Below are 72,089 nucleotides of genomic sequence, written 5' to 3'. Positions count from 1 at the left end.
AGTGATATTGTATAATATTTATCTTTCTCTGTCTGACTCACTTCACGTAGTATGTAAACTCTAGGTCATCCATGTTGCTGCAAATGGCAATATTTCATTCTTTTTTATGGCTGAGAAATATTCCATTGTATATATACATCTTCTTAAACAAATCTTTTTTTAAATTAGAATGTCTATATACCTGAACTCTGACTACACTAATTGGGTAGAGTGTCTTAGTCCGTTCAGCCTGCTATAACAAAATACCATAGACTGGACATGAACAACAACAGAAATTTATTGCTCACAGTTCTGGAAACTAAAGTCCAAGATCAAGGCACTGGCAGATTCAGTGTCAAGTCGGGGCTTGCTTCCTGGTTTATGTATGGTGGTCTTATTGTGTATTCATGTGGCAGAAGGGGTAAAGAAACTCTCTTGGGCCTTTATTTAAAAGGTACGAATCCCATTCATGAGGGATCCACCCACATGACCTAATCACCTATCAAAATCCTCACCTCTAAACAGCATCACATTGGGGATTAGGTCTCAACATATGAATTTTGAGGGAGCACAAATATTCAGTCTCTTTCATAGACTTTCCAGTTCAGGTAGCTATATATAGCTATATATGAAAGAAGTCTTTAGCTTGAGGCTTTCTGAACTTGAAAGTAAAATAAGTTGGAAATAGCTGACATTATACTCTGCAGATCAATTCCATAACAATTAAGAACATTGGCTCTGAAGTCAGAAATATCTGATGTCAAACCCCGGCGTTAACATTTATCCATTTCATTTATTGTGTGACCGTAAGTCACTTCACCTCTCCGAGCCTCACTTTACTGATCTTTAAAATGGACATACCCATATTTAACTCCTAGACTGGATGGCAGAATTAAATGAACATCACATAGTGAACATTGAGTAAAGGCTACTCCTATAATTAATGTTACCTATAATAAGAACCATATATGCTTTGTTCTGCATGGTTATATACAATCTTGTCCATGATGCCTTGTGTCTTAGGTATCACTTTTGCATTTGCTCAGACTTTAGGTGAGAAATTCTTCTTGCTTTCTATAGAAGGCCATGTTTCCTTTCAGTACACCCTGAAAAATGCCAGGCTTTCAGCCTCCTTCACCTGAGAGTCTCTGTCCATGTGGATTGGTCACTGGGTCCTCTCAAATATAATCAGCACTCTTTTGTACAACATTGTGATAGAAAAGAGCTAAAGGACTTTCTTCTTGGATTCCACACTGAAGATGTGTTATGCACCACTGTTCAGGACCAGGACAGTTCTTACTTAACATTTAACAATCCTGTGAGGTACCTGCAGAAGTAATCTTACTCTCATTTAACAAATGAAAAAATTGAGGTGCAGAGAAATTAAGTTGTATACTTGGGCCCTTAGATTTAAAAACTTTACCTCCTTCTGGCCCTCATGTGTTGTTGAGGGAACATCTCCGGTTTAAGTCAGGATCTTCCTTTTCCCCTGAAGTTTCCAGCTGTATTTCCCGTACTTTGGCTTTGCAACTATAATAGATTTGCTGAAAATTGGATACCTGGAGAGAGGGGCGTTTGGACAGTATATGAGGTGTATGCAAATCTCTAAGTGCACAAATGTTGATTGATGGAAACTGTTCTAATATGTGAATTAGCTGTGAATTTATTTTTGTGATTACTGGATCACATGGTAGTTCTATTTCTATTTTTTTGAGGAAACTCCATACTTATCTGTATGGTGGCCGCACCATTTTGCATTCTCACCAACAGTGTACAATGGTTCTAATGTCTCCACAGCTTCATCAACACTTGTTGTCTCTTGTTTTTTTGATAACAGCCATCTTGACAGGTGTGAGGTGATATCACTTTGTGGTTTAAATTTGCATTTCCCTGATGATAAGTAAGTGGCATTTGTGGAATTGTGGTGAGCAGAGCTGTTTTCCAATCAAATTTTATCAGTACAAGATAACCAGGCTTACCACACTGACTTGCTATCATTCCAACCAAAAACAAAAAATACTTGAATTGTAGTTAGCCTTTGTAGCCTTATTAATATTTTCCATTCAGCTCTTTTATGTTGGAATCTTTACTTGTAAATTGCAATTACTGATTTTTGTTTTTTTCTCTTTAAGGAGTCCATCTGGACCAGGGAAAAAACTCTTCAAGCTAGAGAGATAAAACTAAAAAGGGAAAATCAGGTAGTTGCTCAGGAAAGATCTCTAGGGATATTTGAACTTCTTGGGCACCTGAAATACTTTTTATAAAATTAGACCTTCAGTTAGACTGTGAGCTAGAAATAAAAGCTCATTTAAGAAATATTTAATAGAACAAATTTCAGGAAGATGATTGGACATCATAATGTTGTCAGTGGCAACTCCAGCACAGTCATAGTTAAGACAAAAGCCAGATAAATGAAAAAGTGATTAAAGAGGGTGCTAATAAATAGAGATTCTGTTCAATTGTAGGGTGAGATATGCATCAAGTAAATCTAATATGCATTCAGGCAGCATTGCAAACCACTGCTTGTAATCTCAAACTGTAATTTAGGAATAGAGGTTCTCAAATTTTACTGTGCACCAGAATCACCTGAAGGGCTTGCTAAACTAAAAATTGCCCTACTCCAGAGATTCTGACTCAGCAAGGTGGGGTAAGGGCTATCTTTGCATTTTCAGCAGGCTACCAGGTAATGTTGATGCTGCTGGTCTGGGAACTACACGTTGAGAACCTAAATAAGGTTCTAGACTTGCAGACTAGACTGGCACATACCAAATGCTTAAAAGATGTGGTGTTGTAGACTACTGCATTAAATTTCGGACACAAATCACCATTATGTGAGTTTGAGGATGACAAATCACAAGTTCCAAAACTCAGTTATTCCCATCATGGTCCCAGCATGAAGTTTCTAGATCAGCATTTCAGACCCTGAGCCACCGTCATGTCACAAGCTTTCCAGGCTGAATCTCGTGGCTCAAGGATTCAGCCTGAAAACCTAAAAGCTCATCTCTTTTCATCAACTGCAGTATACTGTCCATTTTTAAGACAGCAAATATACCTCTCCTGGCACTAATTTTTGTTTGATAAACACTTATTTCAGGCAAATTATTTATCTCTTAGATTTTTATTAATTATTGGAAAATGATGTTTTACATTTTTTGATCTGTGGATGGAAAAAAATTATCCTGATCTAAAAAATAAAATAATGCTGTCTAATGGATATCGTAAACATTTCTGCTTTCCTCTTTACCAGGTTCAGTAAACACATTTTTGGGAGATAACTGAAATCTTTCTTCATTTGGCAAAGCATTACTGGCCATGCAGCATCTGTGTCCTACATTCACGGTACACATGGATGAGCAAGATCCAGCCCTGGCCCTCCAGAGGCCCACAGGCCACTGAGCCTAAGGCAGCGCGGTGAGGGCTGGAGGTGGTTATCAATCCCCTGTGTGCTCCCAGGCAAGTTGAAGGGAGACCTGTGGTCCTGGCCAGGAGAGAGCTGGGTGGGGAAGGAGGAGGGGGAGTCAGCCCTTAGCGAAGAGACATTTTTAACCTTCACTTGGTGAATCCGTCTGAGGCTGCTTTTGGCTTCTTAGGACACAAGTGATGAGCAAGTTCCATTTCAGAGATATAGGGGACAAACAGGTTTCCTTCATAAAATTTAACTATTGTTATAACAGGGTAAAAACTGACACTCTGGGATCCTCAGGATTTTGCTTGGTTGGTTGGTGCCTGTATCCCCCCCAACTCAAACCATCACACAAAGCAACCCCTATTCCCCATGCACACATATGTGCAAACACTCTTCTAATCTTCTCCTGTAATTTTTTCAAGTGGATCCTTTGTTTGCTCTGCTATATGTTCCAGCGTCAGCCTCTCTGACTCCCTGGCAGACATTAAGGATAAGGAAGCAATTACACTCTTGAAAAAGCACATTTATGGACACTTTACATGTCTATTCAAACCCTTTCCCCTAGCAAGTTTTGCCTTTGGCTGCCTCTAGATAGGGAGGCCATTTTAAAGCCATTATGTGTGTGTGTGTGTGTGTGTGTGTGTGTGGTGTAAAATTGTAGCTTCAAAAAGCATTTACACGTTTAAAATCCTTTCTTACATTTGCCCTCCATCAAAACAAACAAGGATTATGATACTTGATCTTTAAGTGTGGGACATTACTTTTGAAAAAAAGATTTCTCAAACCCCCCAAATATAACTCATTGGGTTTTCATGGTTTGCAGAGGATACATTCTCTTATAAAACAAGTTTCTTTTAAAAAAGCTCATTGATTTTTAGATGGGCTTGTGGTTATGGTGTGCACATTGATTTCTATTCCAGAATACCTCTGGAGTTCTCTTTTGTGTGTGTCTTACTACAGAACTATGATGAGATGATTTTAATCTGAACAGGATATTTTTTCTTTACTCTTGAATATGTTTTATATTTTGTTTTTCTCAATTATTTTTAATCTTAAATGAAAGGAAAATGTGCATTTCTACTACTCTTTTCTTGCTTTCCTGGCTGAATATTTTATTTTGCACATCTTTTATTTTTTTCCATAAGAAACTATACTTGAGAAAAAGTACATTTTTTCTTGCTTCTCTGTGTTTTGGAGCTTTCCTATCTTTTCTTTACATTTGTAGTATCTTTGTAGAGGCCTGACTTAAGCTTGGCTTTCATCTCAAAAAGCATTCTACTTTAACCATTCATTTACCCCATCAACAAAAACATGGAATAGCAATATGCATAGCTTAAAATGTTAACTCAAGAAGAATAAGATGTAAGAAGAGATAAAAAAGAGACACAAGATGAACAGAGACATTATCTCACATATTTTGTTTGGAGCAGTACAATTTAGGATAATTGTATCTCTGTCCAAGGGTTGTTGTGAGGATTAAATTAATTAATAAACATAAAGCAATTATGAGTGCCCTACCCTGTAAACACTCAATAATGGTTAGTGTTATCATTATCTGAAAAAAATAAAATATATAACTTAAAATAGCACTTATACTCAGTGTTTTGTGGTGAAGGAATCTGTTCAAGGATTATAACTATCCAATTTTAAGTTTATTTTAAATGCCTCACTCCCTTACTTTTTAAGTTTCCATCATTCTAGATAAAAGTCAATATATTTTCCACGTGGGAAATAAAACAGCCTCTCCTCCTGACTGCCCACCCTATTAAAGAGATGGTGGTGTCTAAGGCACACACAAAACAAATAATAATAATAAAAATAACAACAACAGTTTGTTGTTGACTGGTCACTGGTTCATCGGTCAGAGGGTCCTGGGTTTGGGGCTCCATAAGCAGCTCTCTCTCCAACAGTATGACTCTCCACTAATGGGAATGAGAAGTTAATCTCTCTCCAACTGAACCCAGCTGAGTCTCTGAAAGCAATGATGTGTTTAAAAGATCTGTGGCAGTCCAGGGCATGTGGCACTAACCGGATTTAGCTCATTAGCAAATCCGTAAGGCCCTGCTGACACTACACCCAGAATAAAATACATGAGGCCAGCCTGTGCCCTGTGGGCACCTACAGCATGACTACATAATAAAAAGGCATTTATTAATAATTTCATTGGTCACATAATACAAAGGAAGGCAACAAGAAGTCAAACGCTGTCATTTGTCGTGACTAGATAGGCATAATTAAAATAAGTGTCATGTGATTAACCTTTGAAAAATTAATCTGGAATGAAAAAAGGCTCAAAAACAAGGAAGATAGGCTCTTAACATGAATTTAATACAATAGACAGCTGTTTTATGCACTTGGATCAAATTCCACATGCTTGTGAAACATTAGTGCCATTGATAGCAAAGAGCAATTAGCAAAATTTAGAAGTGAGGTGTGTATTATTAAAAATAACAGCAGACCACAGAGAGGCAGGGTTCATAGTGGTAAAGACTATAGAATTTTGGTGTCATCCATCTGGGTTTGAGTTTAGTTTCGTCCATTTACCACCTGTGTGTCCTTGGGCAATTTTCGCAACTTCTTAGTAACTCAGTTCCACATCTGTAAAATGGAGATATTCATACATCTTACGTGATTCTTGTGATGACCAAATAAAATCATATATGTACAGCTCTTAGCGCAGAGTGAGGCACATTGGAGGCACATTGTAGCTCAAAAAGTCTTAGTGTTGATAAAAGGGATTTGTTAGCTTAAGTCCTGGATGTGGAAAAAGAAGTTTGTCCTGCGTGGAAAACATGTGAAGTGCACACTCACATGTGATCTGTGATGCTTCAATACTAGTCAATGGAATTTTCCCCAGCGTCTTGCTGGCAGTGATCTTATCTTGTGATTTAATGTCAAGGGTGGCACATCAGTAATTCTGAGGGAATGTTATAGGCTATGGCACAACCAGAAGGTTCGAAAATAACATTTGTACATTTGGTCTAGCTCCAGAATGCTCAACTCACATCCTGCAGGGCCAGGCAGTAATGAACTGGCCAGGCAGTGATGGGGGCTGTAGAACGCTTACTCCCCACTGGAGGCAGCTGCCACTCAGATAAAGCCACTTTTTGTCATCAGGAAATGCAAGTCCAATGTTGCCAATTTTTACAAGGGATGCTAGAAATACTGATTTTCATGGGAAATAACCCATTAAAAAAACACTCTGCTGGACACCCCCAACCCTTCATCCAGGGCTGGGACTAGGGTGAGATAAGTGAGGCATTCATCTCAGGTACAAACTTTAAGGGAGCACCCCCAAATTTAAAAGAAACCAAGATGATAATACCTTAGCACAATATTTTCTTTTCTTTTTTTTTTTTTTTTTGCGGTACGCGGGCCTCTCACTGTTGTGACCTCTCCCGTTGCGGAGCACAGGCTCCGGACGCGCAGGCTCAGTGGCCATGGCTCACGGGCCCAGCCGCTCCGCGGCACGTGGGATCTTCCCGGACTGGGGCACGAATCCGTGTCCTCTGCATCGGCAGGTGGACTCCCAACCACTGTGCCACCAGGGAAGCCCCCCTTAGCACAATATTTTAAAAATCAGAATTAAAGCAAAAAAAAAATTGTAATGAAGAAAATATCAAAATCTTAAATTAAGACAGGATCCATATTACTGATTTTTCCTTTTGCCTCAGTCGCTGACATAGCTCTACATGGCACTGTCTTGCCTCTGTCTGAACTCTGTCACTGCCACCCGACTGCCAGACAGTTGCCAGTTTACATTGGATCAATTCATGAAACAACCAAAATATTGCCCAAAATAAAACATTTGGATAAATTATCAATTAGTTAAGGATCTATTCAACTCCATCTTTATTCAACAAAATTTCATTACCATCAACTAAGGAGGAATTAGTGAAAAGTCAGAATTAGTCTATTTGTAAATAACAGTCTTATGCTGCTTTTGAATACAGTTACCTAAAAAAATACTCTAACAAAATGGCTTCAGGTAGATGACCTGCTTTTATGAACAGAAAAGAAGAGATTTACAAATAGGCAGTAGGAGAGGCATTCTTGAGTAAAAAAATCTCCTTGAAATCATATACAACATTTTTTTTCTCACCTTTCATCCGATTCTTATAAGGCCCAGGACACCCACAAAGACCAGGAATTACTGCAGTAAAGCATGACAGTGAGAACACGGGCTTTGAAACCAGCAAGGCCTGGGTATGAATTTTTACTCTTTCTTGGCCTTGATACCTTGGACCAGTCATATAATCTCTCTTGGTTGTCTTATCTGTAAAAGAGACCATGTCATTGACTTTCTGTAGAGACCAAAGTGGATAATACATCATGTTATCACTTGATTCTTGGTCTGGCAAGAGGTTCTGGGTATATAGCTGTCGTTGTTATCATTTATCATATTTACCGCAAACCATCCCCTGCCAACATCCTTAAATATATGTGATTATAGTTAAGTAAGTTAAATATGTCCTTTATTTATGCTATTAATTTTCTTGGTTCATCTTTTCTCTAAAAACAGCACAAAATTTAGCTTCAGTTTGGGTGGAATTACACAAATCCTGAATTTAACAGGGCCTAAATTAAAAAAACTTTAGCTATACTTAATACAGCAATCTTTTTCCATTTGAATTAAAAAGAAAAAAACCCCATAGCATTAAAACAACAAACTACATGTAAGCTAAACTAAAAATAAACTAAAAGTAAAAATAAATGGTGGTAGCCTTATTGAACATTCTGTGAGGAGAATGACTACTGACCAGTTAGCAGTGCAGCCTAGTAGACCATCGGGTGCTATGGGATGTGGCCCAGTAGAATTCAACTTTAGCAGCCAGGTTTTCTGGTGTTAAGTTTTGATCATGTTCCTGATATCTCTGAATAATATGGGTGCTCCCAAGATGAGCAACAGTGTTGTCACTCAGTGGCTCTGGGTTCAGATCCCATTCCCGCCACAGATTTGCAGAGTGACTTAGTGTAGGTTCAATTAACTTATTCGAGCCTTAGTTTCACCCACTGTAAATTATTTCCCCAGAGGGCTTTCCACAGGAGCCCTGTCACGTTTATTTAAGAAAAATGTGAAACTTGCATAGCTTTGCTATCTTCTGCAATACATCTTTATTTTACATTCCATTTCCTCCCAACTGTTCTCCTAAGAAGCAGCTAAAACCGCTACCAGTTAGAAATGGATATTTATGTCAGGTTCATCTGATTGGAACTTAACTCTATTTCATTAACACAGAGAAACGTCACCCTTTTAACTAATGAAATGCATCCATAAGAGAGCTATATTTTTAAAGGTATATCATCAGGAAATAGCCATATGCAAAATGCCTTTCAGGGCACGTGCAAGCTTTTCAACAGGAGTCTCTCTTCTCTCTTGTGTGCATCTCTGACCCAAGTGAAAATTCCTTTCGACTGGAAGAGGCAATGTTTCATTGTGGAGAAAACCGATTTCCATTGCTTCCCCATCTGAGGAAAATATTCCTGTATTAGCCTCTCACCTAAGGTATATTTTAAGGACAGTATAAACCCTTTTATTTAAAACAATCAATGCCACAGATGGCAACCATGACTATGCCCTGGAGAAGAGCTGAGGATTTGTAAAAACATTTGAAGCCAGTTAATTTTGAAGCTGTTCGGCTCCCTACTAGCAGTTTTTTATGCTTCTCTCCTTCATCACACTACCAAGTCTGTGATTGGAAGCAACCATAGGGTTTTAAAACATCACCCCAAGTCTGGTTAGGAAGGCTTATCCCTTCTTCCTCTTGGTAGCATCTTCAAGAAGACTTTGTAGAAGCCAAGAGTAGAGTCTTCAGAAGAAATCACTGAACACATAGTATCTCTGGTGCTACACTCTTAGCTTCACAATACAGAGCTGGCTAGTTTAGCAATGTAACACTGAAGTGTGAGCACAGGACAGCAGACTCCATGAGAGAGGTTGGTTTTTCATTTTCTCTTCTCTGTCTTTCTGTCCTTCCCTCTTTCCCTTCTCTCCTCTCTGGCCCCCTTCCTCCCTTGCTTCCTTTACTTCCTTCTCTACCCATCTACTTATTCAAACAATATTTAGTTAGGGTCTGGTATTCCAAGTACAGCATTAGGCTCTGGAAATACAAAATGAATCCCCTTGGGGAACCTCCAATTTAGTGACAGGAGGTCTTCATGAATTAAATAACCCCAACAATGGAGTGCTCTGTAATAGAGCTCAGTGGTGAAGGGGATCACCTCTGCTTACCTGGATGAGGGAAGAGGAGACAGTTTGGAAGTGACTTGTGAAAGAGCAATCATGAGCTCGCCAGGCCAGTGTGGAGGGAGAAGGGTATTGCAGGCAGAGGAGGAAATAGGAGCAAGGGTGTGTTGCATGGCAGTACCCAGGTGCCGTGGTGTACTTGGACTGCTTAAGTGTGTGGTATACAGGAACCTAGGTGTTGGGGCAGGAGGGGTTAAAGCTAGACAGGTAAACCAGAGAGGACACTGGTGCCAGAACAAGGAAAGCTACCCATACAGATTTTAGAGATATCTTTGGAGCCCCTACTGTGGGTCAGACACTGTTCTTTGTGCTTGGGATGCTCCCCATACTCTCAGGAAGCTCATAGTATTTGACGAAAAGATAGACAGTAAAGAAGTAAACAAACTCTAACCTGTCAGATCCTGATAAGTGCTATTAAGAAAATAAAACAGGGTAATAGGCTTTAATAGGACACAGCATTGGGGGCATTCTCCTTCAGATAGGACAGATAGGGAAGGCCTCTCTAAGGAGGTGACATGTACTTTTCAGATTTAACACTTTTGAGATGAGATCTTCCTAAGCATGTGTACATATTGGGCACCTGTGGTTTTAAAAAGCATCCCAAGATCCTGATGCATGGCTGGGATGGTACAGACTTACCCCAGGCCGAAGGCCACTGGAATATTTTACATGGGAAGGGTGGCCCGAGTGGGTGTGTGTCCTGGAGAGTGAGCTCATAGTCAGGAGCACTGGCAGCTGAAGGGGATGCAGCTTGGAGCTTTAGACTGGAGGCGGGAAGCCTGTTGGGAACCCACTGGGTAGTGACGAGGTGCTGGCAGGTGGAATTGTATCTATTGGCTTCTGCCTACATGGGAAGAAAAGACCTGGGTTGAACTGCCATCAGATGATCTCAAAAGTTAGGATCAGAAGAGGTGGAGAACCACAACTAGCTGTGCCTACATACTCTAGGCCAGGCATCCCCTTGGATGGCTTTCCTAGAAAACCCTCCCCAGGGAGGTGGAATTCATTTTAGCTTTGCATAAAACTAAAATGCTCAAATCCAGCGTTCAGAAAACTTCTCCTATAAAAGAGCAGATAGTAAATATTTTAGATTTTGCAAGTCATACAGACTCTATCACAACTGTTCAACTCTGCCGTTGTAGCTCAAGAGCAGCCGTAGACAGTATGTAAATGAATGGGCATTGCTCTGTTTTAATAAGACTTTATTTACAAAAATAAGCTGCTGGTTGGTTTGGCCCATGGGTGGTAGTTTCTCACCTGCTGCTCTAATCTGTCTAGCAGATTCTTTGTATTGTTGTCCTAAGCTCTAAAGGAAGGAGGTCAATGAGCATCTTCTTAGGTATGTATACATATTGTAAAGAATTTTATTTTTTTATTTTTATTAAGCAGCAAGTTTAGATTTTATTTCCAGCTCTGCGGGTCCTGGTTTTGTTCTTTCTTGGCTACTGGAATTTTCATATCCCATAATCATACTGGCAGCAATATAGCACGTTGTGAGAGCACCCGCAAGGATCAGGAGGCCTGGGTTTAAAGTTCATCTACTTTCCAGTGTGGCTTTACTTCTGAGAGCCTCCGTTTCCTCTTTAATAAATTGAGATAGTTGGACTGGATGACTTTTAATACCCTGTCTGGCACTAATACTCTAATTCTGGGTGCTTTGTACGTGAGCTGGAATGCTAGTGATGTTTGACAAATAGAGGCCCAAAGAGAAGAGGCAGAAGTCAACCAGATAAGAAATTGACTTGGGACTAGATGAGGGGTTTGGCAGCATTGATGGAGACGACAGCACGCAGATGACAGATGTTCATAATATGATGCCAACACACTATTAACATTAAATGAATGAGCAAGGTTGTCAGTGTGAATGACAATTGGATGGATGTGGATACCATGGCATAGGAAAGAGTAGAAGATGATCCTGAAATCTTGAGTCTGAAGGGCAAAGGCTTGGATGAAGGCTGGGGAATTGATGGATGCAGACCCCAAAATGATGACTTGGAATCAAGTTGTAAAAGTCAGGGCTAAAGGAGTCTGGCTGAAGATCTTTGAAATGTGGGCACATTCACTACTTGTACTTGGCCTCTACTTCCCCACCCAATTCTATCTGGTGTATGACTTCCAGTTAAATATTCCCCAGTGCATAGCTTTTATCTTGTTATTTGACAGCTCAGGCTCCCCCTCATCTGTCTCCTTGAACCAGCATTCTAGATCACTTATAATCTGGTCACCTGAACTTTTAAGTACTATGGTTTCCTTAAACCTCTTCACAAATCCTACATCCTGCACCCTGGCATCTTACTGACCCCTGAGCATAGCCAGGCTTTTTCACCTCCATGTCTACCTTGAATTACATGCTTTCCTTACCTGCAGAGTACTTCTCCCTTTCCTTTATGTGTCTGAAACCCCTGTCTCCTTCAAACTTCACATATCTATGGAATCTCACTATTATTTTGAACTTTCTATGCTACCAAGTCCATAGTGTCTTTGTTCTTCCCCAAACTCCCCAACACCTAATGCTTGTGGCCACTTATTTGGTATCTTCCACCTGCTGCCTGATGCAGGAACCTCACTCCTGCAGCACATCTCTTCTTTACATAAATGCATAGCCTGTGTGGAATTACATAGCCTTTGGGTGACTCTGACAATTTCAGTTTCAATTCCCATTTGGGATGACTGAAGCTCACAGGGTGGGTACCAGATGACTGGAGAGAGGAGTTAGGACAGGAAAGAACTAGCTTTGACTGAGCACCTACCATGCATCAAGTGCTATTTTGATACCTTAGAAACATTATTTCATTTTATTTTGCAACAACTCTGCAAAGTAAGTTATATAATCCCCATTTTTACAGGGGAGAAAACTGGTTGAGAAAAATTAGGTAACATGTCCAAGATTGCCAGGCAACTAAGTGTTGGATCTGGAGTTAGTAGGGATGTATAAGTCACACATGGTTGTGACTAGAGGAAGCACAGCACAGCCTAGAGTTTTAAAGCGGGGGGGCCCTACATTATTCTAGAGATCAAATGTCAAGATGTCTAACCATACCTGGCACAGCGTAGGTGTTTAATAAATTGTGGTTATTATTAAGTTGTATTTAGAGGATATAGTATTTTTATTTCCTCTTTGAATTTCTCATATTACTTACCAAGGATACTATATATATATATATATATATATATATATATATATATATATATATATATATATATATATATATTTTTTTTTTTTTTTTTTGTCTGCGTTGGGTCTTCGTTGCTGCATGCGGGCTTTCTCTAGTTGCGGCAAGCAGGGGCTACTCTTTGTTGCAGTGCATGGGCTTTTCATTGCAGTGGCTTCTCTTGCTGCAGAGCGTGGGCTCTAGGCACACAGGCTTCAGTAGTTGTGGCTCACGGGCTCTAGAGCACAGGCTCAGTAGTTGTGGTGCATGGGCTTAGTTGCTCCGTGGCATGTGGGATCTTCCCGGACCAGGGCTCAAACCCGTGTCCCCTGCATTGGCAGGTGGATTCTTAACCCCGTGCCACCAGGGAAGTTAATATTTGAAATATAATTGATATAAGAGCTATTTATCATCTACTTTTTGTCAAACAATTGATTTGATTATTTTCTTTTTCTAATTTGGATGGGTGTGCTGTCACCATGTCTTCACACAAAAGAAGACCAAATTCAAACGTCTTACAATACGTGGTGTCACAGGTAGTCTATAAGAAGTGCTCTGAGGGAAGGGCTGTGTTTATTTTCATCACTGTGTTTATTTTCATCATTATTTTAGCACGTGGTAGGTGTTTAATAAAAATATATATTCCATGATGCTGTTGAGTGATTGAACATGGTTAGGAAGGGCCGTCAGGCATCCTAGCATCACTTTGAGCACCTTTATTCCCATTCTGATGATTTTACTGAATGGGTCTAGATTCCATTCCAGTTTTTCTGGCTGATCATCAGAACTTCTTGTTTGCTATTTGTTAAATCACAGATTCCTGGGCTATATCCCAGGAGAATCTGATTAATTGGCTCTGGAAGTTTAAGAAGTGCCCCAGGAAGTTTTGCTCACCAGCCAGGTTGGAGATACCACATATCTAGGTGGTGTTGACCTCCTCCCAGCCCCACACCTGCCACATACACTCCGTCTTCAGCTGATGAGGCACTCAGTGCCATGAGTCAAATTTCCTCAAGGCTGACCAATCACGAGTGGCAACATTACCCTTCCTTCCACTGCATGCTGATCACAAACTTCCTGAAGACAGTGCCCACCGGAAAGGAGGTGCCACTATTATTCAGGTCTACTTGACGATAGAAGAGCAAAGGAAAGAGGAGGCAGAGGAAAAGATGAGGGGCCTTGGGTCCCAGAGGCCACCCTGCCAAAGAAGACCTTTGATCCTGTTGAGTGTTCATCACAAAGGCACCCTGATACTACACTGTCTGGTCTCAGGCTGGAAATGCTCTTCTTGCACACAGACAGAGCTTCCAACATGCCATGAGGTCACCTTTCACCCCTCTTACCAAACTTTCCATCCTCTACCCCTTGGCCTTAACATTTCAGGTATTGAAAGTTCTCTTCGACCTTCTAATATCCCTCACATGGCCTGATGTCAGGCTTAAGGGCAGCTCTCAGACAGGTCAGGGTGACAAAAGCCACTTTTTGTGAGACAGTCAGTATGTCAAAGGGGAAGCAGGCAGGGTACATGAAATGGGAACTCCACAGCTATGTACTGGAGCCATCCCTTTGCCTGTGTCATTATCTAGGTCTGCAGCTCTGCCCTTTTCTTCCTGAGCCCACGCCATGCTTTCCCAGACAGACACCAACAGACCATCAGCAAAGCACCACCCCAAATTCAGCTTCTGTTCCAGATTGTGGGAAATATAAACCTAGATGAGTCGCAAAGAAAATATGATCCAAAGTGTGCTTTGAAAACCTTAACTTGTTAAAAAAAAAACAATCAAAATAATTGTAAAAATCCTTTTGAGAACAGTTTAGTTCTTGGGAATGAGAATAAGATATGAAAGAGTCCTAGCAATATCAGTAAAAATTTAGGTGGATATTACCATTACTTGACACAAAAATATTCTAATTAAAAATTTAACAGCATTAATTTTTAACATTAATAAAAATAAATAGCACATATTGCTCTACATAGTTTAGAAATTTCCACAGCAATAGCAATTTTGTTTTTATGTTTGTTTGTTTGTTTGAAGTTTTTTTTAAGTTTTTTGTTTTGGCATTATGACATTAGGATAATGGACAAATTATTTTTATTGTGGCAAAATATACATAAAATATACTGTATAATCATTTTTAAGTGTACAGTTCATTGGTATTGAAAAGATTTTTTTCTTTTTTGTGTGCATTCTCTTGCCTATAATACTCTTGTTAATTTTTATTTACTTTAAATAGGTATTTAAAGATATTCAGATGTCTTGATGTCATGTAGATACTCACCTTTGACTAAACTCCAAAACATGTGCCAGTTAATGTATCAAGCATTTCATATGTTTTGTCTCATTTATTCCTTGTAGCAACCCTGTGAGGAAGGCACTATTTATAAGTCCCATTTTACAGATGAGGAAAATGAGGGTTAGAGAGGTTGTATTGTTTGTTCAAAGTCACTTGGCTAGCAAGAGGAGATGCTGGCAGGAGTTTTATCTATTGTGGAGGCTGGATACTAAAACAACAATATCTACTGCCTCTGTGGGTCTGGATACCACAGATTCATCAGTTTGCTGAAGACAAAATTAATGCACATCCTAAATCCAGGCTTATGCCTCTTAGATTCTACTGCTGTTAAAAAAAAAAAAAAAGCCTGAATAAATAGAACAGAGACTGACTCTGTTTTATAATTTGTTTTCAGCTTCCCTGATAGCTCTGAATAACCGTCACAATCCAGTATACCCATTGATGAGATAGAACTGTCCTTACTTAACCCAAAAATGGAACCATAAACTTATTTATATACAAAAGAAGGGATGAGCACACCACATCCATTATGATGTGGCGTTGTAGCTAGAACTCAAACACTATAGTCAGACTGAGTGCAGATCCTGACTCACACCTTGTTAGCTACTACTTCATCTCTCAAAGCCTTAGTTTTTAAATCTGTGCAATGCGGATGAGGGTAATACCTACCTCTTCAGATTGTGATGATTAACTAAAGTGCCTGATATATTGCTAAATTCTAAATAGAGTCTAGCTCTGATTAGTCACTCATTCGGCAAACATTTATTGAATTTGTCTTGTGTGACAGGCACGGGGCTGAGTTTCACAGATGATTAAAGCCTGGCCCTAGCCCTTCATACTCTCAAAAGGGTAGACCTAGATGAGCAACACATTCTATTATGGAGAATAGTATAGTGATCTCTACAGAGTGGAAGAACAGAGGAGAAGAGAGGGAGTGGGTGGGAGCAGGGGAAAGAGAAGGCTTCAGGGAGGAGGTGGCTTATACTTGCCTAACATCTACTACATTTCTATACTATGCAAAACAAACTGTGCTAATATTTTGTCCAAAAACTACTTCTAATATAAAAATATTTAATGCATAAATTAAAAAAAATACCTTCATCCTCCTCAGCTAAATTGTAAAAAACTAGCAATAACCACTAGGAAAGGAGAGTACACAGAGCTTTTTGATGGTTAAGCAGAACCCTCCTTGCCATTGGTAGTGTTCGGTGCTGTGGAGAACTCAGGATTATCTCTGGGTCCTGGAAAGCAGTTTGGTATGAACTGAATCTGACATTCTGAGCTAGTTTTGTAAGTCAATATCACCATTGAAAGGAAGGCTTGATCAACCAAGTGAAGCTACTGAAAATGGGTTCCAGTCTGGGAAAAATTCACTGGGAAGCTGTAAATGTGCTTGGCCTGTCTTGGCCAGGCTGGGTTCTTTGTGATTCAACTGGGTAAGAACTGAGGTCTGCTGGCTAGACAAACCCCTGGTAAAGATAACCTGGCTCACCAGGCTCCACATCCCCATTACCCACTTGGGGCAAAATGAAGGGGCAGGAAGGAGAAGCAGGCCTCACTGGAGTAGACTGGGCTGAGATGGAGTCTTCTGGGACTCAGTGGCCCTCAACATACTCTGGCTAATTTCAGCTTCCCCAAAGCATGACTCTATAATGGGGGGTTGGTGGTGGCGTTGCCATGTCTCTGCGTCCTTTCTTGCTTAGTGGCTCATCACACATTGATGGAGATGAACAATGGGGGGAGGAGCTAGGAGGCCAGTAGGTTAGACAAAGAATGAAACTGTTCCTTGGCCAGATCCACGCCAGTTATGTCTGAATAAACAAATCCACAGTACAAGCCAAAGAGCCTTCCTTCCCCCACTCTCCCAACCCATTTTTGAATTTTTATCTTGGTCTGAAAAGTTGGACATATTCCCTGTACTGTCCTGGTACCCAGATGGCCTGTTTGCGTAAGCAGTGGGGAAGAAGGTCAATAATACATCAGCATGCACAGCCTCCACTAAGGTCAGTCCTGCATAAAATATACCGTGACAACCTGAGGGCAAGTTTTAAATGGTGCTCCACAATGGGGTGGGGGGGCGGTGAGGGAGATACAGATGCTGCCTTCTCACACTGGCTGAGAAATTGACCTCTACCCCCAAAAAAGTATATTTTACTGGCTTTGTGCAGTGGTCCTTTAGGAAAAGTTTTCTTCACCCACGAGAGTATTCATGATCCAAGTGAGGAAGATTTTAAGAGGGTCTGTCTTCATCTATAAATACCTGTCATGGTAGGGACTTTTTAAAAAATAATCAGATCCAGTTGCCCCAAGCAGGAACACAATGTTTACTGCAATGTCTCAAATTCTAACCTACTGAATCAGCTCCATATTTTCTTTTTTTTTAACTCCAGATATGTTTGAATAAGATTCGAGTACTGAACTAGACAGTGCCTGTGAGTTTTCAGCTAAGATTCATGTTCTTGAGTGGCGTTTCTCAAATATATTTGGTTGTGACTATTTAACTAATAAAGATAAAAGCAGATAAATGTGCATAGAGTCTCTCGGGATTTTATAAGGGTTCTGCTTCTCTCTTCCTTTTTTAAGATTGGGGGGAAATCCAACAGTACCCTTTGAATGGAAAAAATAGAAGACAAGTCCATTTTAGTTAGGTTATTTATTCAAATTGGAGGTGAATACTGACACACATATTGTTGAAGATTGATCCAGGTTGAAGCATGGTGCACATGGGTTTACTGTTCAACTTGCAAGTAATTTGTAAAGCCAGAGTCAGTCTTGACTATGAAACATTGTATCACTGTGATTGGAATCAATAGTTCTTGCACTGTCATTTGTCACATATTTACAAGCTTGAAAAATAGTTCATTTTGTCCTCATCCCATAACTCAAAAGATTGAATCAGAGCCCTGGAGGGATCTGCCAACAGGACACATTCATTACTGATCACCAGTCTTGGTGAGGCTATAATCACAACCACACCAAAAATAGAATATAAATAAAAATTAAAGCACTACTCATTTGGTACACTCTTAAATATTTTCAGCTTCAAATATTTAAAAGTCTGCTGGGAGACTTCAATCACCTTGGTGACCTACCTCAGTGACCACAAACAGAAAATTCATTGAGGCTGATTTTCCCATCATACTCTCAAAACATTCAAAGATAATTTTTTTAAATGAAGAAAAATCAAAATCTAGAATTAATGGTCCAAAAACTTCATAAAGTATACTTCTCTCAGTCACCTGGCATATAGTTCATAAATGACCTTCTATTCCCATGAAAGATTTGTAGAAGACATATAAAGGTAATGCTTTCAATTTTAAGATAGAAAATTTATGAATGATAGAACTTGTGTCTATGAAATCACTAATCCCAACTCTCTAATATTTCAGATGGAGAGCTTCATAAAATGAAAAGACTGCCCATAAAGTTGTACTACACCTGCTGTCAGAGACAGTCATTAATAGAATTGCAAAGTGAATATTGAAAAGGATGTGAGACATGCATTTTAGGTTATAATAATGTATTTTAAGTTACCTTCACTCAATACAATACCTTGTATTGATAAAGTATTCATGGTTGAGGTGTTGAGGGGTCAATTCAAATTCTTTAAACAAGTCCCCAGATATTAACATGTGAACACATTGTTTATCAAATTTAGTTGTTAAAATAACCCCAAATCCTAGGATTGCAGCTCATTGCTTCAGGCATTTTCCTACTAAATTCAACCTATGGGAGATCAACCCATTTCTCATGTCTCAGCTTGAGCTAATCTAAAAATCTCTAGGTTGCCCTCCAAACCTGCAGCTGAGTGCTTCCATATAGCTGTGGCCTGACATTCCTTTTACAAAATAAGACTGAAAATTGGTGTCATATGTCAGTCATTTCCTCACTAAATCTCTCTTCATCAACTCTAACCTTGGAGTCAATGAAATCTAGTCTTGTATTCTGATTCTGCCACAAGTCAAGGTCACAAGGCTGTGTGACCTTGAACAAGTTACATAATGTCTCTGAGTCTCAATTGTATTTGTAAAATTGTGATAAAAAATAATAACTTTCCTTACTGAGAGGTGGAGATTAAATAAGATAATGTGTGCATAAATATTTATGTCGTTTTCTGAGACCAAATGAAGGGTTTAGTGTCTTTATCATTGAAGCTTATTTCCCTGTTAAAAATCTACTGAGAAATCATCACACATGCTATTTAAATAATTTTTAATATAGGGAAACTCAAAGAATTTAGTAAGAATCCTCTCTGGCTCACAAGTCATTTCTGAGAGCTGGTTTGGAGACAAATGTTAATACATGCATTTTAATGATGAGGAAGCAGTTTCTCAGGATAAATGAAACTCAAAATCCAGTAGCAGTGACATAGTACTTGAAAACAAAGCTACAGGGAATTTGGGGACTATGCCATATCCACTCAAGTTTACTAAGAGTACCTGTGATTGTTGCAAATCATGACCCCTTATTTAATTGTGTGGCTGTGAGATCTGATAAAGTATTGGTTTATTGTTTTTCATTTTGGCAGAAAGCTAAATGTTCAAGCAATAAACTTCTCATGAGGATATCCTTATATGGTTTTATTATGCAATTTCAAAACTGCATTCACGCTTATCTACTTAAAAAAGGAATTAGGCTGTGATCATTACTAATACTTTAAGCTTATCATGACCATTTCTGATATTAATCTATGTATGTGCTAATTCCTCATCTGTCACTCAGCAGTTGAATCCCTCATTAAGACCTTACCCACTTCATTTGTGAGGACAGGTGGAAGATAATTGCTGAATGTATGTTTTTTTATCCTCTGTATCCTAAATTTCATTGTCATGCTTAAAGATCCAAATTGCCCTTGACGTTTAGCTCTCTGCACATGAGAACATTTTTATTAACAGCTGAAATTATACATATATATATATATGTATGTATGTATGTATAAGGAGATGCTTTTCTGCCTTGCTGCAGCCTCTTCCTATAATCTGAATAATTCTTCTGGGACAAAAAGTCATGGAAAATTAATAAGAACAGAATTCAAAGAAATACAAACTAAAGAAGGAAATAGTCTTATCTTGATTCACATTTCTCTGATTTCTATTAAGGTTAGATACCATATATACAACTTAGCTATTTGTGTGTGTGTGTGTGAACATTGCTTATCCTTGTATTTTGCTCATTTTTCTACTGTAGTGGAACAATATTTTTTAACATTAATTATGAAATCTACAGCTTTTCCACATTGGCCCATATTAAAAAATTCAATATAGAAGGCCTAGAAACACAGGGGTCTTTATTTTCAAAAGAAATGAAAAGTACAAACACACATTTGCTCAGTAAAAGAGCATCACGTTAGTCATTTGATAGTAACAGTGTATTTCCTAAGAAGTAGTGAATTCTAACATCAAATATCTACCTCAATTCAGTCTTTTATGTTTAGCACAGTATCAACTACTCTAAATCTTGATGGCAAGGTCATAGCAACACTGAAACAGCAGGGAGATGACACCAGTACTATCTGGAATGAGATTAAAGAACAGCTCATGTAAGTGGAGAGCACCTGAGATAGGGAAGCTTCAAGGATGCTGTAGTGAAGCCCCTGAGCCACCATACTCCTCAAACATTCCAGACATGCTGGGGGGTTTGTGTGTTGCCAGATATGCCTATCAACTGCCACGGCAGAAAAGACTCAATCTCTTTCTAAGTGCAGCATTTTGCCAATTTGGGAGCAGTAGCAGTGAAACCTATTTGTGCTGGTCCCATGTGGCTCTGTGTCTGGTATAGATTGTTCAAATCTCTCAGTCCCACCAGAAGAACTATAAGCCTGATGCTAAGTTGTCTCCTGTGTGCCATTTTGGCTCATATCGTTTTGCTCAACCTGTCATCCTTCTCTTTCTGTCCTTAGAGGAATATATAAAAAGGCCCTCTTGAAGGACACAACACTCCCTATATAGCCCAGCAACATCAAAATCTTGCCATAAAAAGCATTACCCTTTATCCATATTCCTCCTCTCTAACTATATTGAAGAGAGGAGCAATAAACCATGCCTGGAAGCTCACAAGTTTCTGTTCTGTCAGAACCATATAGGAAGAAAACTTTGGAGCTGAAATCATCCTCCTTTGCTTCTCCTACTACTGTATTTCTTCTCTTCTATGTGTGTCTCATCCATCTCAGGCCCAAAGTCCTGTCACTAAAGGGATGCTTGTCTTCATCTCTACAGCTAGGGTTCCCTGGGATATGGCAGTGGAGGTCACCCTCACTTTCTGGAAATGATATTCAGACTTTCCTCCAAATTGCACATTTCCAAATTTGACTAGATTTGTGTGTGGATTTTCCAAATAGAAACTGACATAAGATGCACTGAAAAATTTTAAAATTCTGCTAGCAGCAGATAACTAACAGGGTTTTTTGATGCCTTTAATAAACTGGATCTGAGAGGGTTTTTTTAAATGTGGGCCAAGGAGTCACATCTCACACAATTTCATCCCAGAATTTAGACAGTGAATGAATGTTTGTTTGTAAATACATTTTTTCATATATGCATTAGAAGTTCTAACATATTTAGGGTAAATATTATAAATATGATCAATTTTTTCAAAATAATAGATACACATTATGCATAAAATATATGTAAGATATCAATATCTTGGAATAAGAAGTATAGCAATATGTGCTTATTTAATGTTTAATTTATTTAACGAATTAATAAAGCCAACACAAAAGCAGGTTTTTTAGCTTCTTATTCAATATAGTTAATGTCTATCCCCCCCACCCAATCTGACTACTTTTTCCCTGAGACAGTAAAGCTCTTTAGGGTTTTACTTGTCATCATTTCAAGACGCTACAGGCATCTGTTCCAAAGCTATTATTAAAATTGCTGAAGATGTCTTCTAGCATCCTCTTGCAGATTCAAAGGCTCATTTCCCTTTCCTGTAGACTCGTGTTCCTTATTTGGAAGCACTCAATAATAAACAAAGCAGGAAGTGGCAAATTCAGGCCCCCTCTGAAATGGCTGAGCTGCATTCAGTCTGTTAGCAAAAAAATAAAATAAAATTATGCTGGTGATGAGACATCACGTACATATACACTCAGGAAGCAAAGAAAGGCCATCCACTCCGGGACTTTATAATAAGGCACATATAATGTGTCATTCCATTTAAAAGGAAGGGGTAACCCCATTTAACAAGTAGACTTGAAATAGGGAGCCACGGCCTGAAGAGCATCATGCATGGTTCCACGTGAAGGTTGAATGTCTTCGTGGTGGCTGAGGCTATGGGGTGAGTCTTTTTTTTTTTTTTTTCTGAGTCTTTTAAATATCACAACAGTGAGGCCCGGAAGATTCTCTCTGAGACTCATAGCTGGTGTCTATACCAGACTCCTCCCCTCATCTCTGCCACTGGTCTGGACTCACCTTCTCAGTCCTTCTGGAGAGGTCCTCTTGCTTCTTCTTCAACATTTCTGGCTCAGAAAGTGTAAACCTTTCTTACCCTTGTGGTATGTGCCTGGCACCATCAGTCTCCATGTCTGCCCCAAACTGATGAGTCTCTATCCTGTTTCTAATGAGTGGCTTCCACAGGAATATAAGGGGGAAATGGATAATATTCACATTAGCTATGTCTGAACAATGGAATTATGAGAGGTTTATTTTTATTTTTCCTTATTTTAATTTTTTGCTTATTTTTCTTTTTTATTTGTCTGTAAAGGTTCAAACAGTAAATATTATTTTAGGCTTTCCAGGACATATAGTTGCAACTATTCAACTCTACTCAACTAATAGTATGAAAGAAGCCACAGATAATACTAAACAAATGGGTGTGACTGTGTTCCAATAAAACTTTATTCACAAATATAGGTGGAGGACCAAATTTGACCTGCAGGTTATAGTCTTTCAATTCCTGCTCTAATGTTTCTGTACTGAAAGTCTTTGATTTGCTTGATTAAGAAATATAAATGTTTATAAAAATGGAAAAATTGAGGCACACTGGTAATCTTAATTAAGACTTAATGGTTAGCTCTTTTGGGATAAAATGAGCCTCTCCTTATCTATGGTTTCCTAAAGGAGCTGGTTTACTTCTAGGCAGGGAAGTCTTAGAGTCTAGATTGGTCTACCCCTCCCCCATGAGATGCCTCTATACTGGCTCCCTGACCCTGCCAAGATTAATAACTGCTACAGTGTCGCACTTTATAATCTAGAATGAAAATGCACATCCTAAAAGAAATTAATTGATCCCAGACCTCTAGTAGCAATAGAATAACTCTGAGAATCTTGGGGAAACCTGATAAATTCAACATGGTATCACTGAATGACCATGACTTGATTTTCCTCTTCACTGGATTTAGGCTCTCCTGGTTTGTTTCTGCTGACATGGCTGGGACCTTTTAGGAGAATGGGATGGAGCTGAGCAGCTCCAGAGAATTCTACCTTCTGCCCAGCAAACTCTGAGGAATCCCCACCACAGTTCAGATTTCATTGGGAGAAAAAGACCGACCAGATTTCCAAAATGCTGCTTAGGTTCTGGCTACATTCACAGGCCCCAACTCTCTCTTTTAAAGTATGTCTCTCTAATTAGCAGATCTGCTGTGAAGGAAACACCAAGTGTGGCAGAAATTGTCTTCCTATTGAAGAACAGTGGGAGAGCAGGTGCTTGAATGTGGGAATGTCAGAGCTCAGAGTGAAGGCAATTATTCTCCCCCATGTAGCTCAGCATGGAAGAGAAATGAGCAAGGAAAAGGCAGGCAGCTGCTCTCCCCCGGGTGTCATGGGCAGCTGCAATGAGAGGGCGCCTCATACACCTGGGCACATGCAGCCTGAGCAGGCCCTGCAGGCCACATGGGCCAGTACCCAGGATTCTGAGATGCACTGCAGTGGTCCATGCCAGGAAGGAGCTGGAAGGAGACGAATCACTTCCAGACTCTTTGCAGAAGCTGGAAGTGAAACCAGGAAGATGATAGTTAGGCATCTTCCTCAGCAGGGACATTTTTCAAAATCAAGATTAACTCAGGAGTAACACTATACCCCCCCAACCCTTGACACTCATCCATGCAGGTTCAATTTTTACCCAAATCAAGTGACAAAACTGATGGTGGTCTATTCCGTTTTCTATTAGCTAAGCCCAAAGATGGGGCCCCGAACAGCTTGTCTAGTGAGAATGGGAAGGGTTTTAACAGGACAACTTTTACCCAGGTTTCCCTCAAGGCAAGTCAGGCTATTAATTCAAACTGCCCAGGAGTGTATACAGTCAAACCCAGCTGGACCCTGGTGATCAGGAAGGTTCGGGTTCCTCTTGGAGCACTCCCGTGTGAGCGTTCCCCACCCTCCTCTGCCCTTTGCACTATGTGGCATAGGAAGAGTTAAAAGATTCTAGCAGAGGCCTGAGAAGAGGGGCACTGTGTTGGCCAAAGGAAATGGGGATTTTTAAAACAGGCAACTGTCATTTCTATTTGACTGGGCAGTCCTATACTGGATGTGAGTTTTCAAGAACTCATTTGTTTCAAAGTCAAAAATGAGAACTCCACTGGGGCCTACCAGGGTTCAGGTCCTAATTATGTTAGTGACTGTATTAGCTCAGTACTATAGCAAACAAATCCCCAAGTCTCAGAGGTTTAGGACAATATAAATCTTTCTTATACATGCAAAAGTCCAGTGCAGATGTACATGTCTGGCAGGTAGCTTTACTCTACATGGTCATTCAGGGACTCAGGCTCCTTCTGCCTTGTGGCCCCTGCTTCTTCAAAGTCTTCTCCAGTCACTGACAGATGGGGAACAAAGAAAGGGGAAGACATATCTGCTTCTTATCCACTCAGACCCAAAAAGGGCACTCATTACTTCTGACCACATTCCATTCATGAATATTAATTGTACAGTCACACCTAGATGGCAGATAACTGTGACATCAATACTGACTGGGCAGCCGCTTCCCAGCAATAAGCTGACACTGTGAGGAGGGAGCATGGGTCTGGGGTGGTCAGCTGGCTGTGGACCCACCCACAGTCCTTCAGCCCCTCCCAGAACTGCCTGTTAATGCTGTGGCTCACATCCAGGATGACTGTCCCTGAGATACTGCTCCATTTTTCCGTCACTGTCCCTGTCTTCTTAGATGTCCCTCAGGTAGCATTTCTGCAAATGCTTCATTCAAAGCTAAAGGCAGATGTGGAGCTGGGATAGCAGGATTCCTGGTAGGAAGTCCAAACTGACTGCTTCAACTGAAGTCGATGGGGCCTGCAGTAACGCCAGGTTTGCTTGGTGCTGGGGAAGTGACAAGGGAGAGTTAATGGTCACCTGCATGAGCAGTGAGTCTCGACAACCTGAGAGATGTGACTGTCAGCTGGGAGGCAGTCTGAGATGGCTTGGTGAACAGAGTTCTGGTCAAAGTCATTGCTCTGAGCGAGACTACCAGAGTTTCAGTTTCTTTACACCAAACACGCATGATAAGGTGAACATTTAAAAAAGAAAACTCTAACAATCCAGATTTCATTGGGCCAGACTAATTCCCAGTTTCTTCTGATCCATTTTAACACAACTCTTTTGAAAATTTTATCTTTTATGCTTTTTCTTCTCCAAGGCATTATCCAGAGTCTTTACATTTCTAGAGCATTAAAAATTATTTCCAAGTCTTTTACAATCTGTTCTCTCCTTGTCCCTCAGATAACTCCTGTAGGCTAGGAAGTGTACAGAAAGTTTGAATGACACAGGGTATCTGATGTCACACTCGGTGTTCTAAATGTCCCAAATGTTCCCAGATGCTCCAAATGTTCTGACTCTCAGGATCTAAATTTAACTGGACTGGGCTACCTTTCTCATTCTTCCAAAATTCATCTCACCCAAAGGACCCTCTGGACACCAAGCAATGGGTCATTTACCTGTCTCTTATCCCATCCCCTCCCTACAAACCCTTTCACAGCAGCGGGTCTTAATTTTCTTCAAACCAATGTGATTAGAAATAGTCACAGCTTAGATTTGCACACCTGTGTTGTTGTAGAAAGAGAAAGGAGTTTTCACAAATCATCATACTCACCATCCCCATCTCCAAATAAGTCAAGACACCTCAGCATCTCATTATGGATGGGGGCATTGAGCACATGCTAAGAGTACCATGTCTATTAATGGAAAAGAATTCCCACTGTTTATTCAAAAGCTAATGTTTCACTACATGCTTTCCGAAGGGGGAGAGGAAGAGTTTCTGCTCCTAACATTCTTTTCAGTGGCTTTTGTTGTTTTGCTTCTCTAGACTCAAGTGAGTGAGAGACAGTATAACTGAATATGCAGAATATGGACTCTGAAGCCAACTGGTGTGTTCAAAATCTGTTCTCTGCCACGCACTAGCTATGTAGCTCATCTGTAAAATGGGGATGATAACCCATCTAATAGGGTTGTTGTGAGGATTGAATGTATTGATAATATAAAGCACTTCTAATCATGCCTGGCACATAGTTAGTACAACATAAGCATTTGCTATTTTGAAGTACACATTATTTGCCCGTTCTGATACACCAACTAGTGGTGGAAAATCAGCCAGACTGTCCTCAGCCTTACATGCTTCCTGAAATCAATATCCTTGGTTGGGCTCACTTAGGTTTAGGTCTCTCCAGGGGAAGAGGAGTAACAGGAAGTAGAAACTGTGCTAGCAGGTTACTTCTGTACCTACTGAATGGCTGGCTTGCTCCAATACTGATCCTTTGGTTTCCATAGAACTTATTGTTCAAACAAACAAGGCTACATTTGAGAGTCCAAATGTGTTAAACAAAATGAGACACGATGTCAAGAATGATAAACCAGGAGTGTCCTGGACAAACCAGGACATACATAGCCGGTCACCTGAATTACTGCTGATTTGAGGTTGGGCTGCTTGGCCTGCTGCAGCACTATGGCAAGAATTCTGACATTTAGTACAGCACTTCACGGTGTGTTAGGCATTTATTCATATTTTTGACTCCTTTCAACATCCTTGTAAAGTAGATTTCATTATTTTCCCCATTTTACAAATGAGGCAATGGAGGTTTATTGATGTGCTAAAATTACACCAATGGTAAACAGCACACTTTTCCTACTCTACCAGGTTGCAGTTCCCCTTATTCCCAGACACCTCCCAGTTTCTGAACATCTTAAACAACTTTGGGTAACCATTTGGCTCAACTGTCTGGTCCACATGCTTTCAAGATTCTGTTGCATATCTGGTCTCTGACTAGGTTTGTGCCTATAACAAGCCATAAACTTTTTTTAATTGAAAAAAAATTCTTTAAATTCTACAGTGCTTTTACTTTTCAAAAGTTTCACATATGTGATTTCATATAATTCAATAATAACCCCTTATTTTAATCCCCTACCCCTGTATTGCCCCCACCTTCCCTCTCCCCAAACTAGTGGTTACTAGCAAACCACCAATTTGCTCTCTATATCTGTTAGTCTGCTTCTTTTTTGTTTTATTCACTAGTTTGTTGTATTTTTTAGATTCCACATATAAGTGATATCATACAGTATTTGTCTTTCTCTGTCTGACTTATTTCACTTAGCATAATGCCCTCCAAGTGCATCCATATTGTTGCAAATGGCAAAATTTTATTCTTTTTTATGGCCAAGTAGTATTCCATTGTATTTATATTCCACATTCTCTTTACCCATTCATCTGTTGATGGACACTTAAGTTGCTTCCATATCTTGGCAATTGTAAATAACGCTGCTATGAATATTGGGGTGCATGTATCTTTTCAAATTAGTGCTTTGGTTTTTTTGGTTATATATCCAAGTGTGAAATTTCTAGGTCATATGGTAGGTTATCTTTAGTTATTTGAGAAATCTCCATACTGTTTTCCACAGTGGCTGCACCAATTTACCTTCTCACCAACAATGTAGAAGGGTTCCTTTTCCTCCACATCTTTGCCGACATTTTTTTAAAATAAATTTATTTATTTTATTATTTATTTATTTATTTATTTAGGCTGTGTTGGGTCTTTTGTTGCTGTGCACGGGCTTTCTCTAGTTGCGGTGAGCGGGGGCTACTCTTTGTTGCAGTGCACGGGCTTCTCATTGCGATGGCTTCTCTTGTTGCGGAGCACGGGCTCTAGGCACGTGGGCTTCAGTAGCTGTGGCACACGGGCTCTAGAGCACAGGCTCAGTAGTTGTGGCGTACGGGCTTAGCTGCTCCGCAGCATGTGGGATCTTCCCAGACCAGGGCTTGAACCCGTGTCCCCTGCATTGGCAGGCGGATTCTTAACCACTGCGCCACCAGGGAAGCCCTTTGCCAACATTTTTTATTTGTGTTCTTCTTTGATAGCCATTCTGACAGGTGTGAGGTGATATCTCATGGTGGTTTTGATTTGCATTTCCCTGATGATTAGCTATGTTGAACATCTTTTCATGTACCTGTTGGCCATCTGCATTTACTCTTTGGAAAAATGTCTATTCAGTTCTTCTGTCCATTTTTTTTTTTTTTTTTTTTTTATGCGTTACGCGGGCCTCTCACTGTTGTGGCCTCTCCCGTTGCGGAGGACAGGCTCCGGACGCGCAGGCTCAGCGGCCATGGCTCACGGGCCCAGCCGCTCCGCGGCATGTGGGATCCTCCCAGACCCGGGCACGAACCCGTGTCCCCTGCATCGGCAGGCGGACTCTCAACCACTGCGCCACCAGGGAAGCCCTCTTCTGTCCATTTTTTAATCAGATTGTTTTTCAAGCCATAAAATTAATTTTAAAAATTATTAAAATAGATGTGTGAGTTTATATTTTCTCTGGATAATATTATAGGGAAAAATGGGTTTTGGGAGAAGAGGAAAGATTAAACTCTGGTTCTGTCAATCATTAGCTATGAGATCTAGCTCAAGTCTCCTACATTCTTTATACCACAGATCCTACACCTGTATGTGCTCCTGAAATTATGAGTATTTCCTCTCTGTAAACTGGGAATAATAACACTTGTGTATTTTAAGGATTAAATGAGATACTGTAGGGAAAGAGCTTAGCAAATAGTAAGTGCTAAAATTGCAATGATTGTTATTACAATTTGAATTATTACCATAGACCTAGAAGAATAATCTTTGAGACAGATCAACAACAGGATAAGCAAATAATCAGCAACCAGGAGGCCCTAAAAGAAAATGTTCTGTGCCTTCCTGTCAAAAAATGAACACTATGCTTGCACAAGTATGCAAGTGTGCAAAGATGCATACACAAGATTTTCAACATTTCATTATTTGTAAATGCAGAACACAGAGTATCTTTGACTTTGACTGATTGGTCATGGTGTCTCAAGCACTGAATGAGATGAGCAGTTTACTTACTTTGTATAAGAGGAAACGCTCTGGGTGTGGCAACCAAAATTCAGATTGAATCACCACAATGGAATGATTCAGCCCCACTAAGCCCTGTACTTGAGCCAGAGTGCAGACCCAGAGACCCTGGAATGGAGAGAAGTTTGGATCCCCTAGAGGAATAGCTTGCTACACTGCCAAAATTGTATACTATAAACCCCCTTCTGGACTTCTCTGTGGTAAAAGTTAATGGGACACTATGACAACTCACTAGAGGCAGGACTGCTAATGGCCAAGTCTCTTCAGAAATGAAGATTTAGGTCACTCCACCAGACAAGGAACACCTCTAGCCAAGGAACAACTCTAGCCAAGATGCTTGCCAAGAGCAAAGAAATATGGAATGGGTAATAGGAGAAGGTAGCTATAAATACTAAGTGTAACCATGTGATAAATTGCAGAAACAAAAAAAGTAATCGTTATGAGCATTTCTACCATATTTTGATCTAAATATATTTGCATATATATTAGCCAATTTTGTCTTCCCCTTTCCCATTCCTCTGACATAAAATGTGTTAATCTCATCACAAGAAAAAGAAGTGTGACTATGCGAGGTGATGGATGTTGACTAAAGTTATTGTGGTGATCGTTTTGCAATATATACATATCTCGAGTTACCACGTTGTATACCTAGAACTAATACAATGTTATATGTGAATTATATCTCAATAAAACTGGAAGAAAAAGATATGTAAATAGCAGTTAAACTTATAGCCCAGTGTGTAAATTACAGGTCATCAAAAAGGGAGTGTTACTCAGAAGAAGAATGAACATCAGCCAAATATGAATAAAATGACTTTATGTCATTTTTTTGTGGAGAAGGAAGATGCCAACTTCTGCAGGTCACCTGCCTCATCAAGACTAGAGTAACTGAGAGACGTTCACGCTTTCGAGTTTGCCCTTGCTGTCTCTTACTTCACGTCCTGTTGTTTTTTATCCCACCTGCTATTCCAGCTGACCTGCTGTGAATTCTGCCCAACACCAGGGGCAACAACCTTACAGAGACTTCTTCACCATGTCTCACAATTGTGTTAAATCTAATCCCTGTTAAAGATCGTGTATTCATACCACTTAGAGTGGCTCTGCTTCTGTGATCAAATTCTGACTGAGGAATTAGGAATTTTCTTTTTGTTTAAGACATGATCATCTTGATATTTGGCTTTCCATGACAGAAAATTTTAGTATGCTGACCCCAGACTTCCCATGGCCACACTTAGCTGAAAGTGAGCGGCTGTTCCCTGGGATGATGCAGGCACCGTGCAGCTTGCTGCAGGCTTCATCTGGCCCTCTTCGCTCATCTGTATTTCATGCCTGCTCCCCCAAAGCATTTGGGTTTGTGACTCTTAGACTGGAGGCATTCTTAAAAGGTCTGGTCTGATTTCTATTCACTGGACATGAAGGCTTTATTATTTCCTGACACAGGCCAGACAACGTTTTCTGGTTGGTTGAGTGGCATGTAACAAAAGTTTCACTACCTCCTGAAAATACTTATTTATTCTTTATTAAATTTATTATACTATCCTCAGTATGCATAGCATGACATTCACATGTTACTGAATTCTATACATTTCAGTCAATAGCATGATAGGATGTATGCTTTTCACTAGCTTTGCAGTTGGAAGAGACTTGAGGCAATACCCAGTTGAACTGTTATTCAAACCCAGGTCCCAAATTTTGTTCCACCATCATCCATGTTCCTCTGAGATTCCCTGGGCTTAGAGATGGGTCTGTGATCTCCACTCCATTCAACAAGAGAAGCTTCAAGTTACTTGTTTCACACTGAGTTTCTGCTTAACTCTCTTTTGCTATAAAATAGGGAACTTATCTCACCCTCTCATTTCACAGATGAGGAAATTCAGGGTTAAAGAGGCCCAAAACTAACAGCTAGTTACTCAATGAAGTGCAATAAGATCTCAGGACTCCAGACTTCCATCCAAGGATTTGGCCTATACACCCACTGTCTCAACAGGCAATTATCTTGCTTGAACCAAGAGAAGTCAGATCATACCCCAAGACCAAACAGATGTAGGCAGATCGGCTTCATGACCAACCCAGAAGGGGCTGAACCTAGAATGCCACTGGTTCCCTCACAGCTGTGCAGAGGAGACATAAAACCCTTATTATTAGTCCTTCGAAGTATCCAAACCAGGACTTGAATGAATAAGAAACAGAGAAACATTCAGAAGTTATTTATTTCCCTATTTAACTGAGGCAGCTTGTTTTTTTTTTTTTTCCCTTGAAGAGGCATCTTGTTCCCTTTAAATCCACTTAGACAAAAACTAGATGTTATTGACAGATGGCCTGTGATATGCATCTCAGGTTTTATATGGGGATTTTCATTTTGTCACATCCAGTTTAAGCCACCAGCCTAATTTAATTACAATTAATGAATCACCATTTACCCTGAGGCAAAACCAAGTTTTCTTGCTGAGGATGTGTTCAGTGCGTAGCATTCAAATTCATGACCTAGACCTCAAATTAACGGGCTGTCCATTAAGAATGGATGAGTGGCTTTGAAGACTGCATTTATCAGTTGTCGACAGTCGTCTCTTGCAGTCCCCAGCGGTCCCTCTGGAAGAGACAATCAGAATGGCAAGATACTACAAAGGGAACATCCAGGGCTACCTCGTGCCAAATGAGGTTTCATTAAAGCACCAGCTTTGCCCTTGTGGGGGTGGAGTCTATGAAGTGGTAGTCAGAAAGAAATCAGCCCGCTGAGAAATGGGATCCTTCCCACAGCAGGGGTTGCTTCCATCCTGTGCCCAACCCCTAAGGTCTTATGGTTTAAAAGAAAGCTAATGGAACCCAAATGGTTCAGTGAGGATTTGGTGAGTACCTACTATGTGCCTAAACCTCAAATATTTAGATAACAATGCCAAGAATGGTAGTATGGTGTAAATATGAGGGATCCAGATCATCTTGCGCTGGGATAGGAAAGAGGTTCGTCTTGGAGCTGTCAGTCATGCCATGTTTGCCAGGGTTGATTATTCAGCTGGTCTAATTGGCTGTCTTGGTGGCCCTTTCTTCCTTCCATTGCTCCGCTGTCCAAAGAGGTCACCATTCCATGAGAGAAAAAGGTCATTCTTAGAGGCTATAGTTACTGTGCTTCCCTGCTATAACTCCGATGGTACAGGATTCAGAGACTGAGATGAGCTGGCTGTTGAGAAAAAGCAGAGAAGAGGTGTCTCAGGAGGTCTAAGACTGCCCGGGAAGGTGAGAGGCCTGAGGGTAGACATTCCTGGCACTGACTTCAGGCTGTACGAAGGCAGTTGCAGTCAGACCCAAGGATGAGCAGGGCCTGCTCTGCCTGGAGGCATGGGACCCTGCTGGTGGTGAGCAGGAATGACTGCTGGTCAGCCTCCCCCACGTTCGCACTTCCCATCTGCAGCCTTTGCTGAGTGGATGCTATGGCCGTGGCTGCTTTGAGAGGAACACTGCTCTCCTTTTATCCCTGTTCGGTGCTTAGTGACTCCCTGCAGTTGTGTGCCCTTAAGGCCCCAGTTGTAGGTTCCACAATGGTCTTCTTCAGCTTCCCTCCTGACTCTGGGATCCCTGGCCTATTCCCATCTCTCCCAAGAAGCTCAAAACTGAGTTTCAACATATCCTTTTCCAATTTCTAACTCTGCTGCTTTCCTATAGTCACTCCCTGATTTGAGCAACTACCCTTTTCAGGTAGGCAAACCACCCTGCTGCCTCTCTCTCAAATTCTCTGTGGAAGTCCTAACTAGCACATGAGGCTGAAAAGTGGGAATGATGAGCTATGTAGCTAGGAGGAAATGCTCTAACTCTGAGAAATGAAGTTTGTGAAGACTGAACTTGATCTCCTTCCTGATAGCCTCCCTATTTCCTCTGACCAGCATCTCTGTTTTCTCTTTCTTATAGCCCATGGCACATTATGAGCTGAGTCTGAATGTTCTATATGACACACAGTCGTTTGTTTAGAGGACAGAGCAGGGCCTGTGAGATCATATGGAAGCAAACCACCTGCTTCTTGTCCTCAAAGAACTGATCATCTTATTGAGGAAACATCATCATCATTGTCCCCAACACAACAACACGTGCAAACACTCATATTCACTTAAATAGCAAGACAAAAATAACAGGATACAAAAAATATCAAATGAGTGTTCTCAACCTTAAGTGTGGTATGAGTTGGGTGGAGGTAGAGTGTCTGGTTTGTATGGTCAGGACACACTTTATAAAAGTGCTTTAAGCTCGTCCACAGAGAGTGTGAGAATTTGATAAGCTGCTTTCAAGTTTGCCATGATACTATAACATATTCTCCACTTATTTAATGTCTGTCTGGGTTGTTTCCTCAGCCAGACTGCAAGTCTTTGTGCGCAGGAGCACTGCCCCGTGTTCCATCTGGGTCCTTCTCTCCTACGTCAGCCTCACAGTGAAAAACACAATGTTTTCTTGGTCTGTATGCCAGAAACATGCACTGATTTGAATCAGACTAAGCACACCCTGAGACATTCCTGCTGGACTTGTCCACATAGGAGAGAACTTGAGGTCTGAGGCCAGCCTGAGTGAAAAGGATCTTCAGGCAGCAAAGGTTACCTAGACCAGTGGTCCCCAACCTTTTTGGCACCAGGAACTGGTTTTGTGGAAGGCAAATTTTTCCACGGAATGGCGGTGGGGGGGGTGATGCTTCAGGCGGTAATGCGAGCGATGGGCAGCAATGGGGAGCAGCAGATGAAGGTTCACTCGCTAGCCTGCCACTCACCTCCTGCTGTTCAGCCTGGTTCCTAACAGGCTGTGGACCGGGACCAGTCCATGGCCCAGGGGTTGGGGACCCCTTACCTAGACCCTCGCAGGAACCGCATAGTTTCCTTTCTCTGAGCAACTGCGGCATACTCAGAAATTCTTCCTTCTAGTTTGTACCCTTCTAGTAAGACCAAAAGAGTTTGTGCTAACAATTCTTATAATAATCATCTGATTACCCATTTTCTCAAGGTAAAATTGTCATGAAACAAGATTTATGGACTCTCACTTGCACAGACACCTTTTAAAACCTTGTACACAATAAATTTTAAACTCCTTTTCTTAAAGAGAGCCCTCCAATTGTATTAGCTTCAGCCCCCAGAAAATTTGGATCTGCCCATGCAATTTATCATTCATTAACTAAATGCTATTCTCATGGAAGTCTCACAACAGTCTACATAATTTGGACTTTACCAAGGGTCCCAGAGAGGTTAACTGACTTGCTCAAGATCACACAGCAAGTTAATAAAGATATAACTTCTATAAATGAGTTTAGAGCAGAGATGAGATATTCTTATAAATTATCCAAGACTGAACACTGGAGTCTTTTCATTTCCTCTCCCAAACAGTGAAAATGAGAACATATCTCTGAGTAACATTATGTCTTTCCAAAGCTACCTTCTGTCTATAACGTGAGAGGCCTGGGGTTGCTATCCTAGGCTGGCAGGACTCACGGAAGCAGACATTAAATGGAATTTGTGGTTGTGTTTTGGTGCTTAAAGTCTCCCACATTCTCTTCAAACTATAGCAGTAAAGGGATAGAAAATAGTGTTGGAGAAGGTGACCTTATTTAAAGACATATCTGGGGCATCCAAACTGTTTATGGTTTCTGAATTTCATTTTGTTTTCTGTCTTTTTCTTTCCTGCAGTGAAGTCACTCATGTTCCATAAAATGGTTCTTTCATACAGGAAGGAAATGTGCCAACCTCTAGTTGTTCGTGAATGGTTACTCATGCACACATCAAATATTCAGTGAGCATGTACTGTGATCCACGAATTATGCGAGGGGCTGGCCACAGCCTAGTCATGAGTGGTGCAGAGTCACAGGCTATCCAGGCAACTCTGTCTCTTTCTGCAAACCCTTAGTCCTCAGATCCCTTAAACTGAGGCCCCTCAGAGGGCCAGGAACTGGCAGACAGGGCCTGCATGAGGAGGCCATGTGGTTAAGGCCTCCAAATGTAGATTTCTGACCTTTTTTTAAGTGATATTTTAGAGATATCATAATAAGACTGAACAAAGATATTCATAATACATTTTGAGACATGTGTCCCATTTTAGACCACACAACCTACTAGTCATGGACTTGAATGCTGCCTTTAACCACTATGATCTTTTGCTTCACTCTCTTCTGACACAGATAACAACAGAAATAATAATAATTAATTAATATGGCTATACTTCTTGAATACTATGTAGTTACTGCTGTGCTAACCATTTATAAAAATTATCTTGTTTATTTCTACCAAACACTTGTGAAATAGGGACTATCGTTTGTCTCCATTTTATAGATGGGGAAACTGAGGCTTACAAAGAACTAGCCACTTATAAACTGTTTAGATAATGTTGAATATCTAAGGGACAGTCGCATTAAATCCATGTAACAATTTTTCTTTTCCAGATTCAAATTATAAAGCAAACAGGCCTATGTAAATAATATTCAGAGAAACAGTTTCACACCAGAAGCTTTCTCAGAGGCTGGTATCTTACAAATGAGAGCCCCTCTGTTTCTGGGGGCTTTTGTGTTATTTCCAATAATTATTTTTCATTTCCCTCTGCTGAGCAAGCCAATAATTGGTGACTTCTCATCTCACTTCCTTGGATGACAAATGACATTACTCTGAATTCCCCGTCTCTTTCTAACTCTCTCTGAGGCTGGTGGTCGAAAACAACAAATGAAACTTTGATCACCTGTGTTCATGACAGGAAAACTCGGCTTCTGAGGACCCCTGGTTGCTGGTGACAAGCCCATGGCTTCTGGAGGTTCCAGCTCCCTGGGATTTCTGTGGGGACACAGAGCAGGCAGAAACAAACCCTGAAGGTGTGAGGCTGCATTAGTTTACTGTGGCTGCCATAACATAAACCGCCAAATTAGTTTTTGTGGCTTAACATAATAGGAATTTATTTTTGCACAGTTCTGGAAATTGATTCTCTCATAGAAGTCCAAGAATAAGGTGTCGGCAGGGCTATGCTCCCTCTGGAGGCTTTATTGGAGAATCCTATCTTGCCTCTTCCTGCTTCTGGTGGCACCAGGTGTTCCTTGGCTATGCCTGCATCACTCCAATCTCTGCCTGTCTTCACATGGACTTCTCTTCTGTCTCTTTTAAGGACACTTATCATTGGATTTAGAGGCCACCCAGGTAATCATCATCTCAAGATTATTAATGATGTCTGGAAAGACCTTTTCCCAAATAAGAGCACATTCACGGGTACTGGGGTAAGGACTTGGGGATCATCATTCAACCCACTACATTCAACCCACTACAAGGTCTATGCAAAGTTCTCTCTGCAAGCTCCAGTTTTTAGCATAGGGGTGGCGAGAGGCTAATATGTGCTCCACAACGGGAGAGGCCACAACAATGAGAGGCCCGCGTACCGCAAAAAAAAATAAAATAAAATAACTTGGCTATTACTTGCCAGCTTCTATTTTAGCAGCAATTATTGAACACCTCCTATGCTAAGCACTGGGAGCTCAGAGCTAACTTGAACTGCAAGCCTGTGCTCTGCTTCTCAGAATCCAGTCAGACAGACTGACAAGGGCACAAATACTTAGGATCCAATGTGGGTTGTTCTCTAAAAGAGGTGTGTACAAAAGGTTCATGTACTGTTTCCAGGGAACATGTAAGAAGGCAGGGCAGGCAGTCTATGTTCTCTTATAATCCAGGCACCTAAGTACTGGTGAGACTGAATGGTCAGGGATCCCACAGCTCAGATACGTTAGAACTAAGGCTTGAACCCAGAGCTTCTGACACTTGCTCAGAGGCCACATGCTTCTGTTTTCAACTGAAAAAAAAAAAAAGAGTTTGTCCTCTCAGAAGGCAGATCCCTCATGTGCTTAGTGACTTTCCTTTGGATTTTAGAAACTTTTATTAGATCTGTAGAGCCACTGTGGGGGAAGGTTATATAGATGGGTGGTTATCTAACTTTTCTTTTCTTTTACTTCTTTAACTCTTCCTTTTCTTTTTTGAGTCAGGAAATGTACTGGATATGGAAACCCAGACTACCTCTTGATGTTTTCAAATAGCAATGAGGCAGAAGAGCAAGGTCTTAGGCCAAGACATAGTATAAACTGTAATTTTACCATAAACATGTTGCAAATTGACTTTCTTCTCAGCCTTTCCCTCTAGAAGAAGCTCTGTGAAGCCTTTGAGGTGAGCCTTGCTTCAGTCTGCTCCTCTGTCTGCTGTCTCTTATTTGCTCTATTCCTTCATTCAGAGGATGCATTTGGGAGGAGGCATAGGGATAGACACACAGTGAATTAGCCATGAGTACATAGGGGGTCTTCAGGATTGCGCTCACCCAAGACAGCTCCATTCAGCTCAACAGATTTACTGAGCACCTACCAAGAGTCAGTCATTGTGCTTGGCAATGGGATGTAAAGACAACTAAGGTAGAGGCTCTGCCTTTAAAGAGCTTATTGTTTGATGGACTCACAGGACAGAGACACTTGATGTGCAGAAGGAGCAAGTACACTGGAGAAAAACCCTCTGCCAAGGTTCCTACCAGTAGGCCTAAGGGAAAGATGGATAAGCCATGACAGGTAGATGGGCTGCAGACGGGTCATATTTGCAGTGAGACATGGAGACTGAGGGAGAGCACATTTCTATACTGCTTATAGAATAATGGGTTGGATTGAACCTGCATATGGCAAAGTTGGGGCCGGGTAATGGCAAAACAATCCCTGACTTCTAAATTCTTTACCAAGCCAGATGATATGGATCAATTTTGCTGCCTCAAAGAATTTTGACATTGAAAACAACCACCCACACCTCCTTTAATAGGAGAGTGTTACAAGAATAAAGGTAGATAATAAACTATTATCCACATTTATTATGCTGCTGATCAAGCTGGGTGAGTCTACTCCTCCAGGCTTGCTGCTTGGCATTTTCTGCCCTGAGACAAATGCCAAAGTGATCCTGTCATGGAGTTTCTCTTGGCCTTGGTCGCTTCTTTCTGGGGGTACAGTCTGGTCAATGAGTTGTAGGGAAACTCTACTTTTTAAAAAATGCACATGATTATTTAGAAATTCCAAAAGGAGTTATCACTAAGATCAGTTCTAAGCTGCAGCTTCTTCCTTGTCAAAAGCTATTATAGCTATTTTTCAGACCCCCATAGATTGTGTCACAGAGAGAAGAGACTTTGCTCTTTATCATTCAAATACCAGAGAAAGCATTAAAAGTAGAAGATGTTTGTGAAGGGGAAAGGGATAAATGAAACATGCAAGGTGTCCTGGTTGGATAGGACTCCTCAGAAGCCCACTGAGGATATTACAGGGGCTCAGGAAAGCATAAGCCCACCTACAGTTGTAGGGCCCTGAGACTTCTTCCTTACAACTTCCTTACAACTTCCTTACAACTAGGACTTCTCCTATCTGATTTTAATTTCTACTGTAGTGCAAAACAGTTTCTTGAACATAGGATGCCCTTCTGCTCAGTGGAGAATGAAGGTCAAATGTTGATATTTAACAGGCAGCCAGGAAAGAGACAGTATGTTGATCCTGGGATGAGTGACTGTTCTGAAACTCTCTCATGCACTTCAAGTCCTCTTAGCCTTGCCTGTCTCTTGTGCCAGCTACTGCTGCAGACACAGTTCTCTGCAGGCTCCCACCAGCTTTGCACAAGTGTGCCCTGGGAGCACCATGCTGAGGCCTGCGCTGCACATGTTGTTCCTGCCCTGGCTCTGCTGTCTTGGGCCACAGGAGCTCACTGGGGCTCAATGAGATGGCCCAACCTATGACTCTCTGTCTTGTAGACTGTCAGAGACTGCAGGGGTTAATGGTGTTGGTGGAGGTTTTGAGAAGACCCAGGAATGAAGAGATAACCTTTCCACTAAGCTCGAGACTTATATATCCAACAGCCTAATTGATTTCTCCACTTGGATATCCAGCAAATATTTCAAATTTTTTAAAAAATGGCCAAATAAAATTTTTAACTTTTCCTTTTAAGCCTATTCTTTGGTGAATATTTTTATCTCCATAAATGTCACCACCATAAATATACTTACCTCCTCAGGTCAAAAACTTTAATTCATCTTTTGTCTTCACCCATTACATCTCATTTATCTACAAGTCCTGTTGATTCCACCTGCAAAATACATCTCAAGTCTGCCCCAGTTTCTTCATTTTCACTGCAACTACCCTTGTTCAAGACATCACCGTCTCTCATTTGGATAACAGGAATAGCCTCTGGACACTGATCTCTCTGGTTCCCACTCTTGCTCCCCAACAGTGCTTTCTTTATACAGTAGCCAAAGGAATATTTTAAAACTATAAATCAGATCATGTCACACTTAAAATTGTTCCCCATCTGGAGCACTGAAAATACCAAATGCTGGAAAGGATGTGGATCAACAGAAACTCATTTGCTGTTAGTGGGAATGCAAAATGGTACAGCAAAAGACAGTCTGGCAGTTTCTTACAAAACTAAATATACTCTTACCATGTAATTCAGGAATCAAGCTCCTTGGTATTTACACAAAGGAGTTGAAAGCTTATGTCTACACAAAAACCTGCATGTGAATGCTTATAGCAGCCTTATTCATAATGGCCCAAACTTGGAAACAACCAAGATATTCTTCAGTAGGTGAATGGATAAATACAATGTAGTATGTCAATCCAATTAAATATAATTCAGCCTTAAAAAGGAATGAGCTATCAAACCATGAAAAGCGTGGAGGAAATCACTAAGTAAAAGAAACCAATCTGAAAAGGCTATATACTGTATGATTACAACTATGTGACATTCTGGAAAAGGCAAAACCATGGAGACAGTAAAAAGATCAGTGGGTGCCAAGAGTTCAGGAAACTGAGGGAGAAAGGAAGGGATTAATAGGTGAAGCATGGGATTTTTAGGGTGGTGAAACTATTCTGAATGATACTGTAATGGTGGATACGTGCCATTATACATTTGTCCAAACTCATACAATGTACAACACCAAGAATGAACCCTAATGTAAACTGTGGACTCTTGCTGTCTGATCACACTGACCTTTAGTGTCTCCCGAACACATGCTCATTTTTTACCTCAGGGCCTTTGCACTTATTGTAACCTTCTGGTGGGGAACGTTCTGCCCCAGATAGTGCCTGATTGACTCCTTGTTGTTGCTCAGGTCTCTGCTTTTTGTCACCTCCTTAAAGAGGCTGTCCCTGATGACCATCCAAACTAGGATATCCCCTTATTCCTGCCCTGCCGCTGCTATTGGTTCAGTATGTTTTGTTGTCTTCTTAGCATGCATTCCAATTCAAAAGTATCTTATTTATTCATGTTTGCTTCATCCCTGCCATAAACCCTGGCATATCATGGAACCTCAATACGTATTTGTTGAACTTGTGGCATAGGAAATAAAATAAGGTTTTAGATAAGATTTACCCTAAGGAATCATTCAGAAAATTGCACAAGTACTTATTTTATTTATGTCTCTATCTCTGTCACATCAAATGGCTCTGATCCATAACATCATGGTGAGGGAAGAGACCAAATTAGTATCATTCATGCAAAATATAGCCCAGTGTCCAGCATTGTGCTTGGTGCACAGTAAGTGCTCGGTAATTATCTGATGAAAGAGTAGATAAATGAATAAATAAATGAAGGAAAAACACACAAAATAATAACATCTATTTTCACCTATGATTTCACTAAAGTTAGTTTTTTATGTCATATTTCAAATAAAGGGATGACAACTCAGTTGCATTTTTTAACATTTGACTTAACAGAGATACACTCAGAAATTTTATAATTAATAGATAGACCATTTCCTCTCCTTTGTACCCTCAGTCCAATCAGTCACCACTTCTGGTAGCTTCTACCTCCTGGATATCCCTGTGCACTGCTCTTGACTCCCATAATCTGTACCTTTGCTTAAGCCTTAGGGCTTCTTGCCTGGGTGATTGGTCTCCCTGCTGCCAGTCTTTTTGCTCTCTGATCCCTCCTCTCACAGCTGCACAGAGACACCTTTCCAAATCACAAATCTGATCGTGTCACTCTCCTGATTAAAACACTTCTAGGATGTGTTAGCTTCATCCTTAGCGTCTAGGATGAGGCTCAAACTTCCCCATCTCCCTTTAGCCCCATCTTCTGTCATACTTCCAGTTACAGTGACCTTTAGTTCCCCAAACAGCACACAGGTTCATGCCTCTGTGTGACACTGCTTTGGTTTCCTCAGTGTAGAATTCCTTTCCTTCCCTGCCCATTCTTCCAAACTCTCCATTCAAACTTCTTCCCACAAGTCCTCCCCAGTGTTCCCTGATCTCCCCACCCCTGTCTTACTGAGATCCCCACTTCTGTCACACACACTGTCTTACATAGAGCAACTTACTCGCTAAGTGGTCTTGTGCAAGTGACTTAATTGCTCCCTCTCTGCCTCAGTTTCTTTATCTGTAAACCGGGAATAATAAAAAGGGCATTGTGAATGACCTGTAAAGTGTTTTTTAAAAAAAGACTGGACTTTATATATGTAGCACATTTCATATTGTATATAATTATAAATTTACATTGCCCTCTTCTTCTCTGGAGTCACCCTTTCTACTCCCTGCCTACCAAAACAAATGAGCTTCAAGTTTCTGTATCCTGGTGGTTAGGGTCTTCTCTCAGCCCAGGGAGAATAAATACAGGTTTGCTTTGCAAAGTCTTAGCTTATAGAGGAAATAAGTAAAGCTAGATTTTTCAGGAGAGATAGACAGTATCCCTAAGACAAGGGATGTCATGTGTCTGTAAAGGAGTTGGAGGGGGTGCTTTGTCTCGTTCCCACCTCGAGGAGGTTGGATGGGGAATGGTGCTGGCTACCTGGCCACCAAGCTGTGGGTGGGAACCATGGTGAAAGAGTCGCTGGCCCACTATTGATGCTATGTGAATAGAGTTGCTAACTTGTCTTAGTGATGTGACCCAAGACCAGCGGTCATTCTCCCAGGGGGCAATACTATAACTGCCTCAAATTCTTGTATAACCCTAAGGAGGTGAAGGGATCTCCCTAACATGACTGAAATTTAAAACATCACAAATCTTTGAATAAATGCTCAGAGCCATATTTGATTTCATTTAGAACATATAAAGCTTAGTTGAAGTCATTTTTTTCACCTGAGTTATCTGGAACAAATTTATCCTCCTCCCATTTATGTGCAGTGTCACTCTCTGTATGCGCATGTGTGTATTTGTTAGTCTGTATGTCATAGTATATGTGATATGAGAAGAAATGGCAGGTATTAAGAGTTGCAATATTTATCAAATAAAAATACCAGATGTACATTTACATTTAAATTCCATATACATAGGAATAATTTTTTAGTATAAGAATGTCTCATGCAATATTTGGGATGTACTTATATAAAAATGTATTCATTGTTTATCTGAGTTCAAACATAGCTGGGTTCCTGTATTTCATTTGGCAACCCTAGCAGGTATGTGTGTCTATGTGTGCATGTGTATATATGTGTGTGTACATGTGCATGCATGCAGCTGCATGTATGGGGGCTGGGAGACTCTGCTTGCAGTATTAGATTAGAAACTTAATTTACTTTTTCTCTTGTTTAACATGGCTAAAGATTAAAGACCTTATAGAAACATACACAGGGAACAGTGCCTGACATAGTACAATAACTGTGAATGTTTTCAGATTCCCTGAGCTCTCTTAAAGCATACTGAGCCAAGTCAAGCAAATAAAAACTTATTTGGCCAACTTCTGTGTCCCATCTCCTTCCCATTTTTTTCTCCTTCTCAACGGGGTCACCTTGACTTTGATTCACAATTTCACGAGGACAACAGCACTTAACAATGGTATCTGTTATTTTGTATTATCAAGCATAGATAGATGCATCTAGAAAAAATGAAGCTCATGCAAGGACAGCAAGTGTAAGTCAAAACTGCTCCACATAAACCGGTCGACCCAGTCTTACCAGGACTTCAGTTTTAAGACCTTCCCTGCATCTGCTGACGTTCCTGACCTTTTCAGGTTGGGTGTCATTATCCCTGACATAACCCATAGAAAGACAGCTTTGCTGGATTCAAAGGTGCATTTCAATAAAAAGAATAGCCTGTGTCTCTGGATAACTATGATACTCAAGTCAGCTTATATAGAAGAGTCCATTCCCATGATCTAGGGCTATTGTTCAAATTCCTCCTCCTCCTGGGCAGTTTGGTAGCATTCTGGGGATGGTATCTGTAGTGTGTCCTAACTTTTCCAGCTTAAATAGCTCAGTCCCCACAGCTGGCCCTACCAGTTGCTTCTGCAGTAGGACAAGGCTTGGACCTGGGCATTTAGCAAGGTTTCTTCCACAGACTTGGGCTGATCACTGCTTCATTGATCTGTCTCATCCCTGCATTATTCTTTCTCTTGACTACCATGCTACTGGAAGAATATTAAAATATCCATGGATTAATTAGTTCTGCCCTCATAAGCCAATCATTGAATGATTTCAACTGCATATTTGCAAAAGCTAGAGGTCTCTTTGACTTGAATCTCTGTGTTAGGGCCTCTTGTGGTCATAATCCCTCTAGGTTTATGCCGTTGCTACTTCAAAGGGCCAATCATCTTGGATGATTCCACAGTAAAGACTTAAAGTTCGTCTGCAAGGCCAGACGGAAAGAGCTCTTTTCCAGCTGACTTGGTTTTATCAGCCACAATAACAGCCAGTCAATGAGCTATCTATGGACTCATGCATGGATGATCCAATTCAGTTGTTAAGGTGCCTGAAATAACATCATCTCATTGATTGCTTCGCCATTAATGACAATCAGCTCTTATGGTGCCCCAAAATACCTATTAGATTGGGAACTTTTCAATAGAGTCAGAATCATGGCAGATACGTAGATATGGCCCAGATGGGTTCCACGGGATGCTTCCTTGACTTAATTCCAAAAGATGAGCTTTCCTGATTGTGATTATAATAAGGGAATGCATTGTGTGTGAAGGGGTGGGGAGATGGAGGGTGTCAGCCACTTTAGGATGAACAGTCCTTTTCTCAGTGAGCACAGGTGAGGTTCTTCCTTTGGTCAGTGATCACAGCCAAGGGGACTCTCACTATTTCTAATTTTCATAATTACCATAAACTTATAGTAGTCACTTCATTTCTCACAGAGACCTACTTGTTCTCTCAAACCCAGATAAACTGGCAATGGCAGCTGAAATAATCCATAATTTTAACAACTGTATTGAATCAACCACAAAGGAGCTGAGTCAATGAAAAGTGATTGCCCACAATCTGCTCTTTTTTTCCCATTTTGTTTCAAATGGAAGCAAACATGTATATATATTGTTTGTATTTATCTGATTTATGTTCATTTGTTTCTTGTTTGAATAGAAATGAGCAATGAGTCCATTTACTCATTCAGGAAAAGAAAGTGTTTTACACTCAGCGGTCCAAAATGTACTTCATATTATTCATATTATTTTTAGAAGTGGGTAGAAAATAAATTATACATTTATAATTTATATAAATTATAAATAATATAAATAATATTATAAATAATATAAATAATATAATATAATTAATATAATTATAATATAAATAATATAATTAAATTTATAATAATTTTAAAAATTATACATTTTTTAAGAATAAAATGAGTTTCAAACCCTGAAATTACATTGAAACATTAAATTTATAGAAAAATATAGGAGAAAGTATCCAAAAAGCCATTTCGTATGAGAAAAGAAAATCTTTGTAAAATGAGTGCAGAATAAGTACAGAAAGCATGAAAATGGAAGCATACAAAGTAAAAACATTTAAAAGCATTGAAGTGCAAATACATAAATTATTTTTCCACTTGGAAAACAAAAACTAATGTATTATATTGGTTACATATATATCTATATATCTATATATATGTACATACATATATATATATATATATATATCTTCAGGCAAAAATATGATTTTCCAATTTGGGCCTTTTGGTAATAGGGAAATTTGATCAGATTCTGGAGGGTGAAGAAACAGAAGCAAAGGAGCTAAATTCTCCCATAGGTAGTTTGTAGTCAGTCTCTCCTGTTAAAGGACATATCCCTGATAAATGCAGGCTCAGAGCTACTTTTTACTATTCCTGGTAGGCTCTGTGCATTTCTCTTGACTCTCCACTTCTCAGTGTACCTACTGAGTTAAACTTGACTACAGAAATCAACTTCATATACTTGAAGAAATGATAACATTTTATTTTACCATAGATGTCACAAATGTTGGTACTGTCATCAGACAACATTCTCATAGGGGGAAAACTGCTTTGTTTGACCAGACAACAAATTTTCTTTTGAAAATTCAAAGTATATTAAGGAGCAACTGGTATTTATAGTCTTCAGATTATAGAATATTTTTCTTTTAACTAAAAGAAGGACTCCACTGTGCTCTGAAATTGCAAAAACCAACAGGCTCTGGGACAGTTTATGCTGTCCAGAGGAATATTTGTTAAAGGAATACTTGAGCTGCAAGGTGAGTGGTCCTCATGCAGAACAAGCCACACCTCAGAGGCTTGATTCAAGACGGACTTGTTCCAGTAGCTATGCTTTTGCTTCAACTAACATCCCAAATCCTCTATTCTTATTCTTTCTTTCCATTCAGCACTAACTTTGTTACTCACTGGCTGTATGATCCTGGGGGGAGGAATTTATTTCCTCTGGGACTTAGTTTTTCCATCTGGAAAACAAGGATTTGAGGCTTGCTCAGTGGTTCACAACCATTCATTTTGATGGCATCACCTTAACGGATACTGTTCATATGGGTACTCACCTTGGTGACCCCAGATGTAACAAAGCTCAGGGTACTACAACAATTTGTCAGTTGCTCTGTGATGGTGAACCAATGTGTTGTTGGCTGTGGAAAAGGTAAGGTGTCAGCTGCAACAACCATTTTTTCCCATTTCACTGTGCAAATGACTAAGAATGAAGTTCCTATAGGTATAACATAGAATGATCTCTAATTTAAATAAAATTTTTAAGGAAATAATGTCCAACTTTCGTACTCTATCTTACTTAACAAACTACTTCTCACATTCCTCCCAACTCTTTAAAAGACATTAGTGTTTGGTGATTTTATAAAGAGGAAATATAGTGCAGTATCTCAGCAATGAGGTTAATAAATTGCTGTTACAACAAGTAAGGGATCTCACAAACAGTACTGAGAAGGATAAACCAGGTACAGAAGATAAATATGGCATGATTACTTCTACATAGAGTTAAAAACAGACAAAGTTAGACAGAGATATTGGACTAGTAGTTAGTTATGTTAATGCAGAGTTATGACTGGAGAGGCAGGAGGTGGTTTCTGGAGTTCTGGGAAAATTCTATTTCTTTATCTGGGTAGGGGTATGTGTTTGCTTTGTGAAGATTCATCACACTCTAGACTTAAGATTTGAGCACTTTCCACATAGATATATTTAGTTAAAATGATTCCATAAATAAAAGCTACACAGGGCTAGATATCCTAAAAGGGAAAGACAGCAGAGAAAAATAACATTATCTGTTGAGTGTTTACCATGTGCCAGGCACTGGTGAAATGTTTGTGGATACATTATCTCATTTAATTCTCATGACACTATTCAAATGCTATTATCCCCAGTTTACTGATGAGAAAACCACAGTACAGTAAGTTCCCTACATACAAACCTGCAAGTTGTGAACTTTCAAAGATGCAAACGTGCGTTCACATGTCTAATCACATGTCCGTTCACGTGTCTGGCATACATTGTCACGTGCGTGCATCCTCTACAAATAGTTGTGCTTTTGTGTACTTTACTGTACAGTACTCTTGCTGTGCAACACAAGGAGCTTACTAATGAAGACCTGATGGAGTTGGAGGCCCAGAGAAAGGACGGAGAGAGACAAGAGGAAGAAGAAGTAACTGAAGAACCCAAGAGATTCACGACACGGGAAACGGCAAGGGGATTTTCTTTATTTGAGGTGGCACCGTTAGTTTTTGAGGCACAGGACCTGAATGTAGAGCAGTATACAAAGGTTGCAGAAGCCCTTCAGAATGCAATCCAGTGCTACCGTGTTATCTATGACACAAAAAAAAGAACTACTACCCAGACATCACTGAATCATTTTATCAAGAGGGTAGGTAGAAATGAGTCCAGCAAGAAGCCAGAACCTGTGCCATCAACATCAGGCATGAGTGAAATTGCAGCTTGCCCTCTGTCTCCTATTACTGACGATCCTTTAGCTCCATCATCTCCCATCTCCTCTCCCTCCTCCAGTCAGTAACTCTTCTTGCCTGTTCACTCGATGCCAGCCCCTGTATGCCAGCTGTTGTACTGCACTACTGTACTTTTCAAGGTACTGTACTGTAAGATTAAAAATATTTTCCTTATTTCTTCGTGTTTGTTTTTTATGTATTATTTGTGTGAAAAGTATAATAAACCTATTACAGTACAGTACTATATAGCCAATTGTGTTAGCTGGGTACCTAGGCTAATTTTGTTGGAATTAACAAATTGGACTTAACGAACACGCTCTTGGAATGTAACTCGTTCGTATGTAGGGGACTTACTGTACAGAGAGATAAATTAATATGTCCAAGGTCCATGCAGATAGAGACAGGTGACAAACCTCAGACTTTTGGATGCAGGGTGATTGCTCTGACCACCGCAGTGCAGGAAACAATGCACTCATTGTGTCATGGGCCCCAGTGTGTGTGTTGGCAAGGGAGGTCATTTACTGTCCTGGAACCTCAGTTTCCTCCACTACCTCTTTTAGCCCCCACATTCTGGCTTCATCTTGATTTGCTAACAGGTTCACTTGTCTCTCCACTTCCCCTTTTGACCTTGGTCACCTTCCTCAAAAAAACCCTCCAGTTACAGCCCAGTGATTTATTAGCATACAAATAGAACTTTAGCCTAAAAGTACAACTGCAGAATCATTTTTTTCCCTTTGTAGGCCTATGGAGTGCTGCATATGTAGGGATTGCCTGAATGTGTTCTGCTGGAATGTTGTTGTTATCATTTAACACAATTCTGTCAACCTTTTTTTTTTTTTAACATCTTTATTAGAGTATAATTGCTTTACAATGGTGTGTTAGTTTCTGCTTTATAACAAAGTGAATCACATATACATATACATATGTTCCCATATCTCTTCCCTCTTGTGTCTCCCTCCCTCCCACCTTCCCTATCCCACCCCTCTAGGTGGTCACAAACCACCTAGCTGATCTCCCTGTGCTATGCGGCTGCTTCCCACTAGCTATCTATTTTACGTTTGGTAGTGTATATATGTCCATGCCACTCTCTCACTTTGTCACAGCTTACCCTTCCCCCTCCCCATATCCTCAAGTCTATGCTCTAGTAGGTCTGTGTCTTTATTCCCGTCTTACCCCTAGGTTCTTCATGACCTTTTTTTTTTTTCTTAGAATCCATATATATGTGTTAGAATACGGTATTTGTTTTTCTCTTTCTGACTTACTTCACTCTGTATGACAGACTCTAGGTCCATCCACCTCACTACCAATCAATCAATTTCGTTTTTTTGTATGGCTGAGTAATACTCCATTGTATATATGTGCCAAATCTTCTTTATCCATTAATCTGTCAATGGACACTTAGGTTGCTTCCATGTCCTGGCTATTGTAAATAGAGCTGCACTGAACATTTTGGTACATGACTCTTTTTGAATTATGGTTTTCTCAGGGTATATACCCAGTAGTGGGATTGCTGGGTCGTATGGTAGTTTTATTTGTAGTTTTTTAAGGAACCTCCATACTGTTCTCCATATTGGGTGTATCAATTTACATTCCCACCAATAGTGCAAGAGGGTTCCCTTTTCTCCACACCTTCTCCAGCATTTATTGTTTCTAGATTTTTTGACGATGGCCATTCTGACCGGTGTGAGATGATATCTCATTGTAGTTTTGATTTGCATTTCTCTAATGATTAATGATGTTGAGCATTCTTTCATGTGTTTGTTGGCAATCTGTATATCTTCTTTGGAGAAATGTCTATTTAGGTCTTCTGCCCATTTTTGGATTGGGCTGTTTGTTTTTTTTGTTATTGAGCTGCATGAGCTGCTTGTAAATTTTGGAGATTAATCCTTTGTCAGTTGCTTCATTTGCAAATATTTTCTCCCATTCTGAGGGTTGTCTTTTGGTCTTGTTTATGGTTTCCTTTTCTGTGCAAAGGCTTTTAAGTTTCATTAGGTCCCATTTGTTTATTTTTGTTTTTATTTCCATTTCTCTAGGAGGTGGGTCAAAAAGGATCTTGCTGTGATTTATGTCATAGAGCGATCTGCCTATGTTTTCCTCTAAGAGTTTGTGTCTGGCCTTACATTTAGGTCTTTAATCCATTTTGAGTTTATTTTTGTGTATGGTGTTAGGGAGTGTTCTAATTTCATACTTTTACATGTACCTGTCCAGTTTTCCCAGCACCACTTTGCTGTATTCTTGCCACCACCCAAACAGGGGTTGGGTTCCCTAAACAAGGCGCTGCTGGGCTGCATCCTGTTCATTAGATAATGCCTTTTGAGGAATGCATCCCAGCACTTGAGGCAGCTCCCAGCAGAACAACCTGCCATTTGTGATGCCTTCTTCAGGTTAAACATTTTAGATTAATCAATAAGTAAATGGCAAATAAATGGCATGAGCCCTGTGTCCAATATAAATGAGATCAAGGGAAGAAGCAGAAAAGGGCAGTTTCGGCACTGTCCAATACGCCTTGAGCAGCGCTCCCTTCAGCTCTGTCTACTTGAGGTGAAACATCCAGATGAAAAGTGAACAATGCAGTGCATCATCCAGATGTTTTAGAGCATCAGGGTGTCTGGCGTCCTTTACCTTAACACACTGACTTCATTTTGAGGTGCCAAAGGTGCTATTGTTCTGAATCTCTGTCACCCAGAAGAAAGGTCGTGACTCTGGTGAGACATTCTCCTTCCTACAATATAAATCTAACCAGCTAGCCTGGGGAATAGAGAGACAAAAATTCGAGGCCAGCACAGAAGCATCTTAGCTTTGAGAATTTGCCAAACACTGCCAAATACACGTTTCATAAGGAATTCTATTCATTTCTCCCAATTCCTTCTGCTAATTTACCTCAGTTACACTTTTCAGATGTGTATAACATATTTTTGAGGAAAAATATGTTATAGCCAAAAGAGCTGACCTTCGTGCATTTTCAGACTCTGTGCTGTGTCCCTGACAAATGAGACACCAAGGCCTTTCTATATTCTGTTTGGGGGTCTATTGGCTGAGGAATCCTTGTTCATCCCACCTGCCTGGCATCTAGGATCATGATGAATTGTGTCCAACTCTAGCCTCAGATTGTTTTTTAACATTTAATTTAGTTTCTTCCTGTGCTTGGGTGAACATGGCCATGTTATGGATTTCTGCTCTAATGTACACCAGCAGGCTGGAAGAACAAGCCTCAGCAAGCTGTGGAAATTAGAGAGGCTGGATCAATAGGCAAGGTCACGACCCCCCGGCTCTGATTCTGTACACTGTCCTGAAATTCTCTCCCTTGAAAATCCTCCTGCTGCTTCTAATGTGAAGCCATGTGTATTCCCAGAGAGGAATTCATGTAAACAGCCTACCCCAGCCTCTCACATCTCAGGGATCACAAACACTGAAAAATTTGTGTAAACAACAGCCTAGGAATATAAACATCTGGGCATTCGCTTTATGTGCCGTTTGTTAACTCCATTGTCCAAAGACCCTTTCAGAGGGAGCACAAATAGATGAGGACAAAGAGAAAGCAGACCTGCCACTTCTGGAGCAAACCTCTAAGAAATTATCTTTTATCATACACCTACCTCAAACAAAAGGCACAATCTTCCGTGCCTATGCCTTGACATTTTTATAAAACACAGAATGGTAAAAAATCAAACTGATTTAAACTCTCAGGAATATCCCTGGTCTCAATGAAATATAGATTGAGGAGAAAATACTTGAAAATATTTTAAAAGATAGCAGATGCCAATAATACTGCAAATTTAGATCTTGTCAATATAAAGGACCTGCCTTTTCAAATACAAAGCAATATTCCTAAAAGACTAGTTTTCCAGCTGGAGATTTAGAAGTTTATGTTGTTCAGGCTTATAATTTTCCTGGATGGAAATAACTAATGCATCAAAACTTCAAACCTGCAAAAGCAAACCTGCTACTGGTAATTTATCATATTCACTAATCACTGGTTCCAAAATGACCTGACATCAGAATGATCAATTTAAGGGAAAAAAAATCTTAAAGATCTGTCTTTTGAGGAGAAGGTTAAGGGTGTGAAAAAAAATGGAGAAGAAAGGAGGTTCAGGTCAGGAAGAAGGAAATGCAGTCCCAAGAGCCCCTTTTCCTCTGAAATGTGGGTGCCACTTTCACTTTGTAACTCTGAAGCTGCATAGCCCAGAGAAGGGGGATCGCTTTTATTTGGAGAGTAAATTCAGTATGTGATAAGGCACATCCTTATCTAAACCCCTATGCAGGAACAACAGCAGAAGCACTTTCTGTACAGCCCAGTAATTCTATAGTGTTTGGTAGTTTTGCTTCAGAATTTAGAAAAAGGTTTGTATTCAGAAGAGGTATCCTTCTGTTTCATTTTTGAGAAACCACTTAGTCAATCTCCTGTCTTTCTATTATATCAGAGATCTTAGACAAAATAACATCACACTTTAAATGTTCGGATGGAAAATTGGTTTATTGAGATATTGCTTTGTACTTGAGAATGTATATCCTTGCTGCCAAAGGATATTATTTGCAAGAACTTGAGAAAATTAGGTTTTCTTTGCAGCACAAGGATTAAATGCAAAACAGAGTGAATTTGCATTTTGCTAGCACTTGATTTTAAAGGGGAAATATACACATATATCTTACTTTCTATGGAAGTGCTAAAAGAATCACATTTGTTCCTATCCTATAGGGATAGCCTCAATTAAAGATCTATATATGAACAGGGATTGGGTGACGATTGGTGAAGGAGTGATTTAGAAGACACAAAAAGGCAAGAGATGAGGATTTACTACTACTGCTACTATGTTTTCTACTCCATTTCTAAGTGGAGGCTTTCAGTTTGAAAATAAAGTTCAAGTTTGATGACAACGGCAGGTCACAAAGAGTATTTTGGATGAATAAGTGGCAATGTAGAATAATAAAGTCTATAGCAGGATCCAGACTAACCTCAAAAGTATCTTCTCTTAGGCGAAATATTTACCATGTCAGTTTTTCAGATGATGCACCTAAGATCTTGAGACATTTAGATGTCTGGTCCAAAGTCTTCCAGTGAGGGGTACAGAATAGACTAGAATTTTGTGTTTCTGCTTCTTGATATAGAGCTTAACCTTCATATAAGGCTGTGTCCCATTTCAGGGATCTACAGGATTCTACCCCCTAACACACATTTAGAACTCTACCACAATAAAGGGTTCTGTCCCAATACAGGGCTCGATTCATAATATAGGGCTATACCCTCCTGTACAGGGATTTGCCTCTGTTCTGGCAATTTAACACTGCGTAACAATTTACCCCTAAAATTAGTGGCTCAAAACATAAACAGGATTTACTTGTTCATGAATCTATGATTCAGACAAAGCTTAATGTATATAGCTTGACTCTGTCTCACGTGGCATCATCTGGGGCATATTGTATCATCTGGAGCTTCTTCAATCAAACTGGCTGTTGGCCGCAGCCTCAGTTCCTTTCCATACGTCCTTTCCACCTGGGCTAATTTGGGCTTTCTCACAGCACGATGGCAGGCCTTGTCAGAGTGGAGTGGGCAGGCGTTACCCAAAGATCTAGCCTTGGAAGCCACATAGCATCCCTTCTGCCTTAAGCTATTGGTTGAAGCAAACAGAAGCCCCTGCCCAAATCCAAGAGAAGAGAACACAGACCTCACTTCTCAGTGGGAGGAGCCTCAATATCACATTGTAAGGTGAGCAAATGGAATGGGTGATATTGTTGCTTGTAGGAAAATACAATCTGTCACAATCTGCCTTCTGGCCACAACAATTCAAATCCCACACATGCAAAATTTTCTCATGCCCTCTCTCTGAGCCCCCAAATCTCAACCTATTAAGGCCTCAGCTTTAAGTCCAGGATCTCTTTGTCTAAATTAGGTCCTGATGAGCAGGAGGCTTTTCCAGTGTGGTTACTCACTCTTCTCCTAGAGCACTGGTCCTCTTGATATTAAGCCCTGTGAAGTTATGAAGATACATAAGTCTGCGTGGAAGGATAGCTCATTTCTGCTCCACTTGGCCTCAAATAGGGTGGCTCTAAGGCTGGGGACTGGAATCATCTGAAGTGTCATTCACTCACATGCCCAATAAGTGGGTATTGGCAGGAGGCCCTCAGTTTCTCTCCAGATGAGCCTTTCCATGTGGTTTCTTTGCGTGGTGAGCTTGGGCTTCCTCACAGCTTGATGGCTGGCTTTCCCAGAGCAAACATCCCAGAGTGAGCTAGCTGGAAGCTATCATCTTTTTGTGAGCTGACCTCAGAAGTCACGGAGCATCACTCTGCTGCACTCTATTGGTTGGAGCAGCCTCAAGCTCTGTCCAGATTCAAGTGGAAGAGCCCTAGGCTCCAGTCTCAGTGGGAGAAGCCTCAAAATTACATTGTAAGAAGAGCAGGGGGGATGGGAGGCATCATTGTTGTCATTTAGGGAAATGCAGTCTGCTGGAATGGGCTGCCTTGCAAATCAGTGAACTCCTTTTCACTGGGGCCATTCACACTGAGACTGAATGACCAGCAGCCAGCAGTGATGTAGAGGGGATTCTGCTATGGGTAGAAGGTTTGACTATATGACCTCTGATGTCTCTTCCAAATCTCAAATTATATGACGCTGTGAAAAAGTCAATTGAACCCAGGTAATTTAAAGATCTCAGGGAATGGAATTGTATAGCCCTGTGACATAAGAAAAGGGACAGGGGAAATGGATGTATAGATAAATAGAACGGGCCAAGAATGCAGTTCTAAGACAGTCTGTGTCCAAATATTAGGACCGTGTCTACTAAAAAGAACAAAATGCCATGACCTCAGCCAGACTGCAGGGGGATACTGTTCAGGCTGGTGAGGAAGGTGGCAGCTCATCTAGGAGTTTACATTAAGGACTAAAACCAGAATGAACCTGAAAGCACGCAGAGAAAAGGAATGTACCTTCTGCTGGTCTGGAAGGCGGACACATCCAAAAAGTTGTGAGCCTTTAGATCAATAAAAGTTAAATGTGATTGTGTGTGTGAAAGGACTTTATAAACTGTAAAGTGATGTATCAATTTGTGTATTGTGTTTGGGACTTTCATTCATACAGCAGAGACTTTTGTAAACAAAGCTGAACCCTCTCTTGCTATCTATCCCACGCATGGATTGCTTACCTTCGGTCAGATCATCTTTCCATGAAGTAGTTTGTCTGTGTGCTTCCTGTGAGATCCTTTCTTAGTATTCTCAGTCAATCAATCAGTTTGGTTAAAATATTGGCTCCTAACCAATGGCAGGGGTTGTGTCAGTGGGCGCAGCCTCAGAGGATATTGCTCTGGGTCTGCTTGTTGTCTCTTATCGTATCCTCTTCTCATCAGCTTTTCAAAACCAGGCACTTTTTCTGCTGCTCTTCACTGGGCTGGCTTCCAACAGTACCTTGCTCTGGGGCAGAACTGTAAGGGCAAATGCATAATTCAGTGCTTTGTACTTTGCATCTATTAACCATGGGACCAAATGCAGGAATGACACAATGGTGAGGCTTTTGCTTAGATAGTGTTTTTTCTGAGTGAGGCTTAACATTCAAACCAATTTATAGTTCCTTTGCATAGTAGATAAGTATCATAATAGTCTTTTAATAGATGACTCAACGGAAACACATACATTATAAGGTCGATGTCACTGCAAATTATTATAACAGGTCCAATTCAAGGGTCCTAACTCTCTATATCTAACTTTTACTACTAGATTATACATAGTACATAGTAGGTATTTAAAAATATCCATTGAGCTTTATTATATTATCAATAGGCAATTAAATAAAATGCAACTTCAAGGGTTTTTTAAAATCCAAGACTGACTTGAAACAGACCCATTCAACTGGTTTGAAAATCTGGCAGAATGATAACCATTATGTTTCCATTGGATAAATGATGGCAGTTAGATAAGGTCTCAACTTTATGCTAGGTTTGGAAGTAGAGATAGAGCTAAACCTTTATTTAGCTTTATTGTGCTAAACCTTTATTTCTTTTCTATACCTTACACTTAAATATCTTTTACAAAGTACAAATATTCATGATTTTATTAATTCAGAGAACAAGCCTTGATGATCGGTTGGCATAAATATCATTCCCATTTAAAAGATGGGAGTCAAAAGGCTAGAAGTGATTCACTGGGAATTAGAGCCTAGATCCATACTTTGATTCAATTCTTTTTCCATTGCACTGCGATGTTAGCTAATAAAATAATAATAATAACAACAACAACTATTCATTGAATGTTTATTGTGTTCCAGGCCCTGTGCTAAGCATTTCACCCACATTATCTCATGTAATCTTCACAAGAACTCTTAAAGGAGACATTATCATTAGTGTCATTTTACAGATGAATAAACTCAGGTTCAGAGAGTTTGGGTAACTTGTGACAAAGTCTAAAGCTAGCAAGTGAAAAAGATGGGTTTTGAAACTATGCAAAAGTGTTTAACCACACACAGTGCTGTATAATTTCTTGCACCAGATTCCACAGAGAAAACTGGAGATGGTGGTAAAGAGTGTTGGTGAAAGAAATGGATAGGTATTTATTTAGAATAATATTTTAAATTTTAAAATTAAGACTCAGTTTTATATGAATAAAAACCCTTACTCCTGAAAAGTTGACGCTTCCTCCCTCTCCTCCAATTACTCTGTCACAGACCAGTTGATGCTCAAGTAGGAAGGAATGTTCTCTGGAGTGGATTTATATTTTATAAGATGGAATAGGCCATTTTCATGCCCCATTCACTCAGGCCTGTTCTCTATCTGTATCCTGGTAACACCTAAGCATCTGTCCATTCAAGGACATCATCTACCTTGGACAGGCCAGCCTGTGTAAACCACACTTTCCAGTTGCCTGGTTATCATTACTAATGTATCAGAATGCTTTCTGTGCATCTTTCAACCCAGTGAGCCGCAATTTTCTTATTCAACATGTTGTCTCTAGAAATTAGACTTCTTGTTTAATGTGATCCTTCTCCTCTGCCTCAGGCTAGCTCTTCAGGGCCTCCATCGCAGGCTGCACATCAGCCACTCTCACTGATGTTAAAGGCAGTGATGGGAGGATTTAGATTAAGGAAGTTTCCTTAAGAGCTCCTTCATCCTGATCTTCTACAATAAGCTAAAATCTAGGGAAATATCAAATGAGTCCAGGAACTTAGTCTGACCTTGAGGTATCAGGTTACATGTAAGATATCTTGATGTGGGTGTCAAGTTGGGTCAAGCAAGGCCAGGTTCCTGAGTTCCACTGCTATGATTCTCTGCCCTACTCAACTTCCCATCACAGTGCTGAGGCTCACACAATGACTGATTTCCTAAGCAAGAGAGTCAACAATATGTTGGGATCAACATTGCTGCCGGTTTGCACTCAAGAAAAAACCTGTGGCCAAAATATCCTTCCACTTTTCCTCTCTGAACCTAAAACTATGACCTGGGTTCAGATACTTCCAGTTTTTTCCCTTCTTATTATATCATTAAAATGCATCCCCTCTTCAAGTGCTCATTCTGCCTAATGGGAAAATAGGTTGAAAATTCCCCTAGATTGCTTCTTACCTAAACATGAAGCTCCGTGTCTTCCAGTCACTTGTCATTTCATGTCTTGTGTAATTATATCACACAAATAACTTTATTTAAGAATGTGGACCACGCTGAACTGAGGTTGCTATGGCCTGACTGTTTGTGTCCCCCAAAAGTCATATGTTGAATTTTAACCCCCCAAAGATGATGTATTAGGAGGTGGGGTCTTTGGGAGGTACTTAGGTCATGAGGGTGGAACCTTCATGAATGAGATTAGTGTTCTTATAAAAGAGTCCTCACAGAGATCCTTCACCCCTTCCACCATCTGAGGACAACATGAAAAGTCTGCGACCCAGAAGAGGGCTCTCACCTGACCATGGTGGTGCTTAATCTTGGACTTCCAGCCTCCAGAACTGTGAAAGATAAATTTCTGTTGTTTATAAGTTACTCAGCCTGTGGTATTATATTATAGTTGCTTGAACTAAATCCAGGTATGTTTATATAATACCAGCACTTTCAAGGAACCTAAAGTTTTTCTATTACCTGTGGTCCTCAATTACCTGCCATAGTAAATTTTTTCAAGGTTTAATGATCTCCTTCTTGCTAAATCCAAGGAATGTCATTTGGCCTTTAGTCTTTCTCTTCTCGTTTCATCTTTTAAACACTGGTGACAATTCATTTGAATCTTGTGACAAAAATTTACCTAACAATTGGTGTCCCCATGTTTCTCTCTCCTGTTTCTCTCCCACCTCTCTGATTTTTTTCTCCTCATGTAGGGACCTCAGTTCTTGATTATCAGCCCTTATTCTTCCCAAATCTCACCGTGAGAGTAGTTACTCAGTCTTGGATTTCAGTACTATCACTCTGTAGATGAGTTTTAAATCTGCCTCGCCAACCTAATCCTATATCCCTTGTCCTGCCATTTTCTTAACATCACCAAATACCAAATGTAACCCATCATTTCTCCCCCTGAAATAGTTTTGTCCTGATTTTTCCATTTCTCTGAAAAATTAAGATATGAAGATTAGGCAGATGTGGACTGATGTGGTAACAGGCAACTTGAGAAGAAAAGAATACACTTGCAAGAATTTTCTAAGGGATAAACATAGGATTTAATGACTGGTAAGATGTAAGGAATGATTCAAAGATAAAGAAGCTATTATTAGTCGAAGCACCTCCTTGGTGTCCTGGCAACAGGCTCTATGTCACTTTGACTCCGTTCTTTGTTCATGACTTACCTCCTTTCCCCAGCTAGCCAAAGCACTTTTTTTAAAACTACTTTTTCTTATTTTCATCCTCTACCCATAGCTATAGGCTAAATAGATATTTGTTAAAATAATGAATAAATGCAATGAACATATCTCATTTTCAACCTTTTCTAAGGAAATTGATGTGATCTTCCAGTGGTTGCCAGAAGCTTTGAATGCTCACCCACCCTCTCAGTTCAGTTCTCTGCTGACAACTTTTGGAGGCCATTGTTGTTTTCAGTTTGTGGTAGAAATCTGAAATCCACATGATTCTTTCATCAACCACCTGATCTATATCAAAACTCTCTTATAAGCACAGTCATTCCAGGTCTTGGTTAATCCCTGAGGAGAGGCCTGATCCTCTTCTGCCATTTCCAGCTCTACTCATCCTCTTACCAGGGCACTTTGTGGCTCTTGTGGTCGGCAGAATCACGGCTCCTCAAAGATGACAACGTCCTCATTCCGGTAACCGGTGAATATGTGGGTTATGTGGAAAAAGGACTTCGCAAATGTGATTAACAATTTGAGATGGGGAATATCCTAGATTAACTGGGCACACCTAATGTAAGCACAAGCGTTTTTCTAAGGGAAAGAGGAAGGAGGCAGAAGCGTCAGAGGAGGAGATGTGATGATGGAAGCAGAGGGTGAAGTGAAATTGCTGGAAGGGGACCACAAGCCAAGGAATGAGGGCAAGCTTCTAGAATCTGGAAAAGGCAAGGGATGGATGCTCCCCTGGAGCTTCCAGAAGAAATGCCTTTTGACACATCGATTTTAACCCTGTCAGTCCCATTTTTGGGACTGTAAGATAATACACTTGTGTTGTTTTAAGCCTCTAAATTTGTGGTAATTTGTTATAGAATCTACTAATGCCCTAAACCAAACATTCATCACCATTCCATTATCCTGGTCATTGCATAAGACTCCCCTTTTTGTTCATCCGTTTTACCCCAGACTCTCATTCCCAGATGGCTCTGTGCTTCCTCCGTGGACCTAACTTTCCACTGATCTTCTTTTCCAATTTTCCACTGAGTGCTCAGGGTTTTCTGTTATGTTGCACATAAATTCCCCTGTGTTCTCAATCTTCCTACCGAATGCATCCCCTAACTGCTGACTTTAACTGAAATGCTCTTTCCTGAGGATACCAACATCCTTGAAATTTCCTCAAGAAGATGCCTTTACTTTTCTTATATCCCAAGTATATCACTCCCAAAAGCAACAGGCTTGCCAAACATTATGCTTCTACCTTTGTATCCCTCTTGACTTCTTGTCACTCTCATCTTCTAGTGGCATGGTAACTTCCCCCTCATTTATTGTAGATTTGAAACTTGGACTGCTTAATTGGATCTCTACAGCAAGCTCTGTTGTCATCTTGGGGGATTTGAGAATTGTTAGGAACAATCTGTTCTAGCCAATCCATCTTTTAATCTCTTCTACTCTGGTAAACTTCACCTCCACTCCTGCCATTCGTTACCAAGGGTACACTCTAGGGCTTCTCATCAGTTGGGATTTCTCCTCTGAAATCCTGCATTCAAATATACTCTAAGCAATTGAGTTGAAAATTAAAGATAAAAAATACCAGAACATATTGCGTAGCCCCTCCATACCCCATCTTTTTTTCTTGCGGTACGCAGGCCTCTCACTGTTGTGGCCTCTCCCGTTGCGGAGCACAGGCTCCGGACGCGCAGGCTCAGCGGCCGTGGCTCACGGGCCCAGCCGCTCCGCCGCATGTGGGATCTTCCCGGACCAGGGCACGAACCCGTGTCCCCTGCATCGGCAGGCGGACTCTCAACCACTGCGCCACCAGGGAAACCCCCATACCTCATCTTGAAGGAGGCACCTGCTCTTCCTCTCATGATGCCTCACTCAGTAAACAGCAGTGCCATCCACACATGAACCCAAGAAAGGTACTCGGGTCCCATCTTTAATTCTACTTCTGCAACAACATTTCTGCATCCAATATATCTATCTCTGAAATTGTCCTTTCTCTCCAGCCCCACCATCACTACCCTAATAATCCTCCCTCTGAATTACTGCTAATTTCAAATTGTTCTCTCCAGCCGATTCCCTTATACCTATCAAACTCAATTCTTTTCAGGTCTAGGTTGGTCTTTCTTAAATATATTCTGATCAAGTTATTTCTCTGCTTAAAATCCTTCAAGAGTTTCCCATTGCCTTTGTAATAAAGTTCATCTTATCATATTCTTAATGATTGCTGCCTACCCTAGTAGCTTCACCTGGTTTCCCTGCCACATGCCATCTCTCCTCTCCTACCAACCTATACACACTCAGCCTAAGGTTGTCCTGAACTGCTTTCAGTTTTCCAAACTAATTTGGCTGCAGTGTCACCTCCAAGCTTTTCTACCTGCTGTTCCCTCTGGCAATAACTCTGCTTCACTCCTTTACTTATCTGATGACACCACACATCCTTCAGATCTTAGCAGGCCTATTACTTTTTCTGAAAAGCCTTGCTTTATTTCTCATTCTGACCCCTCATCTCATCATTGAGAAAGTCTCCTTTTCCATGGAGCAACCTGTACTTACATCTATTCTAGCACTTGTCACACTCTACTACAAATGTGTCTAGTTGTCTCTCTGACCAGTTCATAAACTTGAGGAACTGGCTGTCCTTTTTAGTCTAGAAGCCTCAATGCATGACACAGACGATCAGTAATTTTTACTGAAGTGACAAACTAACTAAATATAGATTTGTGTTCCTAAATATTCTTTCTCCCTTTTACTATCTTTATTAACTTGAGGCGTATGTCTATCCTCAATGGAGCTAAACTTTCACATCTAGATTAAATCATGTCTTTATGTGTATTTGCTAGGTGGTTCATTTTGTCTATCACATTAGCAAATATGCTTCTTTTCATGACCTGTATTTGACACACACTGTCTTATGGACGTGGTGTTCTAATTCATCTATCCATCTGTCATTGGTCCTGTCTTAAACCACATCCAACCACCCAAGAATTTCCTGTGTATCCTGCTCTGGTGCAGGCATCCGGACACAGGTGTCTGTGTGGTTCCTGAAATACCCCAACTCCACCACCATCAACAACCCTATTTACCATCACAGAAGCCAGGAACTAACTCACAATTTGTTCCTTGGTCAGACTGAAACCCCAATCTGCCTGCAGAGCGGCTAGAAATCACCTCTACAGACCACTGTGCTCTCAGCTGTTCTAAAAAACACTGATTCAAAGACTTTTTGTCCAATCACAAAGAGAATGGAGATAACTGAGAAACCTGAAGGAAACCATTCTCATTACATAATAATAAGACTAATGTCAGTCTCCTTGTACATAGAATGAAGAGGCTCTAAACCTTTCCAAGTAAGGAAGAGAACTCCCTTTTCCCTGCAAAAATATCATAAGACTCTTACATGATAGGTGTTGTGCTGTTGGTTGGTAGATGACAAAGAAGCTCTTATGAATTTACTAGAACTTTAAAGTAAAATAATTCATTATTAAGCACAGAATCAATTTACATGTTTTTGAAAAATGATAGTATATACATGTGTAAGATGTGTGAGCACATGAATGTGCAATAACTATAAAGTCTCTCAGGCCTGAGAATTGCCCATAGCTTGAGAGCTTTTTTAGTTAGAAAACCATTAAGACCCATTCTACTGCTAACTCTCTGATTCTATTAGTTGCAGTAATTTCTGCTCACTCGTTAGGCAAGAGATTCTCACTTTCTTTAATTCAGCATTTCCTAAATTTTGTACCATGGAAGTCTAATTGTTGATTGAAAGAAGTATTTCAGGACAAACAATTTTGGGAAATGCACATAATATTGTCTTTTTACAGATACTTCATGTATGTAGCCATATTAAAGGCTCTGAGAAATAGTACAGTTTTTTTTTACATTACTTAACCCAGAATTTCCCAAACTTATTTTTCCATGGGGCAGTTTTATTCCCCATGGAACACCTATTAACATATCATGGAGCACTGATTTGAGAAAACACGGTTTGTAAACACTTCAGTGGTGGGCGGGGCACTGTCAACCAAGGGAACAGAAGATCCAAGAATGCCGTGTCCCAGTAGTTAATGCAGGCATTATGTATTCATCCTGAGGTGGGTGCTAAGGCTGAGTAGGTGTGCATGACAGTCTGAAAGATTTTGATCCGGAGATGTGGGCAACCATGCAAATCGCATACTCACTGAACCAAATTCAGGGCATTGTAGAGATCCTGAAAAATCCCCCTGGCTTCCCAGATTACAGTGTAGTTTCAAATATTTCTGTCCTAAAGACATAACCATACTCTGCAGTTTCTCAGATGCTGACCCTTAAGAAGTGCAATTCGAGTAAGGAGGCTGATTCCACACCAGCGAGGGAAAGCACCACTATTCTAAGAATGGGTGTTTTTGGTGGGTGTGATGAATTTTCTGAACAAACACCTGCATCTTCCTTGGCATTCCAGCATGCACTAATCCACTGCTTTTGCCAGAATAAATACAAAGGGTCTCAGTCACATTCCTGGTTCGGCACAGACACACTTAGTATACGAGGCAGGCTGGCGAGGAGATGAGGAAACTCTTCTGGGCATTGTAAGGTCAACAAATTGGAAGAAGCCACAACTCACCCTTGGGAAGGATTAAATTCGTTGACATCCTCCAAATTGATTTACCTAGATCAGACCACATGTTAATGAGGCAGGCAAGTTACTCTAATTCATTGTTACTATTCTAAATGTAGAGACCTCTTCACATTCAAAAGGTGGGACCATGGATTCCAAATGAACATTACGTATTTATGGCTTGTCACTCATCCTGCCTGGGCCAGTGTCCTCAGAGCCATTTATAATTATCATCTAAACCACACCAAAAAGAACTGGACATTCAAAGAGCACGGCTCTCGGGAAATGAAGTGAGTTTTCTTTCTCTATTACCTATACCTCTGAATAGAGGTGCATAAATGCTCTTAGCGAGCAAAGTGTAAGAACTTAGATTTCTTCTGGGTGCAGACTTTTCTAAGTACTCTAAAAATTTCTTTTATTTGAAGGATCCCCTAAAAATGTCGCACTCGCTTTTCAAGATTGACTCCTCAGTAACAGTGAAACATTATTTATACCACAAATGTAAGATCTGTAGACCTCAACCCTGACCAAATTGTGAGTTGGGAAGGGAAGATTTCACAATGGCTTCACACCTATCAAGCTTTATCTGTATCAAAAAATAAAGTTTATGCCTATATCAAAGAAATATTTTTTGGTATGTTTATATGATAACTCATACACAGTGCTTTGGAACAATCATCTAATAAGTTTCCCCAATAGGTAAAGGAATGCATAGTTTGGAGGGCCAGATGTAAATACTTTAGGCTTTGGAGGCCATATGGTCTGTTGCAACTTTTTTTTTTTTTTTAACATCTTTATTGGAGTATAATTGCTTTACCATGGTGTGTTAGTTTCTGCTTTATAATAAAGTGAGTCTGCTATACATATATCCCCATATCTCCTCCCTCTTCGTTGCAACTTTTCAGCTCTGCCATCGTAGTGTGAAAGCAGCCAGAGACTATGTGTAAATGAATGTGTGTGACTGTATTCTGATAAATTTTTATTTATGGTCAACACTGAAATTTGAATTTTGTATGATCTTTATGTCACAAAATATTCTTTTAAAACATGTTTTTCAACAATTAAAAAATGTAAAAACCATTCCTTGCAGGTAGGGTCATATTGAAACAGGTGACAGCAGCATTTGGCCCCAGCCCAGTGCTTACTGACCCCAGCTTTAACCCATAACTTTGAAAATAAGACATACAACCTCTTTGCTGACATTTCATTTTCAAGTTCTTTATCAACATGAACTCATCCCACCTGATCTGATGAGAAGATCAGTGGAACCATGAAAGCACATGCAGAGCAAATATTGCAGAATGTAAATCCTAGGAATTTCAGATTTTACTTTTATAAAGTTAGAAGAATGTATGGAAGAACAAATCAAGAGACATTAAGACTATTTTCCTTACAATACATACTTTGAGAAAGATTGCTGTGACTTTTATTGTACTTTTGCTCCTCTTAGAGTTAATTTTTGTTCCAGAAGAATGTGCTCCTAGATTTACAATGGATTGTGAATTTTGCTAACAAATAAATATTCATCATTCACAGTTATAGAAAATCCCATAATGAAAATACTTTTTCTGATTAAAAAAGCTCTTTGTTTATTTTAGACTACATGGGAAATGCATAAGAGGGCAGAATTCTAGTTCAAGACAGGTTGCTGTTTAAAACCAAGAGATTTTTGAAATCTCTCATATGTTGATAGCCATTATATAAAAATTTTTCTGTTGGCAAATCAAATGTCAAATAAAACACTTGGCTGTTTAGCTGGAGAGCTTACAGTTTAACCCTGCGTGTAGATTCGGGGTGAAGCAAAGGTCTCTAATTCTAAATATTTGTTGGTAGATGTTGCTTCATCAGCTACTTGGAAATCAGTTTCCATCAGATTGGGTAAAGCATGCTAAGCAAACAAAGCAGCAATTAGGACGCTAGTCAGAAAACAGCCTCTGTTTTTATTCTTTCTGTGCTTATGCTGCATCAATTTGTCCCTGGCCTCAAGCCTCCCACCCTCTGCCTTCCTCAGTATAAAATGTCTTTGGCTCGCAAAACAACATTGGTGAGTTTATTAATACATCTTGTGACAGGCTCATTCTGAACTGCAGGCCACACAGGTGTTCATTCTTTGAGAAGGTCCCATCTGTGTGACTGTGGCTTCTTTTAGTCCCCTTACTTGTTGGCACATAGCTCAAAGCAGCACCCCTGTAGCTTCCCTTTAATGGGAATATGAACACTTAGAGTGAAGCCGTAGACTTACAGGGCTTTCTTAAAGCAAATTAAGCTCTTTAAAAAAATAACAACAATTCTTTGCCTTCAAATCCCTCTCCCCAGGCCAACCCACACCCCCAAATCAGACAGGCCAGATGTTTGTGAAAACTGCAGTTTCCGCAATCAAAAGTACAACATTTACCATAGCTTTTATCAAAGATTTCAATTCCCCTCATCTTAAGGAAAATGACCCTTTTATTTTGTTGTGGACATAAAATTGTGGCCCTGGGAAAATTGGAAGCATTTCTGTTGAGGGAAATCAATTTTCTCACTGCCATATATGATCAACATGTCACAGCCATCACCCAGATAATAATAGTAAAGTACAAGTAAATTGGCTGGAAATACTGGCTTTAAAGGTAGAAAAAGATAGAAGCAAGATAACACCCACCCCCCTTTTTTTAAAGCATGTTTGCAAAAAGAATAAAAAGAAGAAGAAAAAACTCTAAGGGTTATTTTTGTTCTTTCATTTTCTTCCTTCCCACCCTGTTTTCTTCCTTTTGCTGCTGTGCTTTCTGGCGTATAAGTATTTTATTTTGTGTACTGATCGGCCAAAGCATTAACGAAACTGTAGAGATATGTGTTCTTCCTGGAAAAGAGTAAGCACTTTACGTGTAAACCACTCTGGCTCCTTTTCAATCATCCTGTTAATGGGTGGCTAATTGTCAAAAGATGTGACCAGAGTGAGATGACCCAAGAGTGTGTTTAGGTGGGAGGCAACAGGGAAAGTACAGAAGGAGCTTCTTAATTTGGATCCTGCAAACAAAAGGAAACATCAAATGTGACCTCGCTGCTGGACTGTTAATGGCTTTCTCCCCATCGCCCCCTGCCACTTAGCATCTTTTGTGCCCCACCCTGGGAAGCTTCCCGGCAGAAGTGTGCATTAGCAGAACTCTACAGTTACAATATGCTGCTTACTACAGACAAGGGCGAAAAACCTTCAGAGTGATTAAATGTTCTTTGGACAAACACATCCACATCCATAAACGAGCCATTTTTATTTCAGGCAGGCCTCTCAGTGATGTCCCTGCTGTGGCCACCAGCACAAAGGAGTGTTGTACCTAGAATGTCACTGAGGACCTTCAAAGTAGATCCAAACACTATCTCTCTTTGTAGGAAATTTAGCCCTACATGTGAGTATGGGAAGTTAGAACTGCATTAATTCAGGCCAAGACCAGAAAACAGCAGACAAGATTTTTGCAAAACTTTAAATATTTTAAATAATTTAACCATTTGCAAACAAGCAAAAAAAAAAAAAAAACCCCAAAATCCAAGTGCTTGCTTTGGAATGAAAATGAGAGAGAGAAGTGAGAATGAGAGGAAAAACAGCAACAAAATCCAGGCTAAGGGAAACTCAAAGATACAGTAAGTGTGTCTACACAAAGATGTTCATAGAAGTGTTATTTAGAATTGAAAATAACGTATATGTCTAGCAATGAAGGTTTTAAAAAGATAAACTATGGCACGTACATTTGGTAACATATTTTGCAGCTATTAGAAATACTGGTTTTAGAAAAACTAAAGCTTAAAGAAACATGAAAAAACTTATGGGTTTAAGTAAAAAATAATAATATGAAGAAGAAGTTATAGCTATGGAGAAATGCATGCTCAGGAGAACATAACAGAAAGAATGTTACGGTTGGTTGGATGGTGATATAGGTGAAATATGTTTTCCCTTCTATTCTAATTGGTAGTGATTTGGATATTGTATCAATTAAAAACAAAACAAACAGCAGAAATAAACTCTGAGAAACTCTGTTTGATGGGCAAGAACATCATTTAAAAAAAGATAATATTTTCAGATTTATTAGAATTTGTTAATACTTCATTTGTCCAGTGTTTAGGTGGTAAATGAGAATAAAAGGACTCAGTGGGCTATTTCTAGCCCAGAGGAAGCCATTTCACTCTACTCCTAGCAGCAATACTCCCAGTGCATCCCATCTCAGTCTTCAAAATGTTGTATGCCTCTGTGCTGGTGATTTCCACAGAGAAAGTGACCTTGAATTGGAGATTCTAGACAATGCCTAATGCTTAATGACTTGTAAGTAGATAACATCTGTATTCAAAGGGATAAAAAATAGCTGATTTTTCTCCCATTCATTTTATAACTTTTTCCCCAAACCTGCCTTTGTGCACAGGTTATGTGAATAGTTCATCTGCAAGTTTATTTCTAGCTGAATCTCTTTTTTTCAAAGGCCAAGAGTTGACTGATGTATCCATATCTCAGCCCATTTCCCATTCGCACATCCCAAAATGGGTGGGTTATCTTCAGGTCAGGATGCAAGTCCTGCATCAGGAAAATACCCATCCTAATGGGGGAGACTTAGGTGCCTGTTGGCCCACTTAGCACTGTGGCTGGTGAAGCTCTCAGCTCTCCAGACAGCGGGATGGACCATGTGTTGGAAAAGATCAAACTCAGTGGCTTATTGGAGTGGAATGGTTGGGAGAGAGGTGTTCAAAAAACACTTCCTGTCAGTTAGTAAAAGCACATCGATAAAAATAAATCAATGCCCACTTGTCTTCTAGGAATCTGCTTCATATTCAGCAAAGGCTCCCATTGTGCTGCATTTCTCATCTAGTAGCCTAGAAAAGATGTGTTTTAAGCTAGAGTAAAATATCCTGAAGAAAAGCATTACTCTGAGATGCTGAATCGTCCCTTATGCACCAAAATGTAAAGCACAGATAAACTTAGTGATAAGCAAATAAAAATGTTCCGTGACTTATTTGAGAAGTGGATTGTGAAGGATTGGCATTGAACTGGATAACTTGAGTTTGATTCTTGATTTATTTATGGACCTTCTGCATGACTTAGCTTTATTAAGTATAAAAAAAAAAAAAGGGTTGAACTAGATCAGGGGACACTACATGGCACACACAACACTGCTCATCTATGCAACGCTTGTAACAGACATTGCTAATCAATTGTGGCTCTTTCCTGCTGATCCTGGCTGAGGCCTTGGAATCCTTCATTTGACAGTGCTCCTGGCAGCCATTATTAATTGATAAGTTTAGATACAATGGATAAAACTTTCCCATTATAGGTTAAAATAAATTCTTAGGTCTCTGACCCTCCATGACTCTCTAAGCTCTTTCTCAACGCACAACAGAACAAAGTTAAGACCTCTGCTGTTAGATATCTAGACACACAAGTCCATTGACACTCTGTAGGCTTCAGATTAACTTTGCTTCAAAGTTACATCCAAGCGGTTCTGTTTCAAGAATTGTTGTGCTGAAAATACCAGCTTATCCAAATGCTGTTTCCCTTTTTAGTAGCCAGTTTGTACCGATGGCAAGTGTTTGTGTGGCATGAGTTACCTGGAAATCCCCACCACACTTTTCCTACATACTAAGATATGAGGTCATGCATTATTAATTCTTCTAAGTGCAGGGAGATAGTGATTAATTCATAATTTTAATAGTTGACATACAGTATTATCCATAATTTTATTTTCTCCCTAAATCCATAGTAAACCAGAGTAATACTGACACCTTCTATAGATCTGTCATGCGTTTCAGAATCTAACTGAACTTCTGCATTATATGCTCAAGCCATGAAAACACAATCTACATCCCTTCTTCAAAACCTGAGGTTGCTCTACTGTCTCACTGGGTCCAGACTCATTGTTTGGTGCTTTATAAGCCTGTTATTAGTTGGACTTATTACTGTGCTCTCACGTCTGTTTATTTATCTTCAAGATTTTGCTCCATTTAGAGAGAACTGCTTGCTGTCTCTTTGCCCCAGACCTGGAATGAGAATGAGGCAAATGAGGAGACTGGGGTGCAAACTCTAAAGATGCATGTTCTCAGAGTCATGCTGAGTGTCTCCTTAAATATCACACCCTACGCAGTTCATTTGCCATATTCTAGTTCTGGCTTTGCCTTGTACCATCAACTAAAAACAATTTTTATGTCTTTACTGTTTTTCAGCTCTTCAAAGCCAATTCACATGTATGATCTAATTTTATTCTCTCAGCCCTTGGAAGGGCTGATGTTATCACTTTCCCCATTCTACAAGGATGAGAAAATCTGAGTTTCAAAAAGTTAAAGTTAAGCAGTGTCAGAGTTAGAACTTGATAACAGGAGCAGGATATTCTTTCCAGGAGAATGAGTCTTAACCTCCTTTTCTGTGCTCTATGACAAGGCATGCCTTTCTCTTCCTTCAAAATCCACACTTTAAGCTTTTCAGTTTGAATTATTTTATTTATTTCAAGATTTTTTCCATATGCATCTATTACTCCTCACCTGTTTTGCACATGTCTATCATAAGTTATTATCTTTTATTCTTTTGTTTTTTGGCCTGTTTCCTTAATATATAGATTAGATACTCTTGAAGTGTGAACAATATATAATAAATAAAATGGTATATTTTTATAAAGCCTGAACTTGTCAGTGGACTTTGTGAGGGATACAGACATTTGTTTCACTGCCAAGTTTATAGATGAGGAAACTGAGTGATAAGGAATGATGATGACAGCTAGCATTTGTTCAGGACATCAGGGTTGCAAGGACCATGTCAAGCAGCTAACATGCAACATTTCCATGAATTTCATAACAACCGAATGAGGTAGCTGTTGTTGTCCACCTTGGAGCTTTAGTGAAAATAGCAAACTGCATAAGGTCATAGCACTTGTGAATGTCAGGGCCAGAATTTAAACCCAGGTATGACTTCAGAATACACACATTGGAGTGATTAACCTAGGGCTGCAGAACCAGCAAGGGGACAAGTTGAATCCTGGGTCTGATAGTTCTGACTCCAATCTTGCTCCTTTTTCATTGTTCTCATCTGCTTCTCACTTTCACAAAATAGTATACCCATTTGATATCTTTTTATTTTAAGTGAATTGATATTATATTAAGAATAATTTTGGTCTATGTTTACTTTAGCGATTTAAGGTCTCCTTATGTGAAATTAAAATCTAAGTAGAAACATTGTGAACCTCTATATCTGCTATTTGGTTATGGAACAAATGCAGTTTCTTTGGAGCATGCAAGTGTAAAGATGGCTCAGTAGGGTGTGGTCTTCATGTCTATGCCTTGCAGGTTGAGAAGCATAACAAGGCTTGGGATAATTAAATACTGGTGGATCCCCAGGGGTATAAGGGAAGTGGGTTGTGGGAAGAGTAGAGCATAGCGATGGCAGAGAAGTGACATGGCTAATCTACCCCAGCCTTCTTTCCCGTGGAGCTCTGCAGTGGCATCGCAATGTGTTTCAGCACAGAACTACAGGCAGCCACTGTCCATTGGCCAGGATTAGCTCTAGAGAGGAAACCTATATGGCATCATTGACTGTGGAGAGGAAGAGACTTATTTCCCAAACTTGGAAATGCTACTCATTGGACGTGGCCCTGAGCAAGTTATTTAACCTTGAAATTCAATCAGGTCACTATTCAATAGAGATAATGATAGTACCTCCTTACCAGAGTTGTTGTAAGGGGTTAAAATAAGACGCATATAGCATAAGACCTGAGTCAGCATTAATTATCCCTGAAAATAAAACAGGGGCAATGCCTCTTTAACTCCCCTTTGAAATTGCAAAATCATCCAGAAAATAAAAAATAATGTAGAAGACTTCAATATTCCCCCCAACTTTAAAAAAAATTTCTGATCTTAATCGGAATAATTCTAAGTTTTCACAGAATTTTTTTTCTTTTTAAATGTGTGAGGCCATCAGTTCATGGGATTTGGCATTAACCCGACCTAGGTTTGAGTTACAATTCTGTCATTTACTTGGTAACTAAGAGTAAATTGGTTAACTTTCCTGAGCTTCATCTTCCTTGTCTATAAAACAGGGATATAACATTACCTATACCACAAAATTATTATGAGATTAAAAACTGGCAAAGCAAAAATGCCATAAATCACTTGGTAAATATTCATTGTAATCATTCCTGCAAGGCAGGTCCCTAAGGGGCACCTGCACGCATTCCAGTGAAAGGAGACATCTGGCCATGACACTGCACTTTGAGCTTGCCCTGTTTAGTGTGGCCATTGTGCTCGCTGCTGTTTGCCTAAGGCTGATGAAGTTACTTAGTTCTTGTCCTTGACTACTTCCTGGCCCTTGTGCAATATCTCCTGATTTGAGGCTGGTTTCTACAGAATAGTAGTAGTTATGCTTTAACTCCCTTTTGTATTCAATGCTATGAACTATCAAGTGGAAAGAGACTGAAGGGACAGGGGATCAGGGTGAGGGAATATCAGGGATCCTGCTCTACCTGATCTTTTGCATTTGATTCAACAATTATTGATTACCTACCATAGGCCAAGCTTCGAGGGTATGAACAGGACATGCCCCTTGCCTCACGGAGCTCAGAGCTTGGTGATGCAGTGAGAATAAGTTTTCACTTTTACAAACAGTTACACAAAAACTAAGTTGGGTATAATGAGAGATTCCTTCAAAAAATATGTGTAAGTATGCATGTGCCAACTTGAAGGAGAATACAAGTATGTTTACTCAAAAGATCCATTTGAACTTAAAAAAAGAAAATGTATTTTTCTTTAAAGAAAAACAGAACTAAAAGCTATCGAGACTCCTGGAGACCTTAATATGTGTGTATAATTTTGTTAAATATATATGAAAATTTTTGTCATGCACATGTATACATACTATAACCGTAGAGCTCAGTGAATTTTCACAAACTGAGCACACTTATGTAAACAGTATACAGATTAAGAAACAAAATCTTACTGGACCCCATCAGGTCCCTTCTAGTCACTGCCCCCAGGAGAACCAATATCTTGTATTCTAATAGCATAAAATACATTTTTATATCTTTGTACTTTCTATTAATAGAAGCATGTTGTGTGGTATGCAGATTTTTAAAACATTTTTCTGTCAAACTTTGGTTTATTATTTGGTGCTTCTTTATTAATCTAAACCGGCAAAGTTTGATCTACTGTGAAACATAGACTTGGAATAAAGTATTCTCAGGCTTGTGTAAAAATTGCCAACTCTTTCTGCACAGGATGATGCCTTTGTACCTGGATGTCCTGATCTTGGAAGTTATACTTCAGAATGTGAACTGATTC

Source organism: Phocoena sinus, chromosome 2 (genome assembly GCF_008692025.1).
Source record: "Phocoena sinus isolate mPhoSin1 chromosome 2, mPhoSin1.pri, whole genome shotgun sequence".
NCBI lineage: Eukaryota > Metazoa > Chordata > Mammalia > Artiodactyla > Phocoenidae > Phocoena > Phocoena sinus.
The sequence above is the reverse complement of the archived record's forward strand: the minus strand, read 5'-3'. Positions refer to the sequence as shown.